The sequence below is a fragment of the Rhinoderma darwinii genome, chromosome 4 (genome assembly GCF_050947455.1).
Source record: "Rhinoderma darwinii isolate aRhiDar2 chromosome 4, aRhiDar2.hap1, whole genome shotgun sequence".
Classification (NCBI taxonomy): Eukaryota; Metazoa; Chordata; class Amphibia; order Anura; family Rhinodermatidae; genus Rhinoderma; species Rhinoderma darwinii.
Genome location: NC_134690.1, coordinates 313,519,102 through 313,591,190, shown reverse-complemented (window position 1 = coordinate 313,591,190; position 72,089 = coordinate 313,519,102).

Genomic DNA, 72,089 nt, shown 5'->3' with positions numbered 1-72,089 from the left:
GTGAAAGCTCTGATAGTGTAAAAGATTATTGGTGGCAGTCTCTTTACGGTAAAGGGTAGTCCGTATATGAGGTCCATTTATTATAATTTTTAAATCCAGGAACTCTACCATTTCTTTTGAGATTTTCGCTGTGAGGTGTATATCCCACGGATTTTTATTAAGCTCTTCAATATATGTCCTGCATTCTTCTTCCGTACCCGCCCAAAATAATAGAATGTCATCTATATATCTTTGCCATTTGATGACATGTTGTTGGAACTTGGTAGACGGATAAATTAGTGTCTCCTCCCACCAACCCAGAAAAAGGTTTGCATAGGAGGGAGCACAACGAGCCCCCATGGCTGTGCCAGAGATCTGGCAATATAATTTTTTGTCGAACACAAAGTAGTTATGGCCAAGGACAAATTCAAGTAAGTCAAATAAAAAGGAATCATGCTGTCTATTGGATGCCGTCTGCTGGTTTAAATGGTACATAATTGCCCGTAATCCCCAATGATGTTTAATATTCGTGTACAAAGATTCTACATCTAGGGATACAACTTTCATTGCCTTATACATACCCCTACTTTTGTCGTTTAGCTTCGGGGGTATTTGGAACATCGTAATTGTTTTATTTCATTATTAGCATAATTTTCAATGGCGCGATACACCACAAAACACCGTGACTCCCCCCATCGGTGCATATGTCTTCGTCCAAAAAACAGGGAACCTGTTGTTAAAAATTTGAATCCCACCCCTGCCAAATAAATAATACAATGGCCCATCCTAAGAAATTCAGGTTTTTGTGTAAATTCTCTTCTTAAAACATAACAAATTAGCTTCAAGTTTAGAACAGCACAGTCTGTGTGGCCACTGTGATTGATGGACTGATTCTATGTAATTGACTCGCTCTGTCATAGAGCAGACAAGCACCATACAAGTAAACTGCTAGAAGAAGCTGACAGTTCATCCTTTTCTGTCTAAGTGTTTGAGCGGGTACCATAACAGAAGAAAAGTCCATGAATAGATAACGAATAGTACAAAAGAGATGTTTTAGTGGATGACTAGAATTCATAGCTGCTAAAATGTAGCTTGATCTCTGCTGGAAGTACACTGATATGCCAGGAAATTGTACAAAAGAATGTCCTCCCTTTACAAGTCGGATCAGTAGGAGAATGATAGACGGTCGGCAGAAGCTTGCAGTTGTCATTAATACCTTAGAGTAGTGTTGCTCAGGCTTACAGCCTATGACTTCCAACGATCATATCTCTCAATAGAAGTATTATACACTATACAACAATGCCATCTACAAAGTTTTTTTTTTAGGTAGGTCTACTTTTAATTCTCACAGAGCTACATATTTATAATCTGATTTATGATGCTGGTATAGGAAGATAATAAAATAAGACTATATTCACATCTGTGTTCTGTCGCAGATTCCGGCAAAAATCCCAGAAAAAATAGAGCAGCATGCCGGAAACCCGACATAAACCATTAACCCCTTCCCGCCACAGCCCTTTTTTCAGATTTTCATTTTCGTTTTTTCCTCCCCACCTTCCAAAAGCCATAACTTTTTAATTTTTCTGTTGATATAGTCCTATGAGGGAATTTGACGTTAAGCAACAATTGTTGCATTGGTATATAATAGGTATCCTTTCACTTGATGGGTAATAATATCACTGCCTAATTGAACGATTAAAATATGATTTTAATTATAGAAAACCTTACTAAAATAAGGGCTAAATAGCCAATTGTACTAAAGAGGCGTAAGCACGGTAGACCATACAGAGGAGGAGCGGTACTAGTATTGTTGTTAGCACGTACTGCCAATCAACGATTCCCCCTATCTGTATTATAATATAACACCTGGTCAATCCGTGCCACTAACACGTGTCTCTACGCGTTTCCGCACCGTTATTATCACAGTGCTTCATCAGGGGTACACTGATGTGATTTCAACACATAGAATTCAAATTGTATGGCCGGGAGACACCTGTTGCGTGTCTCATTACATTCACCCGGCTCGTGCACGACACTAGTCAGCTGGTCGAACACGAGCCGAGGGAAATGCCGGACATAAATAGTACTAAGCCCCTCCCCCTCCGGAGTGACGCGGCGGCCGGGCCGAGTCTATTGATTCATCCCTCAGGTTTGTGGGGATCCTGCTGGAGGAGGAAAAAATATTATTGGCACGTAGTACAACGGAACTGAAGGAGGGAATTGAATCGGTCAGGAGATTTTCAAATAACGCAGATTATGAGAGAAAAGAGGTTGCACTCCAACAGGGTATTGAAAAGTTTACTGGACATATAAAAGGGAGAAAGCATTTCCAATATGTCCGTGATACCGCTGATTTTAAAGAAGGTAAAATCTTCGATTATAGTGTCAAAAATATGGGGGGATTTGAGATTGAGACCGAACAGTCCTCCTCAGAACAGGACCAATCAGATTCCGATACTGCTATAAATCCCAGCAGGAGAGCCAGGGGAAGTTATAATTCTGGGAAGAATTCAACCCGTAATTATCAAAGGGGCAGAGGCAGAGGCAAGGGCCCTAATAGGGACGTTTTTTTATCACGAAATCACCCCATCTCGAAATATCTACTAAGAGACAGGAGAGACATGTAGCATGTGATAAATATGAGGATGACCTGCAGATAATTAATCTTTCATCACGTACTCTAACGACTGAGGAGACCAGCATCCTGAAGAAAGGCCTCTCATTTGTGCCCATGAATAGATTCGACCTCTTTATGTGGGTCAAAGACTTGAATCTATTCATGCGCAAATTAAAATGGAAGAAATTTTTCAAGACCCACGATAGGCGAGAATGCCTCGAATTGGGTATCTCTGAAGAGGATATGCCACATTTCAAAATACTCAATCAATTACTAGAAGAAGGTCAGAGAAATGTGGGTGATGGTCCCTTCACAGATTTGAGGCAGCCATCCACCAGAAATGCCCCTATCAATGATAATACTCCAATGGATGTATTTTTGGAGGTGGTGGTAGACCAACTTAGGAAAATTGATTCTTCCAACACCATCAAGTTCAATACCTCTAGAGATGAGATGGCAGGCCTACAGGCCCTTGAGCAGGATGACAGTATTGTCATTAAACCATCAGATAAAGGTGGCAATATTGTTGTGACTGATCGTAATCAGTATAGCGACATGTGCCACCGTATTTTGAGCGATACGGCTTGTTATAGAATTTTATCGAGTGATCCTATGCCGACTTTTGCAAACCAACTAAAGAGATTGGTAAATCAAGGCAGATCTCTCAATCTGGTGAGCATTAATGAACAACGCTTTATTCTGACTGATCATCCACAATATGCCACCTTTTATAGCCTACCCAAGGTACACAAAGGTACATCTCCTCTTAAGGGTCGCCCCATTGTCTCTGGGGTTGACAACCTGACTCAGAATGCTAGTCTTTATATTGATCGGATCCTCAGTCCATTTGTATCGGCCCTCCCATCATATGTGCGTGATACTATGGATGTACTTAGACGCCTAGAGGGAATTAAGTGTGATCCTGGTGTACATCTGGCGTCACTGGACGTTGAGGCCTTGTACAGCTCCATACCCCATGCCATGGGATGTAGGGCTGTAGAGGATTTTTTGAAGGAAAGGGGAACACAGTTCCAGGCTCACAATGAGTTCGTAGTTAACCTCCTTCAATTTGTTCTCGAACATAATTTATTTTTGTTCGATGGCAAATTCTTCCACCAGCTGAGGGGGGTAGCAATGGGGACCCCCTGTGCACCCTCGTATGCCAACTTATATCTGGGCTGGTGGGAGAAGATGATTGTATTTGGGGAGGAGATGGATCGTTGGACCTCTATGATCATCCTTTGGCTAAGATTTATTGATGACATCATGATTTTGTGGTCTGGAACTAAAGAGGAGTTCAGTGAATTTGTGAGCATCCTTAATGTTAACGACATGGGGCTTTTTTTTTACGTCTGTTATTCATGAGAGCAAAATGACCTTTTTGGACATTAATATACTTAAGACTGAACAAGGATATATACAAACCAATATCTTTAGGAAGGAGACAGCAACAAATAGTCTCCTTCGATGGGAGAGTTGGCATCCCGCACCCCTGAGAAAAGGCATACCCAAGGGGCAATATTTAAGGGTACGCAGGAATTGCTCCACTATGACTGACTTCAAATTAGCTGCTTCGGACCTACAGAATAGATTTCATCATAGGGGTTATCCCCATGATGTCCTTGGATCAGCATACCGCAATGCAATTCATTGTAATAGGAGTGAACTCCTGAACCCCAAAAAACGCACGACTGATGAAAAAATGCGCATTATAGGTACCTATGATTCATCTAATCGTGAAGTCATCAGAATCCTACAGACCTATTGGGGGATTCTGCGGACTGACCCAGATGTAGGGGACATTGTGGGTGATAGACCTTCTGTCACGTACAGGAGGGGGAGGAATATTAGGGACCATTTAGTCCATAGTCACATGCTATCTATTCGCCCCACAACATGGCTCACACACAATATCAAGGGCACTTTTAGATGTGGGTCTTGCAAAGCTTGCGGATCCATTTCATGTGGCAAGAATTTTAATAGCCATGTGACTGGTCGGACATATGACAACAGATCTTTTATTAATTGCAAAACAAAGGGCATCGTCTACCTGATTTCATGTGTCTGCGGACTGCAATATGTCGGCAAGACAATTAGAGAATTCAGGAGACGAATAAGGGACCATATAGGCGACATTCGTCGCAATGTTGATACTTCGGTGGCTCGTCACGTCTGGGAACAGCATAATGGTGATACCCATGCCATCAAATTCCAGGGGATTGAGCATATTAGGCCACCTGCCAGGGGTGGCAATTGGGACAAGAGGATATTACAAAAAGAGGCCTAATGGATTTTCCGCATGCATACCATGAAACCGGCGGGTCTTAATGAACAAATATCGTTTGTTTCCTCTGAAAGTATCGTTGTGACCCCGAGTGGCTGCATCCCTGTGTGCACACCAAAATTTTCATCCTTATCCACTATGGTTGCCCCTTGGTTACCATCTTTATCTTGAATTTTGCCCCATGCTTGCGATATCATTGCAGTGACCTCACTGCTAGTTTATATGGTGACTGGGCAGTGCCCTTTCCCTCCCCCTATCCTGGCTCTCCCCGAGACACCTATTGTGATCGGGGATGTATGTCTATTATCGCTATGTCCTCCGTTCCTCGGATGTCACATTGCGGTGACTAAGCCTGTTGATGCTGTGGTCTCCGATCGCTGTGTTTTCTGGCCTGGATCCTCTCCTTAGCCATTTTTAGATGCCAGTGAGACCTGGCCGCCTTGTGATCCCTGGTTACCAAGGACACTCCTGTCCTTCTCTCCTGTAGTGACAGCGAACGCCGGGGGGCCGGCCCTGGCTGGGCCGCGTCATGTGCGTGGCTCGCCACGGGTTGGCTGCACGGCCGCCGCGTCACTCCGGAGGGGGAGGGGCTTAGTACTATTTATGTCCGGCAATTCACTCGCCTCGTGTTCGACCAGCTGACTAGTGTCGTGCACGAGTCGGGTGAATGTAATGAGACACGCAACAGCTGTCTCCCGGCCATACAATTTGAATTCTATGTGTTGAAATCACATCAGTGTACCCCTGATGAAGCACTGTGATAATAACGGTGCGGAAACGCGTAGGGACACGTGTTAGTGGCACGGATTGACCAGGTGTTATATTATAATACAGATAGGGGGAATCGTTGATTGGCAGTACGTGCTAACAACAATACTAGTACCGCTCCTCCTCTGTATGGTCTACCGTGCTTACAACTCTTTAGTACAATTGGCTATTTAGCCCTTATTTTAGTAAGGTTTTCTATAATTTAAATCATATTTTAATCGTTCAATTAGGAAGTGATATTAGTCCTATGAGGGCTTGATTTTTGCAGGACGAGTTGTAGTTTTTTGTAATACCACTTATTTTGCCATATAATGTACTACAAAACGGGGAAAAATAATTTGTGGGGTAGAAAATGAAAAAAACAGCGATTCCTCCATTGTTTTTTTCGCGTCGTTTTTACGGAATTCACTGTGCAATTGAAAAAACATGTTATCTTTATTATGTGGGTCAATACGATTACGGCGATACCAAATATTTATAGTTTTTTTCTATATTTTACTACTTTTACAAGTAAAATCCTAAGTGTAAAAAATAAAATTCATTTTGTGTCGCCAAATTCTGAGAGCCATAACTGTTTTATTTTTCCGTCGATTAAGTCGATTGAGTGCTTCTTTTTTGCGGGATAAGATGTCGTTTTTAATGATACCATATTGGGGTACATGCGACATTTTGATCACGTTTTATTTCATTTTTTTGTGGGAGATAAGGTGACCAAAAAAACTGAGATTCTGGTGTTTACAATTTTTTATTTTTTTACGGCTTTCGCCGTGCGGGTTAAATAATGATATATTGTAGTAGTTCAGAGTTTTACGGACGCAGTGATACTAATTCTGTTTATTTTTTTATTTTTTTTACTATGCTCTAGGGGGGAAATGGGAAAAGTTTTTTTTTTTTAACAAATTTTTACTTTTTTTATTAGTCTCCCTAGGGGACTTTAACCAGTGATCGTTAGATCGCTTGCACGATATGCTGCAATACTAATGTATTGCAGTATATCGTGATTCTGACAGGCTTCTATTAAGCCCTGCCCCAGCACAATTATGGCGGACCTGGGGGCCTTCATTAGGTCCCCAGGCAGCCATAGCCATAGCTGCGGGGGGCACGATGAGCTGTTAGAGGGGGTCGCCCCCCACTATCTAACAATTTAAATGCTGCGGTCGCTATTGACCGCAGCATTTAACGAGTTAAACAAGCGTGATCCCGCTCGTTACTCTGAAGTGTTGGCTGTAACATACCTCACTCCATGAGCCCGCTCCATACTTCCCCTAACCGACTTTGGCGTATGGATACGTCAAATGTCAGGAAGGGGTTAAAGTGTATGTCATGTGTCAGATCCATCACTGCCATCATTTTCTCTGTCCTGCTCCTATGATGGAGCAGAACAAGGGAAATGACAGACACAGTTCTGAATAGAGAATTAGGCATCTTAATACATCGGAACAGATACAGTGAAGGAAATAAGTATTTGATCCCTTGCTGATTTTGTAAGTTTGCCCACTGTCAAAGACATGAACAGTCTAGAATTTTTAGGCTAGGTTAATTTTACCAGTGAAAGATAGATTATAGATAAAAAAAAAAAGAAAATCACATAGTCAAAATTATATATATTTATTTGCATTGTGCACAGAGAAATAAGTATTTGATCCCCTACCAACCATTAAGAGTTCAGCCTCCTCCAGACCAGTTACACGCTCCAAATCAACTTGGTGCTTGCATTAAAGACAGCTGTCTTAAATGGTCACCTGTATAAAAGACTCCTGTCCACAGACTCAATTAAACAGTCTGACTCTAACCTCTACAACATGGGCAAGACCAAAGATCTTTCTAAGGATGTCAGGGACAAGATGATAGACCTGCACAAGGCTGGAATGGGCTACAAAACCATAAGTAAGACGCTGGGTGAGAAGGAGACAACTGTTGGTGCAATAGTAAGAAAATGGAAGACATACAAAATTACTGTCAATCGACATCGATCTGGGGCTCCATGCAGAATCTCACCTCGTGGGGTATCCTTGATCCTGAGGAAGGTGAGAGCTCAGCCGAAAACTACACGGGGGGAACTTGTTAATGATCTCAAGGCAGCTGGGACCACAGTCACCAAGAAAACCATTGGTAACACATTACGCCGTAATGGATTAAAATCCTGCAGTGCCCGCAATTGTCCCCCTGCTCAAGAAGGCACATGTACAGGCCCGTCTGAAGTTTGCAAATGAACATCTGGATGATTCTGAGAGTGATTGGGAGAAGGTGCTGTGGTCAGATGAGACTAAAATTGAGCTCTTTGGCATTAACTCAACTCGCTGTGTTTGGAGGAAGAGAAATGCTGCCTATGACCCAAAGAACACCGTCCCCACTGTCAAGCATGGAGGTGGAAACATTATGTATTGGGGGTATTTCTCTGCTAAGGGCACAGGACCACTTCACCGCATCAATGGGAGAATGGATGGAGCCATGTACCGTCAAATCCTGAGTGACAACCTCCTTCTCTCCACCAGGACATTAAAAATGGCTCGTGGCTGGGTCTTCCAGCACGACAATGACCCGAAACATACAGCCAAGGCAACAAAGGAGTGGCTCAAAAAGAAGCACATTAAGGTCATGGTGTGGCCTAGCCAGTCTCCAGACCTTAATCCCATCGAAAACTTATGAAGATCCGAGGTTGCCAAGCGACAGCCTCAAAATCTTAATGATTTACAGATGATCTGCAAAGAGGAGTGAGCCAAAATTCCATCTAACATGTGTGCAAACCTCATCATCAACTACGAAAAACGTCTGACTGCTGTGCTTGCCAACAAGGGTTTTGCCACCAAGTATTAAGTCTTGTTTGCCAAAGGGATCAAATACTTATTTCTCTGTGCACAATGCAAATAAATATATATAATTGTGACAATGTGATTTTCTGTTTTTTTTTTAAATATAATCTATCTTTCACTGGTAAAATTAACCTAGCCTAAAAATTCTAGACTGTTCATGTCTTTGACAGTGGGCAAACTTACAAAATCAGCAAGGGATCAAATACTTATTTCCTTCACTGTAGCTAATACTAGCATATGAAACGTCAGTCTAAGTATAAATTAAAGGCTTTGTAAAGCGATTTTTTTTATTTTTTTATTTTTTGAGGTATAGCTTCTTTGTATCTTGTATACAGAGCTGCTGTATCTTGCGCTGAATCCTGTATCCGTCAGGTCAGTGTCAGAGGGTTCTCAGTGTCTCTGACAAGCAGGATCAAGCTATTACCGATCTCATCTTAGTTCATAATTTAGATGTGATAGATTACAGGTGGATCCTGCGTGTCAGAAACACGCAGAACCTACTGACACTGAACCCGTCAGTCCTGCTGACCTTACGGATTCAGATCTAATTGCACGATACAGCTGCTCTGTATACAGAATGCAAAGCATGTATCTCAATAAAGTAAAAATAATTAAAATGTAGCTAAACGTTCGACAAACTTCTGACATGTCATAGTGACATGTCAGAAGTTTTGATTGGTGGGGTTCCGAGCACATAGACCCCCACCAATCTCTAGAACAAAGCAGCTAAAGTGCTCGTATGAGCTCTCAGCTGCTTCGTTTCTGTTTGGCTTTATCCGGAAATAAATGTATCGGTGTACGGACTCAATACAAAGTCTATGAGCCCGTACACGATACATCGGCTTTACGGAAAAAGACGAACAGAAACGAAGCAGCTGAGCGCTCACATGAGTGCTTCAGCTGCTTCATTCTAGCGATTGGTGGGGGTCTCCATGCTCGGCCCCCTCACCAATCCATACTTCTGACATGTCACTATGACATGTCAGAAGTTTGTCGAATGTTTAGCTACTCTTTAAATAAAAAGTATTTAGATAATTGCACCAAACATACAGATAAACATTAAAAAAAAACAAAAAAAAAACAACGCTTTCAAAGGTGTACATAGCCTTTAGAGAGGCTCTGTCACCACATTATAAGTTCCCTATCTCCTACATAATGTGATCGGCGCTGTAATGTCGATTACAGCAGTGTTTTTTTATTTAGAAAAACTATCATTTTTGACAGAGTTATGACCTATTTTAGCATTATGATAATGAGTTTCTTAATGACCAACTGGGCGTGTTTTACTTTTTGACCAAGTGGACCTTGTGGAGAGAAGTGTATGACGCTGACCAATCAGCGTTATACACTTCTTTCCATTCGTTTACACAGCATATAGTGACCTTTTTAGATCACTATGTGCAGCCACATACACACACATTCAAGTCCCGCCTCCCTAACAAAAATCGTTTTACACACATCCCCTCCCCCACATAAAGTATTTACAGCTAAGTCTCCCCTCCCCCACAAAACAGTTTTACACAAATCCCCTACCCCACATATAGTATTTACAGCGAAGTCCCCCCTCCCCAACAAAAATTATTTATAAAGAATCCCCCCTCCCCCACACATAATGTTACAGTTTCTTACCTGCTCTGAGCAAAATCTTCATCAGCTGCCTGGTACAAGTTGCAGGCAGGTGGGGAGGAGAGCTGTGTGTCACTGCTCTCTCTAGCTCTTCTTCCTCTATCCTCCCTCCCCTGGTTAGAAGGAGCTGTCTGGTGGGCGGCTCCCTCCACTCGGAGCTTCTGTTTCCTGCTCATGCAGCATCTTCCTCTCAGGGCCCCAAGTTACAAGTAAGTTACTTCACAGAACAGCCCGTTGCATTGCAGGGTCTGTTACTTTCTCGTTTTATTATTACTATTACTGTTCTCCCTCTCCTGACAGCCTGCCAGGAGAGGGAGAAGTTGCAGCAGGTCAGCAGGGGGCCGAGAGGGGGGTGCCGCCAGTCCGATGGGCCCCTTTTTTATTAGCCATGTGGCCGGGCCCCTGATGACAGTACCACTAGTACTGCCCTGATGGTGGCCCTGCATATAGGACTCATGTATGTTAATATCTCAATGGCACTATCATATTCCTTACAATATATTTTTTCATATGAACTTTTAAGATACTTGACATTTAAGTGAATGGGGTACATTGTATAAATGTTTGATGGTGTTCATACACTTTAGGGACTGAGCGGTTTCCAAAATGATTGTGGAAGTACATCAAGTTTAATTTTATTTCATAGTCAATATTGTCAATGTTGTTTCAAAATGTATAGTCTGGACAGATGACATTAACCAATTTACATTCAGGCTTGGCAAACCAAAATATATGATGGAAAAGCTACAATTTTTACAGAATGAACTGTGAACTGATCCTTACCAAAATGTGGGAAGTCACCCAATGGCTGTGCAATTAACTGTGTGCTATTCTTTAATAAAGGTGACTTTATGTTACTGAAGAAAGTCATGGAACTGTTTAATCTTTTTAGTTAACCCCTTTGGAACAAAGCCATTTTTTTTGTTTTTTTCATTTTCATTTTTCACTCTCCACCTTACAAGAGCTATAACTTTTTATTTTTCCGTCAATAGAGTGTTGTGAGAGCTTATTTTTTTTAGATAGATTCCATCTTTCTACACTTTTATTATTTCTGTTGTGTCTTGCATTTGCTTCATTGGTCCCTTTCTTCTCCACCCTGCTACCAAACTTAGTCACCAAGTACTGGACTCAATACAGACCACAATTGTAAGACAATTGTCTGACTCATAATTAGAAATTATTTTGGTGAATCTGACTTCTTTTACCTGTTTCATAATCGAATTGCCAAGCATAAGACATAGTTCTACTACTAAATTGCACCACAAATTTGTTTTGCAGAATTGGAACTTGGTACTTGGAATTTGAACTTTGTTGTATATGACTTAGGGCCTGTTCACAGAAGCGTTGGGCTTCCGTTTTTAACAGATCCGTTAAACTTTAACTGAAACCCTCCTAAAAACATAAATAAACGGAAGCCCTACTTTGTGTTTATTGACGGATTTGTTTTAACGGAACCGTCAAAAAACCTGAACCTTTGCATTCCGTTTGCGTCCATTTGGATCCGCTTTTAACGAATCCGTTAAATTTGTAACTACTTTTTTTTTGTTTCTTTTTTTTAACTAGGAAAATCAACTATTTCCCACATTGTAGCGGACACTTGTAGGGCCCTGTGGGATTTGCTACACAATGAATTTATTCCGCATCCCTCAACGCAGCAGTGGAAGAACATAGCAGAAAAGTTTTTGGAAGTAACCCATTTTCCAAACTGTATCGATGCTGTAGATGGAAAGCACATTCGTATACAGAAACCTTAGAGGAGTGGATCCCTCTTTTTCAATTATAACAAATATTGTTCAATTATTTGAATGGCTATTGCTGATGCCCAGTACAGGCTTATTGCTATTGATATTGGCTCATATGACAGAACCAATGACTCCAGGATCTTCAAGAACTCTGCCATGGGAAGGAGACTATACGCTAGAGATTTCGGACTTCCACCACCAATGCAACTACCTGGGACAGAGTGACCTCCTATGCCATTTGTTTTGGTTGGTGACGAGGCATTCCAGATGTGTGCCAACTTGCTGAAGCCATATGCCATCCGTGGACTTTATTACCGCAAAAGAATCTTTAACTACAGACTGCCACGAGTGAGACGACTGGTGGAGTGCTCTTTTGGGACACTGACAAACAAATGGAGGATTTTCACTAGGCCTATTCCGTTAAAACCTGTACCACAATGATGGGAGGAAGAATGTATGGAGAAGGCTTGGAACGGCTCATGTCCCAAAGCACACCACATCCTCTTTAAAACATGGTGGAGGCAGTGTGATGGCATGTGCATGCATGGCTGCCAAAGGCACTGGATCACTAGCATTTATTGATGATGTGACTGAAGACAGAAGCAGCTGGATGAATTCTGAAGTGTTCAAGGATATACACTACCGTTCAAAATTTTGGGGTCACCCAGACAATTTTGTGTTTTCCATGAAAACTCACACTTATATTTATCAAATGAGTTCCAAAACGACTAGAAAATATAGTCAAGACATTGACAAGGTTAGAAATAATGATTTTTAGTTGAAATAATAATTTTCTCCTTCAAACTTTGCTTTCGTCAAAGAATGCTCCATTTGCAGCAATTACAGCATTGCAGACCTTTGGCATTCTAGCTGTTAATTTGCTGAGGTAAACTGGAGAAATTTCATCCCATGCTTCCAGAAGGCCCTCCCACAAGTTGGATTGGCTTGATGGGCACTTCTTGCGTACCATACGGTCAAGCTGCTCCCACAACAGCTCTATGGGGTTGAGATCTGGTGACTGCGCTGACCACTCCATTACAGATAGAATACCAGCTGCCTGCTTGTTCCCTAAATAGTTCTTGCATAATTTGGAGGTGTGCTTTTGGTCATTGTCCTGTTGTAGGATGAAATTGGCTCCAATCAAGTGCTGTCCACAGGGTATGGCATGGCGTTGCAAAATGGAGTGATAGCCTTCCTTATTCAAAATCCCTTTTACCTTGTACAAATCTCCCACTTTACCAGCACCAAAGCAACCCCAGACCATCACATTACCTCCACCATGCTTGACAGATGGCGTCAGGCACTCTTCCAGCATCTTTTCAGTTGTTCTGCGTCTCACAAATGTTCTTCTGTGTGATCCAAACACCTCAAACTTTGATTCGTCTGTCCATAACACTTTTTTCCAATCTTCCTCTGTCCAATGTCTGTGTGCTTTTGCCCATATTAATCTTTTCCTTTTATTAGCCAGTCTCAGATATGGCTTTTTCTTTGCCACTCTGCCCTGAAGGCCAGCATCCTGGAGTCGCCTCTTCACTGTAGACGTTGACACTGGCGTTTTGCGGGTACTATTTAATGAAGCTGCCAGTTGAGGACCTGTGAGGCATCTATTTCTCAAACTAGAGACTCTAATGTACTTGTCTTGTTGCTCAGTTGTGCAGCGGGGCCTCCCACTTCTCTTTCTACTCTGGTTAAAGCCTGTGTGTGCTGTCCTCTGAAGGGAGTAGTACACACCGTTGTAGGAAATCTTCAGTTTCTTGGCAATTTCTCGCATGGAATAGCCTTCATTTGTAAGAACAAGAATAGACTGTCGAGTTTCACATGAAAGTTCTCTTTTTCTAGCCATTTTGAGAGTTTAATCGAACCCACAAATGTAATGCTCCAGATTCTCAACTAGCTCAAAGGAAGGTCAGTTTTATAGCTCCTCTAAACAGCAAAACTGTTTACAGCAGTGCTAACATAATTGCACAAGGGTTTTCCAGTGTTTTCTAATCATCCATTAGCCTTCTAACACAGTTAGCAAACACAATGTACCATTAGAACACTGGAGTGATGGTTGCTGGAAATGGGTCTCTATACACCTATGTAGATATTGCATTAAAAACCAGACGTTTGCAGCTAGAATAGTCATTTAGCACATTAACAATGTATAGAGTGTATTTCTGATTAATTTAATGTTATCTTAATTGAAAAAAACTGTGCTTTTCTTTCAAAAATAAGGACATTTCTAAGTGACCCTAAGCTTTTGAACGGTAGTGTACTTTTTGCTCAGATTCAACCAAATGCAGCAAGGTTGATTGGACGTCGCTTCACAGTACAGATGAACAATGACCCAAAACATACTGCGAAAGCAACCCAGGAGTTTTTTAAGGCAAAGAAGTGGAATATTCTGCAATGACCAAGTCAATCACCAGATCTCAACGCGATCAAGCATGTATTTCACTTGCTTAAGACAAAACTTAAGGCAGAAAGACCCACAAAAAAACAACAACTGAAGACAGCTGCAGTAAAGGCCTGGCAAAGCATCACAAGGGAGGAAACCCAGTGTTTGGTGATGTCCATGGGTGCTAGACTTTAGGCAGTCATTGCCTGCATAGAATTCTCTATAAAGTATTAAAAAATTACATTTTATTTATGGTAATGTTAATTTGTCCAATTCCTTTTAAGCTCCTGATATGAGGGGGCAGTGTAGAAAAATGGTTGCAAATACTAAACGTTTCACAGGATATTTTTGTTCAATCCCTTGAATTAAACCCGAAAGTCTACACTTCAATTTCATCTCAGTTGTTTCATTTCAAATCCAAGTTGGTGGAATGCAGAGCCCAAATCATGAAGATTGTGTCACTGGCGTAGCTATAGGGGTCGCAGCGGTCGCACTTGCGACCGGGCCCCTAAGCCTGGGGGGCCCATAGGCCCCCCTCGCAACACTTAGATAAATCTTTACACAGCGCAGGTGCAGCAGCGTGTGCATCAGCGTGTGTAATCCCCCTCCCTTCTTGTGCTCTGAGGCACTGGATTGGAGGAGACAAGGGAGGAGGAGCCTAGATACACACGCCGCACGCTGTGTAAGGAGAAGCTCATGTCTCATCCCTGCTCGTTTCCCCCACATCTATGTGAGTGCAGGACAGGCATCACTCGTAATTACATTGTCTTTAGTGTTGTCTCTCTCTGTTATTTTTATCCTGCCAATAGAGGACAGAACGGGAGGATTCAGCAGTGAGAGCGGCGCAGACAGGACACTGATAACAGAGGTTACTGAGGGTCATAATTAATTACAGGACAGCTCCAGCCTCCAGTTATGGGGAAGACACTGATAAGGGGGCTAGAGGTTACTATGGGTCATGATTGCACATTACTGGAGGTCTGGAGCTGTGCTGTAATATGAAACACAAAGCCCTGCTATGCCAGTGTCCATTAGGAAACAATAGATAATAAAGAGGCAGTCTACAGGTTTATTAGATAATATCTAGTAACAGGGGCATTTTCTTAAGTTTTTTTTTTGCCAGAATCATAAATTATCACCTATCCTTAGGATAAGTGATAATTTTGTTATCGCTGGGACCCCCACCAATCATGAGAACTGGGGTCCCGAACCCCTCATTCCTCCTCACTAAAGCAGGACATTGAATGGAGCAGTGGTCGTGCATGCACTCTACTGATCCATTCAAAGTCTATGGGAATGACAGAAACAGCCGAGTACAGCGCTCGGCTGTTTACGTCATTGTCATAGACAGTGAATGGAGCGGCGGGCGTATGCTCAACAGCCGCTCCATTCAAGCTCCTCTTTACTGCAGGGGTGCATTGAGGAGGATCTGACGGTTTTGGACCCCTGGTCTCACAATCGCCTCCAGCAATAAGAAAATTATCAAATATACTGTGGATAGGTGATAATTTATGATTCTGGGAAAACCCATTTTAAATATGTTGCAATTAATAAAATTATCAACTGCCCAGGTGGAATTTATCCTGTGTAGGAGGACATAGGGGGCAGCAATCCCTTTGTGGGGGAAAAAAACTTGGTATTATTACTATATAAGGCCCAAAAAAGGCATTATGATTTTGTGGTGGGTCACTATTACTTTGAGGTGGGGGCACCATTATTTTGTAGGGCACAAAAGGGGTCACTAGTACAGTTTGAGGCACAAATGGGGCCACTATTAAGGTGGAGGGGGCACTAAGAGGGCTATTGGGGCTAGCAGCATAATTTGTAGTTTGTGTAAAGAGACAAGTTATGGCTGGAAGAAGTCATGCCAGTCTGGCCTGGATAGAGACGAAAAGGGAAATCGGAGAAGACGTCTCCTGTGAGTCACGGGATACTACTGTAGTGTATTAATTTTTCACTGTGTAGAGCTGGTATATGACCATTATTTGTTGACTTCATTATTTAGGTATACTATCATGCATAGAACTTCGCCGCTGTAAGCTTGCCGTGTTATAAAAGTTGTTTTATTAGTCTCCGATGTATATAGTTTTGAGGGGGAAGCAAAACATACGAGTTGTGCCACTGATCTTTTAAGACTGTAAGAACCTCCCTGGTGGCTAGTGCTACATTGATGGGTTACTTTAGAGACCCAGCAATGCAGCTGAAAGTTAGGGTATGTTCACACGGCCTTTTTTCGGATCGTTTTTCGGGCCGTAAACGCCCGAAAAATCGGAAGCAGAATGCCACCAAACATCTGCCAATTGATTTCAATGGCAAAAACGGTGTTCTGTTACGATGGGCCATTTTTTTGTCCGGCCGTTTTTCAAAACGGCCGCGTAAAAAAATGGCAGCGAAAAAGAAGTGCAGGTCACTTCTTGTGACGTTTTGGAGCTGTTCTTCATTGACTCTATTGAAAACAGCTTAAAAAACGGCTGTAAAAAACGCAGCGACAAGCGCAAGTGGCTTAAAAAACGTCTGAAAATCAGGAGCTGTTTTTCCTTGAAAACCGCTCCGTATTTTCAGACATTTTTGAGTTTGCGTGTGAACATAGCCTAAAAGGGAACATGCGTAGGGGGGCCCAAACTGAACTTTTGCACCTGGGCCCATGAGCCCTTAGCTACGCCCCTGGATTGTGTCACTGTCCAAATAATTCTGGACCTAACTGTACTTACTAAATCTTGATGCAGAACTGTGCACAAGCCCTTCTCCTCTGTTCAAAATGGAGTGTCTGTGTTTTTTGTAGAGATGCTGTGCAAGTTGCAACAATTTCTGCACATGCTCAGTTCTGCAAAATTATATGTTTGACGTAAAACAAAACAGAAACAAATGGAATGCTTTAGGTTTGCTTCCGTTTACTTCCGTTGGACCATTGACTTCAATGTGAAAACCTAAACAGAAAGGTCCTTTCTGTTAGGGATCCGTTTTTTCAACAGAAACAATAGCGCAGCAGGCTGCGCTATTCTTTCCGTCCAAAAAACGGACCCCTAATGGAACGGAAGCAAACTGATGCCAACGGAAACTTTAATAAATTCCATTGAAATCAATGGTAAATACAAACGGAAAGTCTGCTTTCCGTTTGTCTGTTCGTCTGATGGAAGACATAAACAGAAAGCCAAACGGGAGCCCAACGCTGATGTGAACAGTGCAGCTGTCAGTTTAAATTTATTTTTAATTATACCTAAAACAAAAATAAAAAATCCCACAGCGGTATTGGTTTGAAATCATACCACAGTTGTAAACTATTCTGCCTTCTAACATTGTGTGTGTAAGAGGGGTAACCACCAGCGTTTAATTGTACACATAGTTAGTATGGCTGAAAAAAGACACATGTCCATCAAGTTCAACAAAGGGATGGGAAAAGGGAAGGTAAAAATTTCTATACATAGGAGCTAATATTTTTTTGTTCTAGGAAATAATCTAAGCCTTTTTTTAACCCCTTCCCGCTCCCGGACGTACTATTAGGTCATGGTAACTGTATTGTTCGCGCTCCATGACCTAATAGAACGTCACGGGAGTAACGGCCATTTCGGACGTTTTTCCGACATCTAGGAGCTATGACTGCTGCTGTCTCATACAGCATTTGCCGGAGCTCCTATCGCGGGGACCGATCGCTGTGTCCCCGATGATTAAACCCTTAAAACCACTTCAAAAGCGATTGCAGCTTTTTAGTGGTTAAACCACCACTGACGGCCCTCTACATGATAGCGGAAAGCGATGGTTGCTATGGCATCCGGACGCCTAATAATGGCGTCCGACTATGCCATCTACGTAAGCCTAGTCCACTATGCTTGCTGTCAGTGAGTATGTGACAGCCCTAATACACTGCACTAAGCATGTAGTGCAGTGCATTAGAATTGCGATAAGGGCCTCTTGCCCTTAAGTCCCCTAGTGGGACAAAGTAATAAAGCAAAAAAAAAAGTAAAAAAAAGTTGTGTAAAAATAAGAAAATAAAAGTTTTAAAAGTAATAAAAGTAAAAATCCCCCTTTTTCCCTTATCAGTCCTTTATTATTAATAAAAATAAATAAATAAACAAATAAACCATATATAATTGGTATTGCCGCATCCGAAATGGCCTGACCTACAAAATGACAAAATTATTTTGTTATTTATCCCTGCGCGGTGAACGCCATAAAAGAAAATAACAATAAACAGAGGCGTAGCTAGGTTCTCCAGGACCCGGGGCAAAGATTCAGTTTGGCGCCCCCACCAACCTCTTTCCCGACAGCTGCCTTCCCCCTCGCCATGTTTGTTTTCTCTACCAATCAATGACGTGTCATTTCTTTTCCACATTTTTTTTATGTACCTTGAGAATAAAAACATTTGTACATTTTACAAGCAATATAGTTCTATACACAACACCAGAACCAAGCTCATTACATTTATGCAGCACCAGAACAAAGCTCATTACATATATACAGCACCAGAACTAAGCACAGTACATATATACAGCATTAGAACCAAGCTCATTACATATATACAGTGCCAAAACAAAGCTCATTATATATATACACAGCACCAGAACAAAGCTCAGTTCATGAATACAACACCAGAACAAAGCTCAGTACAAATACATTTCAGTACAGAGATCATTTGCAAAGTCAGGTTAGTAGCTTCCAGTATGACCTGAATAATGGTAATCATATACTGGGAGTTTCTTATACCCCAAAAAATAGTACCCTCTACCATCTGTAAAGATCATACAGTAATAATTAGGCATCGTTCTCACCTGCGTCGTGGTTCCGTTCATGGGTTACGTCAGACCTCTCCTTCAGGATAACTCATGAACGGAAACCAAACGGAAACCATAGCTTTCTGTTACCATTTCAATAGTAACGCTTCCATTGCTAATGGTTTCTTTTTCTCCCCGTTGCACAAGGTTTCCGTTTTATTGGCGGTATCAATAGAGTAGTCGACTGTATCCACCGGTAATCTATCACATCTAACTTAGATGTGATGTATTACAGGTGGATCCAGCGCGTCAAAGACACATAGGACCCGCTGACGCTGAACCCATCAGTCCCACAGACCTGACGTGTTCAGGATTCAGCGTAAGATGCAGCTGTATCCTGTATACAGAGCAGCTGTATCTCAAAAAGTAAAAAGATTTTTTAATAAAAACTAATTATAAAGTTGCACAAAACACACTGACTGACATTTAAAAAAAAAAAATCCCTTTCAAAGGTGTACATAACCTTTAATGCAAATAATCAGATCGTAACAACCATTGTCCGGTACAACACGTAGCACATGCAGTTTTACCAAAAGTCGATGCAGTTTTTAAATGATTGTTAATGTCTGCAAAAAAATCCATGGACATTAACAATCATTTGAAAACTGCACTGACTCGTGGGAATGCAGCATGTTGACGTGGTTTTCAGCTGTATCGTTGTAAGACAGCAGCTACTATATGTATTTACTGTATGGGTATGTTCACACAGGGCAGATACGCTGTGTAAAAGCACTCCGGTGCTAGCGACAGCCACATTCACTTGTACAGGGGCGTAGCTAAAAGGCTCATGGGCCCCGATGCAAAGGTTCTTCTTGCCCCCCCCCCCAATGGCCCGCATCTTTCAGCTGCAGCACTAGCAGCCAGGGGTGTCACTAAGGACTTAAAACATCAGAGGGAATAGCCCCAATACATATGTGCCCCCCAAAAAACATATGTGTGCGTGTATGCACATGTGTGTGTGTATGTGTGTGTATGTGTATATATATATATATATAAATATATAAATATGAGACAGCATATCTATTACAATACGAACCTATAGCTATGGATAGGATTAGATACAGTGGCTCAGCAGACAGTATCACACATTATAAGATTAGATACAGTGGCTCAGCAGACAGTATCACACATAAAAGGATTAGATATAGGGCCCAGCAGAAAGAATCACACATGATAGGATTAGATATAGGACCCAGCAGACAGTATCACACATAAAAGGATTAGATACAGTGGCTCATCAGACAGTATCACACATGATAGGATTAGATATAGGGCCCAGCAGGCAGTATCACACATGATAGGATTAGATATAGGGCCCAGCAGACAGTATCACAAATGATAGTATTAGATATAGGGCCCAGCTCGCTGACATTGCGGCTCCAGCGCTGGACCTAGGAAAGGTAAGTATAAGAATTATTTGCCTTTTTTATGTGTTCCTAATTATTTTTGTGTGTTTGTGTTTTTTTAGAAGTTCGATTGTTGGACTACTTCGGATTCAAGGACTACTTCGATAACTGCGTTTTTTTAATTCTCAATAAAATGTATAACAAGGGCTGTGTGGGATTTTTATTTCAATAAAATATTTTATCTATGTCTTTGTATTTGTTTAAACTTTATTACTACCACCTTAGTAATGGCCGCTGTCTGATTGACCACACCGATTACTAAGGCGGGTTCTAATGTTAGACATGAAGAGGCTAACACTAACCTCCATTATTACCCTAGTACCCACCGCCACCAGGGGTACCGGGAAGAGCCGGGTACGATCCAGTATCCGACCATCTGCAGTGACCGAGGGGCACTGGGGTGGCCGCAGGCTGGTATTATTAGGCCGGGAAAGCCCAAAAACAGTGGCCCTTCCCACCCTGGTAATCCTAGCCTGCCGCTGCTGTGTTGTATCTGGTTGGTTATAAAATTGGCGAACCACACATCGTTCTTTCCAATTATTTATAAAAAATTTTTAAAAATGACATGGGGCCCCCCCATTTTTCATAACCAGCCAGATATACTACATACTCTGCTGCCCCTTATATACCCTGCTGCCCCTATATACCCTGCTGACCACTATAAACCCTGCTGCCCCTTATATACTCTGCTGCCCATATATATATATATATATATATATATATATATATGCCTCTGTGTGTGTGTTTAGATGTGTCTGTGGGTATAGTTGTCATCTACAACATTATCTGTACTCAGAGAGTTATCACTGTGTTATCTGTGGTGTTACATAGGACTGCAGGTAACATCTACTACATTTTCTGTACTCAATAATTAATCACTGTGTTATCTGTGGTGTTACATGGGACTGCAGGTAACGCTACTAAATTATCTGTTCTCAGAGAGTTATCACTGTGTTGTCTGTGGTGTTACATAGGACTGCAGGAAACGTCTACTACATTATCTGTACTCCGTTATTAATGTGTGTTATCTGTGGTGTTACATAGGACTGCAGGTAACATCTACTACATTATCTGAACTCAGAAATGTATCACTGTGTGTTATCTGTGGTGTTACATAGGACTGTAGGTAACATCTACTACATTATATGTACTCAGTTATTACTGTGTGTTATCTGTGGTGTTACATAGGGCTGCACGTGAAATCTACTACATTATCTGTACTGGGTATATATGGGTCTGTTTGTGAATGTGCCTTTTATGTATTTGTATATGTTCCTGTGTGTGTATTTATCTGCCGGTGTGTATGTGTATATGTGTTTATACGTCTATATATTTACCTGAATGTGTGTATCTTTATTTGCCTGTATGTCTAAATATCTGTCTTTATGTATGAACAGTATATATGTTCCAGTATGTGCGTGTCTATATATGGGGTTAATTTTTGGTTTGTGTAGGGGGCGGCACAGGATGCCATCCAACCTAAGGCCGGCCCTGGCTGCAGGTCACATTAGGCATGCAGCCTATAAGGTGCTAGGAGTCACGCAGGCCGGGGTGATGACGTCACATAATCACGCCAGTCTGCGCATGCGTCCCGCCGAAGAGGCAGTGTAGCGCTCCATCTGTCGCTGGAACAGGGCAGAATAAGTACAATCTTATTATTTTTTTTAAGGAACTGTATGGCAGTATATACAGGAGGAGGTGGGGCTGTGTAGCGCTATATACAAGGAGTGGAGGGGGCTGTGTAGCGCTATATACAGGGGGTGGGGGGCTGTCTAGCACTATATACAAGGGGAGGAGGGGGGCTGTGTAGCACTATATACAAGGAGAGGAGGGGGGCTATGTAGCGCTATATACAAGGGGAGAGGGGGGCTGTGTAGTGCTATATACAAAGAGAGGGGGCTGTGTAGCACTATATAGAAGGGGAAGAGGGGGGCTGTGTAGAACTATATACAAGGGGAGAGGAGGCTGTGTAGCGCTATATACAAGGGGAGGAGGGGGCTTTGTAGCGCTATATACAAGGTGGTCTGTGGCGCTATCTACAGGGTGTGGGTGTGCGTCGCTATCTACAGGCTGTCTGTGTGGCGCTAACTATAGGGGCAGTGATGTAATGAAGGATTCTTTCCTTGATGTCTATAATCGGTGTTTATAACTGTCTATTTTACTGCTGGACTTGCAATATTATAGTATTTAAAAAAGTAATTTAAAACTATTTTAAAATAAGTTTTCAAATTTTTTTATTTAGTCGCTATATTATCGTTTACTGAGGGTATTATTTTTGGTCATCAGATCACCCACCATTGGTGGAAAATTGCCCTGCTCCTTAACTGCCCCGCTCAGGAGCTGCCAAGACTAAGAGGGAACATTGCTTGTATAAACCTATACTGTAAAAAACAAACACAGGCTGGGAGGGCAAAAACACTTAATTTTAAGAAGGCCAATTTCCCCAGGGTGAGGGCTGCAATTCAGGATATAGACTGGGAAGAACTAATGTCAAATTATGGTACAAACACTCTCGAGAGTGTTTGGCGTGCCGCCTAGAAATTTTAACGATTTTTACTTACCTTGATGCTTTTATTTCTTGTTACTTCTGTGAGTATGGATTAAACTTGGCGTGGAGCAATCTTTTTGCAGAGGGTGTTGCACTATGTGTCTTCCTTTTTCCATCTATTAGAGACATAAGATCCTTTTCCTACCAGGAGTTCTTTGAATGTGGAGAGAGACGATAAGGAGCTTGGTGGAACTACAAGGATAAGAATTACCATCCACACCCTCATTGGATTGCGGACTGTCCACTGCATTTTTCTGGGAGAGAGCCCATACTGAATGATATTGGACTGTTACCAGTGCCGTCTGAGCGGTAAACTTCACTGTACTTTATATATGTTATTTAGGGTATTTGTTGGATCATACCCGTACACAAGGCCCCGGGACCAGATGGTTTGCACCCTAGAGTTCTTAAGGAGCTTAGTTCAGTTATTTCTGTCACCCTCTTCATAATATTTAGAGATTCTCTCGTGACTGGTATGGTGCCAAGGGACTGGTGCAGGGCAAATGCGGTGCCTATTTTCAAAAAGTGCTCTAGGTCTTCGCCGGGTAATTATGGACCAGTAAGCTTAACATCCATTGTGGGGAAAGTGTTTGAGGGGCTATTGAGGGACTATATACAGAATTATGTGACAATAAATAGTATTATAAGTGACAGCCAGCACGGTTTTACTAAGGACAGAAGTTGTCAAACCAACCTGATTTGTTTTTATGAAGAGGTGAGCAGAAGCCTAGACAGAGGGGCGGCTGTGGATATAGTGTTTTTGGACTTTGCAAAGGCATTTGACACAGTCCCCCATAGACGTCTAATGGGTAAATTAAGGACTATAGGTTTAGAAAGTATAGTTTGTAATTGGATTGAGAATTGGCTCAAGGACCGTATCCAGAGAGTTATGGTCAATGATTCCTACTCTGAATGGTCCCCGGTTATAAGTGGTGTACCCCAGGGTTCAGTGCTGGGACCACTATTATTCAACTTATTTATTAATGATATAGAGGATGGGATTAATAGCACTATTTCTATTTTTGCAGATGACACCAAGCTATGTAATATAGTTCAGACTATGGAAGATGTTCGTGAGTTGCAAGCGGATTTAAACAAACTGAGTGTTTGGGCGTCCACTTGGCAGATGAAGTTTAATGTAGATAAATGTAAAGTTATGCACCTGGGTACGAACAACCTGCAGGCATCATATGTCCTAGGGGGTGCTACACTCGGGGAGTCACTTGTTGAGAAGGATCTGGGTGTACTTGTAAATCATAAACTAAATAACAGCATGCAATGTCAATCAGCTGCTTCAAAGGCCAGCAAGATATTGTCGTGTATTAAAAGAGGCATGGACTCGCGGGACAAGGATGTAATATTACCACTTTACAAAGCATTAGTGAGGCCTCAGCTAGAATATGCAGTTCAGTTCTTGGCTCCAGTTCATAGAAAAGATGCCCTGGATTTGGAAAAAATACAAAGAAGAGCAACGAAGCTAATAAGGGGCATGGAGAATCTAAGTTATGAGGAAAGATTAAAAGAACTAAACCTATTTAGCCTTGAAAAAAGACGACTAAGGGGGGATATGATTAACTTATATAAATATATGAATGGCACATACAAAAAATATGGTGAAATCCTGTTCCATGTAAAACCCCCTCAAAAAACAAGGGGGCACTCCCTCCGTCTCGAAAAAGAAAGGTTCAACCTGCAGAGGCGACAAGCCTTCTTTACTGTGAGAACGGTGAATTTATGGAATAGTCTACCGCAGGAGCTGGTCACAGCAGGGACAGTAGATGGCTTTAAAAAAGACTTAGATAATTTCCTAGAACAAAAAAATATTAGCTCCTATGTGTAGAAATTTTTTACTTCACTTTCCCATCCCTTGGTTGAACTTGATGGACATGTGTCTTTTTTCAACCGTACAAACTATGTAACTGTCATTTATTAATCAGTGAGTAAGATAGGTTGCATGTTCTCCCACGATAAATATAATACATAGTATGTGCTTATCAAACCTTTCCTTCCAGAAGTAGATGTATTGAAAACTGCCAATAGAACAAGAACACTGAACAATCTGTACGAATCAAACTTGTACTTCATATTAGTTTATCAAACAAATACATTTTACAAAATGTAATAGGTGAATTGCCAGAATAAAACAAAAAGTACAACAGTTTAATTAAAATACAAGAGGAGATTTTTAGGGTATTCCTTACAAATATAGCAGAAAAGAACAAGACCGATTAGATACCACACAATCCTACTAGCTACCTTAAGGGTTCAAATGCAGCGGATATGTCTGTCCTGTGCGCGGCAGGGAATTACGAGCGAAAAGCCGCACCAAACTATGGTGCAGTTTTTGACCCGGAATGTTCGCTGCAGAAAAAAGCAGCACTTAGCTGGTCTGCTAGAAGGCCGGCCTCCTGGTATGACGTTTTATCCCAGGAGACTGCTGCAGCCTGTGATTGGCTGTAGCGGTCACATGGGATAAAACGTCATCTCAGGAGGCCGGCCTGGACGAAGAAATTCTCCTGGGTAAGTATAAGATTCTTTTTTTTTCAGGAGTTACGTTTTTTGTGGTGGAATCGCTACAAACCCACCGCAAAAAATGCAACAACTGCTATTTGTTGCGGGTTTTACCTCCCCATTGAATTCAATGGGGAAGACTCGCAACAAATAAGCAGAATTTATGCAAATAAAATTCACATGCTGCGGAATAAAATTCTGCACCGCAGGTAAATTTGAGCGTTTTTTTACGCTCAGTACTTACAAAGCGTGTGGATGAGATTTGTTTTATCTCATCCACTTTGCTGCTACTGTATTTTCTGCAGATTTTCCGCAACCAATTCCATGGTGGAAAATTTGCAGTATTTACAACGTGTGAAATGACCCTAATAGTTCAATAATAGACCGAATAGTATTGAAAATATACTTTTTATTATGCTTCTAAATAATTGACGATAGTAGAAAGCTTATATGATTACCATCATATAAATATTTTATGCGGCAGATTTTATTGCAGAAATTTGACTACTGCATACCGTTCAAAACATCCGGCGCCCAGAGGCAGCCGGAACAGCTGATCGGTGCAGGGTTCGGGTTTCGGACCTGCAGGGCCAGCTTGATGGTCAGTAACTGCCGATCCCCAATCGAGTAGTTGCGCTCTGCGGGAGAAAACAGCATATAGTAGTAGCCACATACCACAGTCTTGCCTTTCGAACCTCTCTGGAACAAAAGTGCACTGGCACCAACAGAGGAAGCGTCCACCTCTAATGAAAACTGTATGGATACATCAGGGTGATGAAGAATAGAGGCTGACGTGAAGGCCTTTTTTAAGGTTTTAAATGCAACTTCAGCTTCTGGAGTCCACACCTTGGCATTCATGCCCTTTTTAGTGAGGGTGGAGATGGGAGCTGTTAATGAAGAGAAGTTGGGAATGAACAGCCGGTAGAAGTTGGCAAATCCCAGGAAGCGTTGTATGGCCCCTTAAGCCTTGGGGGCGTGGCCACTCCAGGACAGCCTTTACCTTCTCAGGGTCCATTTTGAGGCCCTGATCGGAGATGATGTAGCCCAGGAAGGGTAGAGACTTCTTCTCAAACACGCACTTCTCCAGCTTGGCATAAAGAGGATTCTCCCTTAATCAAAGCAACACCTGGCAGACCCTGATGAGTCCCAAGATCTTGGGAAATAATCAAAATGTCATCAAGATACACCACAACACAGACATAGAGGAGATCATGAAAAATGTCATTGACAAATTCTTGAAACACCGCGGGAGCATTACACAGGCCAAAGGGCATGACCAGATATTCGTAGTGTCCATCACGTGTATTAAATGCAGTCTTCCACTCATCACCCCGACTAATCCAGATTAGATTGTAAGCCCCCCGCAGGTCTAGCTTAGAATTTTTTTTTGCCCCCCCCGTATGCGATCAAACAGTTCCGAAATCAAAGGCATTGGGTACCTGTTCTTCGCCGTGATCTGGTTGAGGCCTCGGTAGTCAATGCAAGGACGGAGGGATCCATCCTTCTTCTTGACAAAGAAAAACCCAGGTCCTGCCGGGGATGAGGATTTGCGTATGAAGCCCCTCTCCAGATTTTATATATAAACAAAAAGAACAATGATCTCTGGACTAAAGAGCTCAGTATATGTAAATATATATATCTATATACGGTGCCAACCAGACATGGAAATGTGAGGAAAAGAAAAAACAAAAACCTGGTAAAAAAGGCACTCGGCTCAATAAAGTCGCAATTTAATTATCAAAAGTTTATTAATATATATGTAAAATTATGCAATCTTGCACAAAAACCTACAAACAGACATCACAAACCCGGCCGGGTAATGAATGGCAAATAAATCAGTTTTAAGAAAAATTCTCATTTAGCATGGCCATATAACAAATAGTATCAAGTAATAAGTTACTTCAATACAGGCCACACAAGTGGATGAATCAGATACAATGTAGTGAGTGGAGGCAACATACTAACCAAGGTAATTTACAAATGACATAACATCCATGGATATAAGCGATCCTGCTGATCAGATAGCAGTATACAGATGGGCTTACTAGCAAGGATATACATGCAATGAACCCATAGAGCACATGAATAGATGCAAGAGTATATACTTATCAGTAGGTAGTATATGTGGAAGTCCATAGGGTTCTCTACAGATGTTCGTTTTCATCTGTAGAGAACCCTATGGACTTCCACATATACTACCTACTGATAAGTATATACTCTTGCATCTATTCATGTGCTCTATGGGTTCATTGCATGTATATCCTTGCTAGTAAGCCCATCTGTATACTGCTATCTGATCAGCAGGATCGCTTATATCCATGGATGTTATGTCATTTGTAAATTACCTTGGTTAGTATGTTGCCTCCACTCACTACATTGTATCTGATTCATCCACTTGTGTGGCCTGTATTGAAGTAACTTATTACTTGATACTATTTGTTATATGGCCATGCTAAATGAGAATTTTTCTTAAAACTGATTTATTTGCCATTCATTACCCGGCCGGGTTTGTGATGTCTGTTTGTAGGTTTTTGTGCAAGATTGCATAATTTTACATATATATTAATAAACTTTTGATAATTAAATTGCGACTTTATTGAGCCGAGTGCCTTTTTTACCAGGTTTTTGTTTTTTCTTTTCCTCTCCAGATTTTCCTTAATGTAGGCTGACTCAGACTGGATCTCAGGCAAAGTGAGAGCGTATACTCTACCACGAGGAGGGGACGAATCAGGAACCAAATCGATAGGGCAATCATACGCTCTATGTGGTGGCAATGTCTCTGCTTCCTTCTTGTCAAAGACGACTGAGAACAGAGAGTAACAAGGAGGCCACCCTGCCAGTGACTGATGCGGAGGAGACTGAGGGGAATAGACATGCACCAGACAGCGGTAGAGACACTTGAGACCCCACTGGAGAACCTCTCCAGAGTTCCAATCCAGGACTGGGCTGTGTAGATGGAGCCAAGGCAAACCCAGCAGCACAGGGTTGACGGCCTTGGGCAGGACAAACAGGGAGATGAGTTCAGAGTGAAGGACTCCCACTTGGAGTCTTAACGGCTTGGTCACAGACAAAACTGGGTTAGGCAAAGGCAGTCCATCTACCGAGGCAACAATCAACATCCTTTCCAGCAGAACAGTAGGCAACTGAAGAAGATCCACAAGGTCTTGGCAAATGAAACTGGCTGCAGAGCCAGAGTCCAGGTAGGCAGAGACTTGATGGGGCCTCTCGCCAGCGACGATGGTCTCATGAATGAACAATTTGGAGGAGAGTTCTTTATTAAATGCAGTATCGCCCAGGGTTGTCTCTCCAACCAATCCTTGGCGTTGTTTTTTTTTGGGCTTCTGGGGACACAGACGCACATCATGGCAAGCGAGGCCGCAATATAAACAGAGTCCAGAGGTGCGCCTGCGCTGTTTTTCTTGAACGGACATTTTAAGCAGATCAACTTGCATCTGGACCTCAGGTGGAGCAGTAGAAGAAGGCAAGAGGGGTTGCTGGAAGTTGGGCGCCATTCTAGGAAGCCTTCTCTCATGAAACCTTTTGAGATCTCTTTCTGAGCCTTATGTCCACTCGAGTAGCAAGTATAATCAGGTCGTCCAAGGCAGCTTGTAGATCTCGAGCAGCAAGTTCGTCCCTGATCTCGGGCGATAGACCATGCCAGAAGGATGCTACCAAGGCCTCATTGTTCCAGGACAGTTCTCCTGCCAGGGTCCAGAACTGGATGGTGTATTCGCCTCCTGGCGAAGGTTAAAGATAGAAGTGGCTGCCAACAAGACTCGTCCAGGCTCCTCGAATACAGTACGGAATAACCGCACGAAGCCCTGGAAGTCTCGGGTCTCTGTCGTTCCCAGATTGGATTCGCCCACGCCAGGGCCTTGCCGGCAAGTAGAGACATAATGAAGGCGATCCTGACTCCGTCCGAAGGAAATGCTCGGGCCTGCAGAGTGAAGTGGATATGGCATTGGTTCAGAAACACCCTGCATGGACTTGCGTCTCCATGGAACCGAGGTGGCAATGGCAGCGAGAACCGAGGATCCGAACTGGAACTGCCAGGAGGTGTAGCAGGAGGGTCGATCGAAGGAGCTTGAATCGGAGCAGAGAAGGAGATAGCTAGAGCCCCTAGCTGTTATGCCATGGAGTCTACTGTCACAAAAAGCTGATCCTGTCATGCTCACAGATCCTGCAGGTCCGCCTGCATGGCTTGGGAGGTTGACAGGCCCTTGAATTGACCAGCGGGGTCTATGGCCTGAGCGTACTGTCCCTTTAAGTCCGTGCACGCACGGGCGCACGCGCCCTGCAGGAAACAGTGCCAGGACCTGGAAGTGAGTGCTGGCATCTCGCTGGAGGGAGATGCCGCCGAGAACGCAGATGTCCATGACCGGGGCCGTCAGAGGGTAAATCTGAACGATGGCCCTCGACCATAGACGTTACACTTTGTCACAGATTCTGTCGCATTTAACAAAAAAAGTAGTGCAGCAGCAAAGGTGTTAGAGAGGCGCCATTGTGTGACAAATGCGTCACAGCTTGAATTCCATTTTTCTGCTCCTATGACGGAAAAGAAAAATGGAATTCACAATGCAGATGTGAAGTCTAAAAATGTATATGAACTTGTGTCGTGCACCACATTTCTACTGTGTTTTAGACACTTTTTGTGACTCATCAGACAAGGGGCGTGGCTGAGTGACAAAGGGTCGTGGTCAAGTGTGAAGGGGCATGGCTTAAGATGCACTAAATTGCACCAACATTTTGGTGTAAAAACAGTGGTCTAAACTTAGCCAAGCAAGAGGTAGCATAAAATTAGAAGTTTCAAATGATGTGCTTAATTTATCATCATTTATGCCTCTACCATAAATTTGGCGCATCTAATCTAATTATAAGTTGTCTAAATTGAAGACAGTATTACTAAATCTGCCCCACTATACACAAAGACCCAATATTAAGGCAAAGAAGCTGTAAACGGACACAATATAGACAAAAGTATTGGGGTGCCTACACATTACACCTACAGGAACTGTTATGACATCCCAATATAAAACCATAGGCATTAACCCCTTAAGGACACAGCCTAGTTTTGGCCTTAAAGAGGCTCTGTCACCACATTATAAGTGCTCTATCTCCTAGATAAGGAGATCGGCGCTATAATGTAGGTGACAGTAATGCTTTTTATTTAAAAAAAAAACGATCTATTTTTACCACTTTATTAGCGTTTTTAGATTTATGCTAAGGAGTTGCTTAATGCCCAAGTGGGCGTATTTTTACTTTAGACCAAGTGGGCGTTGCACAGGGGAGTGTATGATGCTGACCAATCAGCATCATGCAATCCTCTCCATTCATTTACACAGCGCATAGGGATCCTGTCAGATCCTTATGTGCTGTCTTATACTTACACATTAACAATACTGAAGTGTTTAGACAGTGAAGAGACATTCCACGGGATGTCTATTCACAATCTCTGCACTTCGTTACTCTGTCTGTGGTAGTTACAGCAGAGGACGCGCAATCTTGCGAGATTACGCGGTACTTGACAGGTTACAGCGAGATCACGCTTCCTCGGCTGTAACTACCATAGAAACAGTAACGAAGTGCAGAGATTGTGAATAGACATCCCGTGGTATGTCTATTCACTGTCTAAACACTTCAGTATTGTTAATGTGTTAGTATAAGACAGCACATAAGGATCTAACAGGATCCTTATGCGCTGTGTAAATGAATGGAGAGGAGTGCATGATGCTGATTGGTCAGCGTCATACACTCCCCTGTACAACGCCCACTTGGTCTAAAGTAAAAATACGCCCAGTTGTGCATTAAGCAACTCATTAGCATAAATCTAAAAACGCTAATAAAGTGGTAAAAATAGATCGTTTATTTAAATAAAAAGCACTGCTGTCACCTACATTATAGCGCCCATCTCCTTATAATGTGGTGACAGAGCCTCTTTAAGGCTCAGAGCCCATTTTTCAAATCTGACATATTTCACTTTATGTGGTAATAACGTCAGAATGCTTAAACCTATCCAAGCCATTCTGAGATTGTTTTCTCGTGACACATTGGGCTTCATGTTCGTGGTAAAATTTGTTCGATATATTCAGTATTTATTGGTGAAAAATTGCAAAATTTTGAGAAAATTTGGAAAAAATAGCATTTTTCTGAATTTTAATGCATCTGCTTGTAAAACAGATGGTTATACCACCCAATATAGTTACTAGTTCACATTTCCCATATGACTACTTTAGATTGGCATCGTTTTTTGAACATTATTTTATTTTTCTTGGACGTTACAAGGCTTAGAACATAAACAGCAATTTCTCATATTTTTAAGAAAATTTCAAAAGCCTTTTTTTTAAGGTACCTGTTCTGAAGTGGCTTTGAGGGGCCTATGTATTACAAACCCAGATAAAGCACCCCATTTTAAAACCTAGACCCCTCAAAGTATTCAAAACATAATTTAGAAAGTTTTTAACCCTTCAGGCATTTCACAGGAATTAAAGCAAAGTGGAGGTGAAATTTGCAAATTTCATTTTTCTTGCTGAATTTCAATTTTATTAAAAAAAAAATTCTGTAACACAGAAGGTTTTACCAGAGAAATACTACTAAATATGTATTGTCCAGATTCTGCAGTTTTTAGAAATGTCCTACATAGTGACCCCATTTTGGAAACTACACCCCTCAAGGAATTCATTTATGGTTGTTGTTATCATTTTGACCACACAGTTTTTTCACAGCATCTATTTGAATTGGGCTGTGGAATTAAAAAAAAATCATTTTTTTCCAATAAGATGTCATTTGTGATCAAAATTTCTTATTTTCAAAAGGAACAAAATACCCCATTTTGTTGCCCAATTTGTTCTTAGTGCGGCAATACCCCATTTGTGGTGATAAACTGCCGTTTGGGCCCATGGTATGGCTTAGAAGGAAAGGAGCGCTATGTGTTTGTTGGAGTCCAGATTTTGCCGGATTGGTTTTCGGGTGCCATGTCGCATTTGCAGAGCCCCAGAGGTATCAAAGCAATGGAAACACACCAGAAGTGACCCCATTTTGGAAACTACACCCCTCAAGGAATTCATTTATGGGTAATGTGACCATTTAGACCCCATAGTTTCTTCACAGAACTTATTTGAATTGGGCTGGGAATTAAAACAAAATAATTTTTTTCCAATAATATGTGGTTTTGGCTGAAAATGTCTTATTTTCACAATAAATAAAATACCCCATTCTGTTGCCTAATTTGTCCTGAGTGCGGCAATACCCCAATTTTGGTGATAAACTGCAGTTTGGGCCCATGGGAGGGCTCAGAAGGAAAGGACCACCATTTGGCCTACTAGGGATTTTCTGGTGCGAAGTCATGTATGCAGAAGCTCCTGAGGTACCAGTACAGTTGAAACCCCCAAGAAGTGACCCCGTTTTAAAAATTACAAGGCATTCATCTAGAGGTGTAGTGAGCATTTTGACCGGAGACATACACCCCATAAACTGTAATGTGGGTTCTCACGGGTATGGCAATACCCTCAATGTGGCTGCTATCAGCTGCCTGGGCAAGCAGCAGGGCTCAGAAGGGAAAGACGAGGGGGGATAAGCTGTGCGGAGTGCATCAGGGTAAGTAAAATTGGGGTAAATTATAAACCAAGGGATGTATGATACATTTTAAAACACTCTTTCATACAGAGCTCTGGTTTTTCGGGACACGTTTCACATTGATATATTGTGTCCTCCCTTATCCCCTTCTTATAGCAGACTTTGCACCTCTTTTGACTTTTTCCCTTCTTGCCAGTTCGGGGAACTTCTCCTGGAAAGTGTTGCCCTGGTACGATGTGTGTTGCTTCGCTTCCAGAAGTACTGGGTGCCCCCCCCTTCTTGGTCCCTAAAGATTAGGTTCTTGATAACCACCTCTTGAAATTCCAGGAAAGTTCCCGTCTGGCCTGAACATCGACGTAGCACGTACGCATTGTACAATGCCATCTGTATGATGTGCACGGCCAGCTTCTTATACCACACTGCTGCAGGGCTTGAGGGCTTGATCTGACAAGTCAACCCCTCCCATGTACCGATTGTAGTCCAGGATGCAGTATGGTTTGGGGGTCTCTGTACTGGTACCTCGTCCTGGTACATGTGTACTGGTGTGACATCTCTCTTGTCCCTGTACTTGACACACAATATGTTGCTGCTAGATTGTGCCCTGCTCTCACCCCTTCTTGTTTGCCCAAGCAGAGTCTTAGGGAGGCCTCTCAGATTTCTTCTAGCAGTGCCGCATTCCGCAGGACTTCTGGAAGCGAGGCACTTGAAGAGTGGGACGCTGGTATAAAAATTATCCAGGTAGAGGTGGTAACCCTGGTCCAGCAGTGGGTGCACCAAATCCCACACAATTTTTGCATTAACTCCCAGTAAGGGGGGGCATTCTGGGGGCTGAATACTGGTGTCCTTTCCTTCATATATCCTAAATTTGTAGGTATAGCCTGATGCACTCTCGCACAGCTAATAGATCTTCACGCCATACCTTGCCCTCTTACCCGGCAGATGCTGGCGGAATTGAAGCCTCCCTTTAAAATGTACCAAGGACTCATCAATAGAAATACAATTCTCGGTGGTGTATGCATGGGAAAATCGGGCACTGAAACGGTCTAATAGGGGTCTCCATTTATACAAACTGTCAAAACTGGGGGCATCTTGGGGTGGGCACGGCTCATTATCAGTATAATGTAAGAAGCGAAGTATTGCCTAATTTATTTATTTATTTTTGGTTCCAGTTCAGTTCTGAGGTTGCTTTGAGGGGCCTATATATTAGAAACCCCTATGAAACACCCCATTTTAGAAACTAGACCCCTCAAAGTATTCATAACTGCATTTAATAGATAATTTGTGGTGTAGTGTATCCCCCACCTGGATTATTGTGAATTCACTTCTCCGTAGTATCGAAATAAAGAGAGAATAGATCCGGAGTACTAAAATATAACTTTTACTGATGTAGGTAAAAAATGGACAAACATGTAAAACAACATGAGGATCCTATCTGCCAATACTGCATGCAAATATGTATTTAATTTCCATCAATTCGGAATATTGTCAAGATTTCCTGTTGACAGCAATGAACAGCAATAAATCAGTCCACCTTTTGTGTGGTTTCCTAGTATGAATGGTGCTTGATTCTTGGATCACATGTGGAAAAAGTGTAAAAAAACAACAATGGGGCAATTGCCCTCCTACCCCGTATCTGGTTGGTAGTCCTCCACGTGAATGTGTCCAGAGTAAAATATTAAATCCTCTCTTTGAAAGGTGAAAAACGACAGGTAATTCTCCCAACGCGTTTCCTGCTGACCAGGCAATTCCTCAGGGGAGATAGGTCGATGAAGCAGTGATGTCCAAAGTCAGGGCTTGCTGCTTAAAATGTAGCTGTCAATCTTGATAGAGAGGAATGCTCAATAACTTAGAGCATGTTAAATCAGAGCAGCAGTTATTTTCAATGTGCTGCTCAGCTGTCATTTCTTGCACAGGGGAAAGCTCGATTAGAGCAAGTTTGCAGTGGCAAAAGGAATCCTTTAGATCAATCTTGCAGTGGCAACGATTATATCCTTCTTTGTTTACCTCCTACCAGGAAGGATATAATCGTTGCCACTGCAAGATTGATCTAAAGGATTCCTTTTGCCACTGCAAACTTGCTCTAATCGAGCTTTCCCCTGTGCAAGAAATGACAGCTGAGCAGCACATTGAAAATAACTGCTGCTCTGATTTAACATGCTCTAAGTTATTGAGCATTCCTCTCTATCAAGATTGACAGCTACATTTTAAGCAGCAAGCCCTGACTTTGGACATCACTGCTTCATCGACCTATCTCCCCTGAGGAATTGCCTGGTCAGCAGGAAACGCGTTGGGAGAATTACCTGTCGTTTTTCACCTTTCAAAGAGAGGATTTAATATTTTACTCTGGACACATTCACGTGGAGGACTACCAACCAGATACGGGGTAGGAGGGCAATTGCCCCATTGTTGTTTTTTTACACTTTTTCCACATGTGATCCAAGAATCAAGCACCATTCATACTAGGAAACCACACAAAAGGTGGACTGATTTATTGCTGTTCATTGCTGTCAACAGGAAATCTTGACAATATTCCGAATTGATGGAAATTAAATACATATTTGCATGCAGTATTGGCAGATAGGATCCTCATGTTGTTTTACATGTTTGTCCATTTTTTACCTACATCAGTAAAAGTTATATTTTAGTACTCCGGATCTATTCTCTCTTCATAACTGCATTTAGAAAGTTTTTAAGTGGCGTGGTGACTAAAAAACAGCAATTCTACTATTGTTTTTTTATTCTATTTTTTTTACAGCGTTCACCGTGCGCAATAAATGACATATTCACTTTATTCTGCGGGGCGATACGATTACGGCGATACCATATGTTTATAGTTTTTTTATGTCTTATGGTGTTTGCACAATAAAATACTTTTTGTAAATAATCATTTACTTTTTGTGTTAGCTTATTCTAAGAGCCATAACTTTTTTATTTTTCCATTAAGAAAGCCGTGTCAGGACTTATTTTTTGCGAAACGAACTGCAATATCGATCAGTACTATTTTTAGGTACATGCGACTTTTTGATCTCTTTTTATTCCATTTCTTGTGAGGTGAAGTGACCAAACAATTGGGATTTTGGTACGGTTTATTATTATTTTCTCTTACGGCGTTCACCGCGCGGGATAAATAACAAAATAATTTTGTAGTTCAGGACGTTACAGATGCGGCGATACCAATTATGTATAGTTTATTTGTTTGTTTATATATTTTTATTAGGCCCTGTTCACACTGAGTTTTTTTACGAGTTTTTTGACGCGGAAACCGTGCAAAAAAAACCCCTCAAAAACCGCCCGAAAATGCCTCCCATTGATTTCAATGGGAGTTGGACGAGTTTTTTTACAGCGAGTAAAAAAAACGCGTCGTGGTAAAAAGAAGCATCATGACCCAACTTGAGGCGGTTTCCGCCTCCAAAACCCCATTTCAATCAGTCAGAAAGAGGAAAAAAAAACCTCGACGAGTGTTTTGACGAGTTTTTGTTAAACCACTGTGCAAAAACCTACTGGAGCAGTTTTTGCAGGAGGAATTTTCCTCCTGCAAAAAACTCAGTGTGAGCACAGCCATAAGGGAAAAAGGGTGATTTTTACTTTTATTACTGTTAAAACTTTTATTTTCTTATTTTTACACATGTCTTTTTTTACTTTTTTTTTACTTTATTACTTTGTCCCACTAGGGGACTTGAGGGCAGGAGGCCCTGATCGCTATTCTAATACACTGCACTACATGACAGCAAGCATAGTGGTTCTGACTTTGTCAGTAACCACTAGGCTTCCATCTATGGCATAGCCGGACGCCATTGTTAGGTGTCCGATTGCCATAGTCACCATCGCCGGCCGCTATCGTGTAGCTTAACCCCTAAAAAGCCGCATCTCTATTGAACGTGGCTTTTAAGGGGTTAATCAACGGGGACACAGTGATCAGTCCCCACTGTAGGAGCTGCGGCAACTGCTGTACGAGAAAGCAGCAGTCACAGCTCCTACATGTGTCGGGAAGACGGCCGAAATGGCCGTTACTCCCGTGATGTACTATTCCGTCACTGAGCGCGAACGGGGCGGTCAGCACGACGGAATAGTACGTCGCTGAGCGTTATGGGGTTAATATGGAGTTAGTCCCCCCTTTGCAGTTTTAGCGTGTGTCTGTGGGAATTTTGCCCATTCGTCCAGAAGAGCATTCATGAGGTGAGACACTGATGTTGGATGAGAGGGCCTGGCTTGCAATCTCTGTTCTAGTTCATCCCAAAAGTGATTGATGGGGTTGAGGTCAGGGCTCTGTGCGGGCCAGTCATGTTCTTGCACACCAAACTCACCCAACCATATCTTTATGGACCTTGCTTTGTGTACTGGGGCACAGTCATGCTGGAATGTAAAAGGGCCTTTCCCAAACTATTCCCACAACGTTGGAAGCATACAATTGTCCAAAATGTCTTGGTATGCTGAAGCGTTAAGATTTCCCTTCACTGGAACTTAGGGGCCTAGGCCAACCCCTGAAAAACAACCCCATAGCATTATGCCTCCAACACCAAACTTTACAGTTGGCAAAATGCAGTCAGGCAGGTAACTTTCTCCTGGCATTCGCTAAACTGACTAGTCCATCAGACTGTCAGATAGAGAAGCGTGATTCGTCACTTCACAGTACATGTTTCCAGAGTCCAGTGCTTTACAGAACTCCATCTGACCATTTGCATTGTGCTTGGTGATCTAAGTCTTTCATGCAGCGGCACGGCCATGGAAACCCATGCCAAAAAGCTTCCAGCGCACAGTTTTTGTGTGGATGTTAACCCCCTTAGAGACCAGCGTTTAAAGGGAGTTTTCCCATGAGAGACATTTATGACATACAGATGTAGCCATCTTTAACTTGATTCTATTAACTTACTGCAGCGTGATATCACACAACAAAAGCCATTCAAAAGTCATTGAAAAAGTCAAGATAAGAGATCTAGCCATTGTTTATTTAATGCGTTAAAAATCAAGGTAAAGACGGCTACATCTGTATCCACAGGATATGTCATAAATGTCAGATAGATGCGAGTCCCACCTCTGGGACTCGCATGCTCACATGCTACACTGCTTCCGTAACTGCCATTCACTACTCTGAGAGTTAAGGAAACAGCGTAGCTCACCGAGCATTGCTGTTTTTGTAACTCGTCCTGACCATATAACCAGGAAGTGGCTGGGAGGCAGCGAGATCAGACAAAGCTAGGGGGGCCTGTTCTAGAGATAGTTGCGAGTCCCAGAGGTAGGACCCACATCTATCCAATTTCTTTTTTTTCTTAAGGTCAACAGCACCACAGATTCCCAGCCAGTTTCCCACGCTGCTACTTGCAAGTCCTTAAGCTTTGTAACTTCTGCGAACTGACGAGGCACATTCAGCTTAGAATGGCCATTGACCTATCTGATATTTATGACACATCCTGTGGATACGTCATAAATCTCTCTCATGGGAAAACCCCTTTAATGAGCAAACTATTTTCTATTTTTCCATTCAAAGAGCTGCAACTTTTTTATTTTTCAATCAACATAGCTGCATGAGGACTTGTTTTTTTGTGGGACAAGTTGTATTTTTTAATGGCACCATTTTGGGGTACATATAATTTCTTGTTAAGGATTATAAACTTCTGAAACTTTGTCATTCTTATTTGCATCTTAAATGTATGTCATTTATCGTGTGGTATAAATAACATAATAATTGTATTCAGCTGGTTGTTATAACAATAACAAATTTATATAGGGTTTTTTTTACTACTTTTGCATAATAAAACTTATTTTTCCAAATTATTTGTTTTTGAGTGGCCATATTCTAAGAGCCATCATTTTTTTCTTTTTATATCGATGTAGCTGCATTATTTTTTTGGGAGACTTAGGATGAAACGAAAACAGAAATTCTGGCTTTGTCTTTTATTTTTTATGGTGCGGGCTAAGTAACAACATAATTTTATCGTTTGGGTTGTTACCGACGCGGTGATAGCAATTATGTGTTGTTTTTTTACATATTTTTTTTTTTTTCGTTTATTCATAATAAAGCATTTTGTAGGGAGAAAAAGTGTGTATTTCTTTTTTTACCTTGTAATTTTTTATTTATTTATTATAAACTTTATGAAACAATTTTTTACTATTTTTTTAGTCTCACTAGGATACCTTACTATGTGATCTTTTGAACGCTTTTATAATACACTGCAATACTTGTGTATTGCATTGTAAATCTAATAGGCAGGGCCTAAAAGCCCATTTACTAAAGGCAGACATGAGGGGTCTTTGTTAGGCCCCCGACTACCATAAAAACCATTGGCACCCCCTGCGATCGCGTCACGGGTGTGCCGGTGGGGTGAAAGTGGGAGCCCCCTCCCTCTAAAACCACTTAAACCACTATTGACTATGACATCTAAGGGGTTAAATGGGCGCGATTGATGCTAGTTGGTCTTGCACGCTAGAGCAGGTGCCCGGCTTTCTTTAGACAGCCCGACACCGCTCCATCTGGCACATCACAGCCGTGCCCATGTCACATTGCCATGAAAAGGCGACACTGTGGAATAAGTACCCTTAATGACCACCATTAAAAGTATTGGTGGTCATTAAGGTTATTTTGTCAGAGGAAGTTTGAAACGTTGCAGTTATTGAGCCAGCAGAGCGTTCGCGACTTTTATGCACTTTGGGCCTCAGCACTCGGCGACCCCACATACTTTGTGTTTTCTGCCACTTCGTGGCTGAGTTGCTGTGGTTCCTGTTCCACTTTGCAATAACACAATTCAGAATTGATAGTGGAATATCTAGGAGGGAAGAAATTTCAGGAATTGACTTGTTGCAATGGTAACTTCCCATTACAGTAACACACTAGAATTCAGTGAGCTTTTAAAAATTACTCATTCTTTCACAAATGTTTGTAGAGGCGACTGCCGGGCTAAGTGCTTGGTTTTATACACCTGTGACCAGGGCCAGCCTAAGGATAGATGGCGCCCCATGCAAAATTATCTTTCAGCGCCCAACGCTATCATAGAAAAATGGCCCATAAAAAAGTATAATGCCCTGTATAGTGCCCCCACACAGTATAATGCCCCATTAGTGCCCCACACAGTATAATAATATTTAATAATATATTATATTATAACCCCTTCAAGGACACAGTATGTTGTCCTTTAATTGTGCCCACACAGTATTATGCCCCCTAAGTGCCACACACATTATATTGTCCCCTGTAGTACTCCTACACAGTATAATGTCTGCTTAGTGGCCTCCACACAGTATAATGCCCCCCACAGCCCCCCTTGTAGATAGTGCCCCCTGTAGATTGTGCCATACAGCCTCCCTGTAGACAGTACCATAATCGCCCACCTTCCCCTTGTAGACATTGTCATACAGTCCCCACCTCCCCCTTGCAGTGTGCCGTACACACCCAACTCCCCCTTGTAGACAGTGCCATACAGCCCACACCTCCCCCTTGTAGACAATGTCATAAAGCCCCCACCTCCTTGTAGACAGTGCCATGCAGCCCCCACCTCCCCTTTGTAGACAGTGCCACCAAACAAAAAAAATTGTACTCACCTAGACCCATTCCCATGATGAACGGAGCTGCTCCACAACACCGACGATAGGATTCTTGCGTAGGCCAGCGTGATCCAGTGATGTCACTGCGCCTTATAGGCTGATGGCCGAACGGCATGTTGCCTAGTACAGACTTTCCCAACCTTTGAGGCACCCCTGGAAAAAAATAAATCCTCAGGACACCCTGCCAAAAATTATTTAGAGAAAGACAGAGTATGGCTAAAAATAAGCACTACACTCTTAGGGTATGTTCACACAGTGTTTTTTGTAAGGCAGATTTTGAATTGACAGACAAAACAGCACTCCAAACGAGCGCCGCAGGTATTTTCTGCCTCCTATTAATTTCAATAGTAGGTCAGAGGTGGAAACCACTTGCAGACCGTCAGCCCCCTACTCACAGTAAAATTACCATCAGCCCTCCACTCACAGTAAAATGACCATCAGCCCCCACTCACAGTAAAATGACCATCAGCCCGCCACTCACAGATGCCCCCTGTAGATAGGGCCACACAGCCCCCTTGTAGGTAGTGTCAATCACAGATGTCCCATGTAGATAGTGCCACACAGCCCCCTGTATGTAGTGCCACACAGCCTCCTGTAAGTAGTGCCACTCAGTCCCCTTGCAGGCATTGTCACACAGTCCCCTTGCAGGTAGTGCCAAACACCCCCTTGTAGGTAGTGCCACACAGCCCCCATGTAGCTAGCACCCCCCTTTCATTAGATAACACCACTGTTGCTCTCTAAAGGAGCGGAATTCCTTTATGACCTGGGATTCCGCTCGTCTACAGAGCGCTTGATGTCTCTGTCCATATATGGACAGTGACATCAGGGGCAAATACTGAAGCGGAATCCCCAACCACAGTGTTCTCATGGCACCCCAGGTTGCCACGGCATCCCGGTTGGGAACCACTGGCCTAGCAGATAGCAGAGCAGGGAGATACCTCCCTGCTCTTATATAGTGATCAATGGTATCTGCGTCCTTAGCAGGGCCGTAGTTACAGCTCAATACAAAATTCTAATATGCCTGGGGCCTAATAAAACACACATTTCCAACTACTATGTGATGTCAGAAAATAAAATAAAAATTATTAACTTTAATTAACATGAATGTAAACAACCAAACGACACAAAACATACAGGGTTAAAATTTGCCAATGTGGTCTAGCAATATATGACAAGTACGAAGTGTAGCTAGAGTATTAGAGTGAATACGTTTGGTGTATGACAGCACGGGTGTAACAGTCAGCGGCTGCAGTACGCTGAACAGACACCCAAGAAAGCCAATATCGATTCAATTGTAATTGCTAGACAAACATTGAGGTATTAAAAGCAAAGAAGCCCTCCCAACATGTTTCGCTACCAAAGTAGCATCCTCAGGGGTATATTGGGGCTAATGGCGGCACGCTCGAGTTTCACTTCCCTTAAAACCTCTGAGTGTGACGTCAGAAGGTGCGTTCGCACAGTGGGCCAATAGAAATGTACCAAGGAGGACGAGCCCCTGAAAGAAAAGACAGGCGTAAAGTCTGTCCATTCAGAGGGACAAAATGGAATACACCAATCAAAAAGTTCCGGACGCGCATGTGCGCGAACACCGTCATCTGCCTTTGTATCGTCCTGATGTCAAACACCGAAAAGGACGAAGCTGCGCATGTCTCAGTACTTATGAATCGTGAGGGAATACGGCAGGTAAGAATGATAGCTAAATAGTTTGAAAGATACTGTAAGACAGTTCTTTTCAGAGAGCACATGATTGATCTAATTCGCCAAAGCACCGTAGATACATCATAAGGTACTGAAAACACATGATGATCCATAGAGGGTATAGAGCATCTAAATAAGAGACTATATAACTCAGGACTAGAAATAACTGGGATTAATAATTAGGTAATTGATATAAAACATAACTAATAAATAAATAATAATAATATGTAATATGGCCTAATAAATATAAAATTGGTAATTCACGGTTAAAGATAAAGTAAACGCCACATAAGAAGACATTAAGGGAAAGGAAACAATAAAAATGAAGTCTTGAGTCGCAAATGGACCTTAAATTGAAATAAAGACTAAACAATATATAATTGATAACGTATATAAATACCAATGACGACCTATAACCAAATTTTTTTTATGAATAATAGTAAAAATGTGTCTCAATTAATGATATTAGTTGTAATCTGTATATTGGTCTATAACCAAAAGTCCACCATATACGTGAAGGAATAAATAGATACTCACTTAAACTATAAGGTAATAAATAAATAAATAATTCAAATTAGAGAAAAGACACAAATGTGAACCCCTCATTAACCCCTTCCCGCACCTTGGCGTAAATGCACGTCCAGGTGAGCAGTAACTTCGCGCACCTGGGCGTGCAGTTATGTCCGCGCTTTAACAGTTAACCGCCGCGCGGCGCTACACCGCTGCAGCGGTTAACTGTGCAGGGCGTCTGCCCTGCTCTCCCCGTTGCCGATCAGAGGCCTGTCGCCGCTGAAATCGGCAATTAACCCCTTCGATGCGGTGGTCGATTGCGATCACCACATCGAAGAGGTTTACAGCGGATCGGCAGCCCCCCACATGCATTTGCGGAGGCTGGCAATCCTAATCATGGCAACCAGAGGCCAGACAATGACCTCCGGGTTGCCATGTACGGAAGCCTCGGAGGAACAGCCTCCGGCCGGTCCTCCGATGCTTCCTGTCAGTGTGACAGTTACGTCACAATGACAGTTAGAACACATTACACTACGTGTGTAGTGTAATGTGTTCCAGCAGCGATCAGAGCTGCAAGTCTAAGTGTCCCCTAGTGGGACAAGTAAAAAAAGTAAAAAAAAGATAATAAAAATGTTTTAAAAAGTGTAAAAATAAAAGTTAGAAGTGACATAAACAAAGAATGATTTTTTGCCTATAATAAGTCTTTTACACGTTAAAAAAAGTACACATATTTGGTATCACCGCGTTCGTAACGACCCCAACTATAAAACTGTAATATTATTTTTCCCGCACGGTGAACACCGCGAAAAAAATAAACGAAGAACAGTGCCCGAATCACAATTTTTTGTTTACCAACCCTCCAAAAATATACAATAAAAAGTGATCAAAAAGTCGAATGTACGCCAAAATGGTACCAATACAAACTACATCCCGTCCCACAAAAAACAAGCCCTTAGACCGCTTTTTTGACTGAAAACTAAAAAAGTTATCGCTCTCAGAATATGGTGACACAAAAAATAATTTATTTTATAAATAAGTGATTTTATTGCACAAACGCTGCAAAACATAAAAAAATTATATACATATGGTATCGCCGTAATCGTATCGACCCGCAGAATAAAGTAAAATGGTCATTTATAGCCTAGGGTGAAGGCCATAAAAAAACGAATAAAAAACATTGTCAGAATTGATGGTTTTTGTTCACCTTGCTTGCCAAAAAATGGAATAAAACGTGATCAAAAAAATTTCTGGTACCCCAAAATGGTACCAATGAAAACCTACAGATTGTCGCGCAAAGAATAAACCCTCACACAGCTCCGGTGGAGAAAAAATAAAACAGTTCTGGCTCTCAGAATATGGCGATGCAAAATGTGCAGTGTCCAAAAGCAGATAAGATCGGGCGCCATTTATCAGTGCAACACCGGCCACATATCTGCGGATTATTACTTATTTACTGCATTATTATACCCTCTTATTATACCCTGATGTACCCTGCACAGATAAGATATGCCCCCACATTATAAACTGAAACACCAGTAAAACCCCAAACAGAACTACCACCAAGCTACATCTGCGCCCCAAAAGCCAAATGGCGCTCCCTTCCTTCTGAGCCCTGCAGCGTGCCTAAACACCAATTTACGTCCACAGATATGGCATCGCCATACCCGGGAGAACCCGTTTAATATTTTATGAGGTATTTGTCTTCAGTGGCACAAACTGGGCATAACATGTAGTGCACTAAAATGGCATATGAGTGAAAAATTTTAATTTTCACTCCGCACCATGCGCTGCGCATTAACCCCTTCGCGCACCACGACATAGCATGTCTTAGTGTGGGGGGTGATGTATGGAGCGTCTCACGTGAAAAATAAAGAATTTAAAATGGCAAAATCGCTGTTTTTTTTGTCACCTTGGCTCTACCTAAAAATGTAATAAAAAGTGCTCAAAAAGTTGTATGTACCAAAAAATGGTACCAATAAAAACGACCTCTCGTCCCTCAATAAATAAGCCCTCATACCACTCTATTGACTGAAAAATAAAAAAGTTGTTGTTCTTGGAACGCGGGGAGGAAAAAACTAAAAAAGGAAAAGAAAAAAATGGATCAGTCCAGAAAGGGTTAATTAGTTTCTAATGAAAAAAACATTTATGACCACACGTGGGGTATTGCCGTACTCAGGAGAAATTGCTTTACAAATGTTGGGCAGCTTTTTCCCCCTTTATCCTTTGTGAAATTGAAAAAATGCAACATTTTAGTGGAAGAAATGTTGATATTAATTTTCACGGCCTAATTCTAATAAATCCTGCAAAAGACTTGTGGGGTCTAAATGCCCACTATATCCCTAGATAGATTCTTTAAGTGGTGTAATTTCCACTTTTGGGGGGTTTCCACTGTTTTGGCCTCTCAGGGGCTTTGCAAATGCGACTTGGCACCCAAAAACCATTTCAGCTAAATTTGAGCACCAAAAGCCAAATAGCGCTCCTTCCCTTCTAAGCCTTGCTGTGGGTCTAAACCACAGTTTATTACCACATATGGCATATTTCCGTAATCGGGAGAAATTGTTTTACAAAGGTTGGGGTGCTTTTTCTCCTTTATTCCTTGTAAAAATTAAAAATGGCTACCTTTTTTCAGAAAAAAAGTCGATTTTTATCTTTACAGAATAATTCCAATGAATTCAGCAAAACAACCGTGGGGTCAAAATGCTAACTTTACCCCTAGAAAAATTCCTTGATGAGTGTAGTTCCCAAAATGGGGTCACTTTCCGGGGGTTTCCACTATTTTGTTCCCTCCAGTGCATTGCAAACGCGACATGGCACTGAAAACTATTCCAGCAAAATCAGAATTTCAAAATCCAAATGGTGCTCCTTCCCTTCTGAGTCCTGCTGTGGGTCCAAACAGCAGTTTATTACCACATATGGGGTATTGCTATAATCATGAGAAATTGCTTGACATATGTTGGGGTGTTCTTTTTCCTTGAAAAAATTAAAAATTTCTACGTTTTTTCAGAAAAAAAGTAGATTTTCATCTTCACAAACTAATTCAAATAAATTTAGCAAAAAAACTGTGGCTTCTAAATGCTAACTATACCCCTAGATAAATTCCCTGAGGGGTGTAGTTTCCAAAATGAGGTCACTTTTATTGTTTTGGCCCCACAAGATCTCTTCAACCCTGACATGGTGCCTAAAATATATTCTAAAAAAAGGAGGCCCCAAAATCCACTAGGTGCTCCTTTGCTTCTGAGGCCTGTATGTCAGTAAATTAGCGCACTAGGGCCACATGTGGGGTATTTCTAAAAACTGCAGAATCTGGGCAATAAATAATAAGTTACATTTCTCGGGTAACACCTTCTGTGGTATAGAAAAAAATGTATTACAAATTAATTTTGTAAAAAAAAAATGAAATTTGTAACTTTCACCTCTACTTTGCTTTAATTCCTGTGAAACGCCTAAAGGGTTAATACACTTTCTGAATGCTGTTTTGAATACTTTGAGGGGTGCAGATATCAAAATGGGGTGATTTATGGGGACTTTCTAATATATAAGGCCCTCAGAGCCACTTCAGAACTGAACTGGTCCTTGTAAAAATCGCCTTTTGAAATTTTCTTGAAAATATGAGAAATCGCTGCTAAAGTTCTAAGTCTTGTAACGTCCTAGAAGAATAAAAGAATGTTCAAAAAACAATGCCAAACTAAAGTAGACATATGGGAAATGTTAACTAGTAACTATTTTGTGTGGTATTACTATCTGTTTTACAAGCAGGCACATTTAAATTTAGAAAAATGCAAATTTTTGCAAATTTTCTCCAAATATTGGTGTTTTTTACAAATAAATATTGAATTTATCAACCAAATTTTTTCACTAACATAAAGTACAATATGTCACGAGAAAACAATCTCAGAATCGCTTGAATATGTAAAAGCATTCCGGAGTTATTACCACATAAAGTGACACATGTCAGATTTGAAAAATCGGCTTTGCCCTGAAGGCCAAAACAGGCTCAGTCCTGAAGGGGTTAAGACCATTAGTGCTCATGGAGTATAGTCTATGAATCCATCGAGCTTCTTCCTGTAGCAATTTTTTTGTCCAGATCGCCAACCCTCGGGCCCAATTTAAGTTGGGTGATGCCCCAAAATTGAAGGGTACTGGTGTCACCATTGTGGGTGGACCTGATATGTTTAGATAATGGCGTATCTTCTTTATTGTTAATAGTGATGATATGATTCTTCTTCTCAATTGTTGCACCGTTTTGCCCACATATACCCTTAAAATTTTTGCATAGGGCCTATGCTAGAGTGAGATCGACCCCGAGAGGGGATCTACTCTACGGAAAAACTACTAAGATGAAAGAGTCCTCTTCTCTGATTAGATGTACAGGAAATTTCGATGCCTGTTCCTCCAAAATCTATAATATTTTGCACAAACATTGGTCCATTCTAAAAGCAGACCCTGATTTAAGTGATGTAATTTCCACCAGACCCAATGTCACCTATCGGAGAGGTCGTAATCTCCGTGATGCCTTGGTACATAGCCACTATTCCAGACCTGCTATTCCTTGCAACACCTGGCTACCACCTCCCATATTTGGTTCTCATCCCTGTGGGAGATGCTCCTTTTGTCCCTACATGCCCACAATGAAATCTTTCTGTAACCCTTATGATGGCAAATCTTTTGCCACCAGACAATTCATCAACTGCCAGAGCAGTGGGGTAATATATGGTGCCAGATGCCCTTGCGCCAAACTATATGTGGGCAAAACGGTGCAACAATTGAGGAGAAGGATCTCGAAACATATCAGCACTATTAACACTAAAGAAGATACACCATTATCTAAACATATCAGGTCCACCCACAATGGTGACACCAGTACCCTTCAATTTTGGGGTATCACCCAACTTAAATTGGGCCCGAGGGCTGGCGATCTGAACAAAAAATTGCGACAGGAAGAAGCTCGATGGATTCATAGACTATACTCCCTGAGCCCTAATGGTCTTAATGAGGTTCACATTTGTGTCTTTTCTCTAATTTGAATTATTTATTTCTTTATTACCTTATAGTTTAAGTGAGTTTCTATTTATTCCTTAACGTATATGGTGGACTTTTGGTTACAGACCAATATACAGATTACAATTAATATCATTAATTGAGACACATTTTTACTATTATTTTTTATTTTATTTTTTTGGTTATAGATTGTCATTATCAATTATATATTGTTTAGTCTTTATTTCAATTTGTAGGACCATTTCCGACTGAAGACTTCCTTCCTTTCCCTTAACTTCTTCTTATGTGGCGTTTACTTTATCTTTTTATTTTAAAAGGCTTCATTTTCAAAATGTTATTGTACAAAACACGTACAAATATACAAACAGTACAAAATAAAGACATTCAGAGAGGCTTTATCATGACATATAAATGTCAAGTCGGATCATATTCATATTCACCCCTAACGCCGGCCCTGCCTGTGACAATGGGACTGAATGAAACACATGAATTTAATGATTAAGAGGTGTCTCCTAATACTTTTGTCCTTATTTACCTCTTTTGTATGAGTTGCATTTAACTGGGGTTTTAAAAAAACATATGTAGAAAGCAGTGTCTGGAATTCATTAACATGAATATGACTGTGTGTGCTGAAGGCAGCCAGTAACCTCTACCTCTCCTGTCAGTCAAAATGGTTTGTACTTCTAAGGGTTTAAAAAAAAAAAAATCACACATTCCTCACAGATTTAGCAGAATGTGAGTAAGGAGACGATGAATTCCGGTATTCTCCAGTCCTCCTGCTGGTTTATACGGTCTAGCTCCCTGCTTAGAATTATTTTACCAAACATGACAAAGCATTGAGAAGCATTGTGGATGATTCAGTCATTGATAAATGATTATTTCTTGGGATATCTATGCTACTTCCGCTTAGGGAAATTTATACGCAGATGTTTTCACCTTGATCTTTTTCTTATTATACTATTTCCAAGAACTCCTGAATTGTACTGTTCTTTGCTATCTGTAAATTTAGACATTTAGAGAGACATTTAAATTACATCATTACATAGTTACTAGTTGAACAAAACATCATAAAATCAAATTAAGTATATCAGTCTTTATTCTTAATCACTTTTCTGTTGAAAAACATAGAGACTTTAAATGCTATGTAAAATTTAGAACCAACATTTATTTTTAATAAATCAATATTTTAAGTGATTTAAAACAACTGTTCAATTGACTTTTATTACATTATTTTTTTACTTTTTAAGATACAGCTTCTATGTATTCTGTATACAATTCATTCGGAAAATCTTCAGACTTTTTCACATTTTATTATGTTGAGGCCTTGGGCTCAAATTAAAAAAATAAATTCAAGTTTTTCCCCATCATTCTGCACTCAATACCCAATAATGACAAAGTGAAAACAGAATGTTTTTCTGCCATTATTTCTTACAGTTTCTCCTGTTCTGTCAGGCTGGATGGGGACCGTCTGTGGACAGTCATTTTCAGGTCTTTCCAGAGATGTTTGATTTGGTTTAAAGAGGCTCTGTCACCAGATTCATACTTCCCTGTCTCCTACCTAATCTAATAAACGCTTTGTTGTAGATAACTACTGTGTTGGTTTGGTTTTTTTTGTAAAAAAAAAAACGTTTATTAGTGACACCGTTATGATTATTTTAACATTTATGCTAATTTTTGGTGAAAGCCCAACTGGGCTTTTTTTTTAACTTTAACCAAGTGGGCGTTGTAAAGAAAAGTGTATGATGCTGACCAATCAGCATCATACACTTTTCTTGATTCATGTCCAGGGCTCTGGCTGGGCCACTCAAGGACATTCACAGAGTTGTCTCTAAGTCACTCCTGTGTTGTTTTGGCTGTGTGCTTAGGGTTATTGTGTTGTTGGAAGGTGAACTTTCAGCTCAGTCTGAGGTCCCGGACACTGTATTAGGTTTTCATGAAGTATATCTCTGAACTTTGCTTCAATCATCTTTCTCTCAACCCTGACCAGTCTCCCTGTCCCAGCCGTTAATAAACACCCCCATAGCATGATGCTACCGCCAACATGCTTCACTGTAGGGATGGTATTGGGCAGGTGATGAACAATGCCGAGTTTCAATCAGACATGACACTTAAAATTGAGAACAAAAAGTTCAATCTTGGTTTCAACAGACCCCACGATCTTGCTTCTCACAGTCTGAGAGTCCTTTAGATGCTTTTTTTTTGCAAACTCCTGGTGGGTTTTCATGTGTCTTTTACTGAGGAGAGGATTCTTTCTGGCCACACTGTCATAAAGCCCAGACTGGTGGAGTGCTGCTGTGATGGTTGACCTTCTGGAGGTTTCTCCCATCTGCACACAGGATCTCCACCGATTACTGAGTTTGGTCAGGCGGACAGCTCTAGGAAGAGTCCTAGTTGTACCAAGCTTCTTCCATTTAAAGAGGCTCTGTCACCACATTATAAGTGCCCTATAATGTACATGATGTGCTCGGCGCTGTAATGTAGATTACAGCAGTGTTTTTTATTTAGAAAAACGATCATTTTTGACGGAGTTATGACCTATATTAGCTTTATGCTAATGAGTTTATTAATGAACAACTGGGCGTGTTTTACTTTTTGGCCAAGTGGGCGTTGTACAGAGGAGTGTATGACGCTAACCAATCAGCGTCATACACTTCTGTCCATTAATTTACACTGCACATAGCGATATAGCTATATCGCTATGTGCCGCCACATAAACACAATATAACGTTACTGCAGTGTCAGCTGTATAAGTCAACTATAAGTCAGCTTCCTGACAATGAATATACATTACCTCCAGCCAGGACGTGATGTGTATTCAGAATCCTGTCACTTCTGTAGCGTCTCTGTGATATTTACAGCAAGGCAAACATAATATCGTTTGAAATGACAGGTTACATCGTAATCTCGTGAGATTACGCTTGCCTTGCTGTAAATATCACAGACACGCTACAGAAGTGACAGGATTCTGAATACACATCACGTCCTGACTGCAGGTAATGTATATTCATTGTCAGGACACTGCAGTAACGTTATAGTGTGTTTATGTGGCTGCACATAGCGATATAGCTATATCGCTATGTGCTGTGTAAATGAATGGAGGGAAGTGTATGACACTGATTGGTCAGCGTCATACACTGCTCTGTACAACGCCCACTTGGCCAAAAAGTAAAACTGGCCCAATTGTCCATTAAGAAACACATTAGCATAAAGCTAATATAGGTCATAATTCCGTCAAAAATGATTGTTTTTCTAAATAAAAAACACTGCTGTAATCTACATTACAGCGCCGATCATATTATGTACAAGATAAGGCACTTATAATGTGGTGACAGATCCTCTTTAAGAAGGATTAAGGCTACTGTGCTCTTGGGAACTTCGAGTGCAGCAGAAATGTTTTTGAACCCTTCGCAAGATCTGTGCCTCCACACAATCCTGTCTCAAAGCTCTGCAGGCAGTTTCTTCCCCCTCATGGCATGTTTTTTGCTTTGATATGCATTGTCCGCTGTGAGACCTTATATAGACCGGGTGTTCCTTTCCAAATCACGTCCAATCAAATGAATTTACCACATGTGAGCTCCAATCAAGGTGTAGAAACATTTCAAAGATGATCTAGAGAAATGGGAGGCCCCCAGTGCTAAATTTCAAGTGTCATAACAAAGGGTCTGAATAATTATGTCCATGCGAAATTTGAGCTTTCATTTTGAATAAATTTGCAAAAAATTCTAAAATTCTGTATTCACTTAGCACAAGGCCTCAACTTAACAAAATGTGAAAAAAGTCAAAGGGTCTGAATACTTTCCAACTTTACTGTACATAAAAGCTGTGTCATTCCATCAAAGACGATTTCATCAGGTCAGCTGAACTGTCTCTGACATGCAGGATCCAGCTAATAATGATCACATCTAAGTTCATCAACTCACGTTCCGCACCAGCATAAAGCCAAGCCGTTAGTTCAGCTGACCTGACAGGCATGGCTTTGACAGAACGATACAGCTTCTATGTGTTAGGAAACGTCTGTCACTTTTAGGTTGTCATGACTGCTAGCCAAGCTTCTGGGTTTGAGATGCAGAGCAAATCTTATTTCTCTGTGTGCAACCTATCAGTGCCAAGGGTAGAGTATTTGAGTCTCTTCAGTTTTTTCATTGTTGCTTGTGATTTTCTTGTGAATGCATGTGTCTGATCAAGCCCTGAATCACCTTGACTACTTGGACTCTTTGAACCGGACTTTGGCTTTGTCTTTGGATATACCCTCTGCTCTCTGATTTGGATATTCTGCTCACAGCTGGTTTTGCTTCCCCTGGTATTCTTCTGTTTTGCGATTTGGACTTTTAGTCTCTCCTGGTTTGAACTCTGCTTGTTGATCAACCCTCTGGCTTTCTGGTTATCCATTCTGTTATTGCCTGCAAGTGCACCTCCTGTCCAACACCTTATTCTGTAAAAGCAACCTGGGTTCTATGAGGCCAAATCCAAACTGCCTTGCAGCGGGCTCTGGCGGAGACCATAGAGTAGCCTTAGACCCTGCTGACCAGAGTGGTGACAGACTTGGGTTAGCAGATTTACTTGTACGCTTGATCCGGACAGTCTCCAGCTGCCTTTGGGGAATTTCTCTTATAGCAATTCCATAAACTTACACTCTGGGGAATTGCTTAAGTAGTGATTCCTTGACACTACGTATACAGGATACAGGATACACAGAAGCTCTATCTAACAAAAGTCAATTTAAAAGTTAAATCACTTAAAAACATTAATTTATTGAAAAATGTTTGGTTTACAGGTGTACATAGCCTGTAACAAACTTTATAACTATAGCAAAGCCTTTGCAGTTTTTAAACTATTTGATCCTAGTTATTTGCTTGAGCCCCCTCCCACTGCCAGTATCTACCAATATATTACAAATACAAAGCAAATGTACATTACTATGGAGATCTACATCAGATATTCAGTAACATAGCACTCTATTCATCTCTTCTTGATATCTTTTTTTCTACCATTTCTGAAAGGTTTGAATGTAACCAAGGCTTTGATTAAATTTGTGATTGCAGCCAGAACCAAAATTATTTCTTGCTCTATAAGGCTGCCTGCTTCTGAGCCCTCTAATTATCTACAATATATGCCTAATTTTAAAGCAGTATTCCAACTAGTACTGTGTACCATTTTTGCATAATTTCCCCATTGTCCATGTATAGTGAAATTCCATTAACCCCCTTAATTTTGTTTTTTTATCATCGCATTCCAAGAGTCATAACTTTTTTATTTTTCCATCAACATAGCCATATGAGGGCTTGTTTTTTGTGAGGCAAATAGTAGATTTTAACCCGTTAGTGACCGGCCCATAGTGTTTCTACGTCGGTCACTAACGGGCCTTATTCTGATGCAATAGACTTTTTACGTTGCTGCATCGGAATAAGTAAACAGAGCAGGGAGCTGTCAAATCTCCCTGCTCTCAGCTGCCAGAGATAGCTAAGGGCTGGGGGCGTCCCTGCTCGACCGGGTGAGATCGATATTATTATCGCTCTCACCCGTTTAACCCTTCAGATGTGGTGCTCAATAGCGTGCACCGCATCTGAGTGGTTTTGGAGAGAGGGAGGGAGCTCCCTCTCATCTCACTGACACCCGGCGATAAGATTGCCGAGTGTCTGTGTCTCTGATGGCAGCCAGGGGACTAATAAAGGCCCCCAGGTCTGCCTGTCGTGAATGCCTGCTAGATCATGCCTCTGGCATGACCTAGCAGATGCGTGTTTGTTTTACACGGACAGGCATAATACACTGCAATACAGAAGTATTGCAGTGTGTTATAATAGCGATCAGAAAATCGCATATTAAAGTCCCCTAGTAGGATTAGTAAAAAATTAAAAAAAAAGTTTAACAAAGTTAATAAAAAAAAATTTGAAAAAAAAATGAAAAACACACTTTTTCCCCTTACAAACTGCTTTACTATTAAAAAAAAAAAATAAAGTAAAAAAGTTACACACATTTGGTATCGTCACGTCCGTAACGCCCCTGACTATAAAGCTATTACATTACTTAACCCGCACGATGAACTCCGAAAAAAAAACAAAAAAAAACCTATGGAAAAATTGCTGTTTTCTGTGAATCCTGACTTTAAAAAAATATGATAAAAAGTGATCAAAAAGTCGCATCTACTCTAAAATGGTACCGATAAAAACTATAAGTCGTCCCGCAAAAACAAAGCCCTCCTACAATTGCATCGGTGAAAAAATAGAAACGTTACGGCTCTTCAAATATGGAGACACAAAAACAAATAATTTTGACAAAAAAGTGTTTTCACTGTGTAAAAGTAGGAAAACATACAAAATCTATACAAATTTAGTATCGTTACAATCGCAACAACCCACTGAATAAAGTTATTGTGTTATTTATACCACACGGTAAACGGCGTAAATTTAGGACGCAAAAAAGTGTGGCGAAATTGCTGTTTTTTTTCTATCCCCCCCCCCCCAAAAAAAAAAGTTTATAAAAGTTAATCAATAAATTCTAGGTATCCCAAAATGGTGCTATTAAAAAACACAACTTGTCCCGCAAAAAACAAGACCTTATACAGCTATGTCGACGCAAAAATGAAAAGGTTATAGCTCTTTGAATGAGACGATGGAATAACGTAAAAAATGGCCTTGTCATTAAGGTCTAAAATAGGCTGGTCATTAAGGGGTTAATGGCACAATTCAGTTTACCATATAATGTGGTGGTAAATTTTAAAAAAAACTAATTGGCGGGGTGGAATGGGAAACAGCGATTCCTCCATATGTTTTTGGGGTTTGTTTTTACGACGTTCATCATGATAAAACGACATATTAACTTTACTCTGCGGGTCAATACAATTACGGCAATACCAAATTTATATAATTTATTTTTATGTTTTACTACTTATACAAAGATAAATCTATTTGTTTGAAACAAAAATAGCTTTAGGTCGCCATATTCAAGGAGCCAAACTTTTTTATTTCCTTGACGTCCTCAGCAGCAGCACCCATGTGGATATCCTATCCTCCTGGAAGATAGAAGGATAGAATATCCACATGGGTCAATTTATTTGAATTAATTGGCTACCCTATAAGAGCTAGCATCACAGTGGTCACATCGTGTTTTTTTCTTCGGTCCTTTCTCTGACAGGACAGGTGGTGTCGGCAGGGCTGGGAAGTATATTTTGATTTTTAATATCCTATTTCTGCCTGATTTATTGTTGACACTTATGCATGAGGCTATGCATAGGTGTGTGGTTTTTTTTTCCCCTTTTTCCCCTTTCTTGGGATCTGTTCAGAGCCCAGGGAAAGGAATCTATCATCAACTTTATAAAAAGCCCATCAGGATTAACTGTCTGCAGTCAGACACATTGCTTGGCTCTGTGTCCGGGTCTGGTGACCTCTGAGCATGCGCCGGCAGGCGTATGGTGTTATCACGCTGTCGGCGCCATTTTCTTGTAGCCGGATTATCACTCCTATACTGGAGTGACCGCGGGTGCGCCTATTCTCGGCGCTGATTGGTCAACCGCCGAGAAGTAAGACTAGGGGGCATTATTTAAATCAGCCAGGAACGTTTGTCTATGACCGCTCGTCCTGGCTGATCCTGGTATTGCAATTGGAATTGTAAGGGTACAGTTATTCCTGTCTTAGAAGTAATCTTTGCTGAAGCACAATTTATTTTCTAGTAGGCTGACTGCACGGTCTCTATCCACAGATGTCTAACCAAGGCTCTGGGGATGGAGGATCCGTGAGGACATCCGCTGGAAAATGCAGCCATTAGTCCTGCAGGGCATGTGATATTCTACTGCCAGATGGCAGTGAATATTTTTTCTGCGCTGATTGCAGATCCAACGAATTTCCCATAGAAGACCAAACCATGTCCAATAGAGAAATGTTATTATGGTTGAAAGATTTTGTGCATGACTCCATTTCTGAATTTAAGGAAACCTTCTCCCATGAGAGGGGAAAATCAGGGGAATCATCTCAAACCCATCCCCACAGACCCAGACCATTATGGGAAGGTGTGTCATCCCCTAGGAAGTCAGACATTGTGAATGGTTTCAGGGTCATCGATTAAGTTAACACTTCTCCATCCGAAAGTGACGATGACCAGGAAATAAATCTCTTCCCTATAGAAAAAATGTCCAGACTCCTTAAAGCTATTCGTTCAGATGAATGGGTTCAATATGATGGCATTGGGGAAGATGGATTGCCCAAAAAAGTTAGGACATTCAATGTTGACTCCATCACTAAGAAATTAATGGTCAGTGAATGGAAGTCTCCAGACAAGGGTCCCATTCTAAATAAAAGGTTTAAGACAATGTTCGTCATTGATGAGGAAAAAGATAAGGAATGGGGGGAACCCCCTAAAGTTGATAATGCGATTTCAAAACTCTTTAGACGAAGAGTGGTTCTCAGTGAAGACGGTTAAAACTTTCATGATCCTATGGACTGCAGAATCGATAGCGCTATACGAAGAGGGTACCTAACGGTCGAAGCTCAAGTAGAAACAGCATTAGCCTCTTCTACTATCGCAAAGAATATGAGATCATGGCTCCTCCACATGGAGGAAGACATAGACTATAACGTTCCATGACACGACATAAATTTTTTTTTTAAACATGTCTCGTTAGCCTCAGATTTTCTTTGCGATGCCATGGTCCAGCAGTCCAGATTTTCAGCCCGCGCAACGGCCCTATCATCAGCTGGTAGGAGATCCCTCTGAATAAAACCATGGGGGGCAGATGTGCACTCCAAGAATGCACTTTGCTCCATGGAGTTTCAGCCTAGTAGGCTGTTTGGGGCGGAATTGGATTCTCTAATGGAGAATCTATCTGACAAACAAGGTAAATCTCGTAGATGGAAAGCCTCCTTTCGTGGCCAGAGGTCAAAGCCGGGTGGGGAGACAAGATAGAGGGGACAATTCCTCCTCAACCAGTATACAATGCTCCCAGCGCGGCAGCTATAGACGTCAGAGAGGTAGGGGAAGAAACCATCCAGCCCCTGGCAGGAAGCTGGATTTCTGACACCAGAGAAATACCAGTTGGAGGAAGATTGTCGTTTTTCTACCCCAACAAGAAAAATCTATAAAGGACCGTTGGGTGCTAGACATAGTACAAAATGGCTACAAGATAGAATTCATATCGCACCCCAAAGACAAATTCCTTGCCGCTTCAAAATTTGGCAATACGAGACAGTCTCACCTACAGAGGGCTATTCTAGGGTTTATAGACATGAGAGCGCTAGAAAAGGTTCCCACCGCGGAACTCCAGACAGGAGTCTATTCAAGAGTATTCTTAGTTCCAAAGCAAGTGGAATAATGGAGAACAATAATAGATCTCAGATATCTACACAAGTTTATACACAAAATAAAATTCTGTATGGATACCATCCGTTCGGTAATCTCTACTGAACGAAGGGGATTTTCTCACCACAATAGTTCTAAAAGATGCATACCTCCACGTACTGATTCATCCAAGATAAAGGAAATTCCTGGGAATTGCCATCTGGATAAAGGGAGAATTGATACATCTACAATTCATGTCTCTGCCCTTCGGGATATCGTTGGTCCCCTATGTGTTTACCAAGGTCACGGTGGCAGCAGTAGCCAGTTTCAGGGGAAAAGGTATCTCCATAATACCCTATCTGGATGATTGGTTGAAAAAAGCCAATTCAGTGGGAGCCCTCAATACCCATCTACAAATCGTGCTGTCAGAGATTCAAGCATTGGGATAGCTCATCAATGGGGAAAAATCCCACATTCACCAATCGCAGGAAAAACAATTCCTGGGTTTTCTCTTGAATACTCGACAGATGATGATCTACCTTCCACCAGAAAGACACAGGAGGCCGCACGGCATCTCAGCCAGATCAGGCCAGTATCATTACATCTGATGATGAAAGTTCTGGGTCTAATGACATCGCCCCAGCGAGGCTAACGAGTGGGCAAAATGGCACAAATTGGTGGGGTGGAATAGGAAACAGCGATTCCTCCATATGTTTTTGGGGTTTGTTTTTATGACGTTCATCATATGATAAAACGACATATTAACTTTACTCTGCGGGTCAATACAATTACGGCAATACCAAATTTATATAATTTATTTTTATGTTTTACTCCTTATACAAAGATAAATCTATTTGTTTGAAACAAAAATTGCTTTAGGTCGCCATATTCAAGGAGCCAAACTTTTTTATTTCCTTGACGTCCTCAGCAGCAGCACCCATGTGGATATCCTATCCTCCTGGAAGATAGGAGGATAGAATATCCACATGGGTCAATTTATTTGAATTAATTGGCTACCCTATAAGAGCTAGCATCACAGTGGTCACATCGTGTTTTTTTCTTTGCTCCTTTCTCTGAAAGGACAGGTGGTGTCGGCAGGTCTGGGAAGTATATTTTGATTTATTTATATCCTATTTCTGCCTGATTTATTGTTGACACTTATGCATGAGGCTATGCGTAGGTGTGTGTTTTTGTTTTTTTCCTTTTTCCCCTTTCTTGGGATCTGTTCAGAGCCCAGGGAGAGGAATCCATCATCAACTTTATAAGAAGCCCCTCAGGATTACCTGTCTGCAGTCAGACACATTGTTTGGCTCTGTGTCCGGGTCTGGCGACCTATGAGCATGCACCGGCAGGCGTATGGTGTTATCACGCTGCCGGCGCCATTTTCTTGTAGCCGGATTATCACTCCTATACCGGAGCGACCGCACGTGCGCTTATTCTTGGCGCTGATTGGTCAGCCGCCGAGAAGTAAGACTAGTGCGACCCCTGCAGCAGGAAATCCTCCCTAAGATGGTGGTTTTGTCTAAAAAACTGCAGATCCTTTGCGCCCCAGTCATGAGTCGACATATCGACGGACGCGTCCAACTCAGGTTGGGGAGCTCATATGGCAGGACAAATGGTGAAGGGCACCTGGTCTCCGACCAAGAGATGTCTATCCTAAAATCGCAGAGAGATGCAAGCGGTCATGAGAGCCCTTACATATTTTCACCAAGCCGTCCAGGGGAAAGCGATTAGAGATTGCTCCAACAATGCGACGACAGTCTCCTACTTGAACTACCAGGGAGGCACCCGATCCATAGCCCTTCTTATAGAAGTGGCACCGATCCTATTATGGGCGGAAGTATATGCTCAACAGCTGACAGCTGTGCATATAAAAGGGACCCTCAACATTATAGCAGATAGATGAGCCGCGACCTTCCACTACCAGGAGAATGGATCCCTAAACCAACAGGTCTACAATCAGATAGTGGAATACTGGGGTCAACCACAAGTGGACCTTATGGTCACACGAGAGAACGCGAAGGTGGACCTATTTTTCTTCCTGTTCAGTGCAGACAAGCCGTGGATCATAGACGCTCTATACATACCATGGAAGTTCCACCCGGCGTACATATTCCCGCCCATCCCGATGATCCCAAAGATCTTACAGAAGATCAAAAGGGAACAAGTCTCGGCAATTGCCATCTGCGCTTTCTGGCTAAAGAGAGCGTGGTTCTCTCTACTCATGTCAATGATCAGGGGAAACATCTGGTTTCTACCTCAGAATCCAACCCTTGTGACACAAGGCAGTCATTATTGTCCCCATCTAAACCGTCTCCAGTTAACAGCATGGAGGTTGATCACTCCCTTTTAGCCAACTCAGGACTGTCGGACACAGTCATCAACACACTTTTACAATCTAGAGGGGTTGCGACCAACAAGACCTATGGCAGGATTAGGTTGGCATTTCTGAGATGGTGCAAAAACCACCAACTTTCCTCCTCCTCCCTATCCATCCAGAACATACTGGATTTGCTACAGGAGGGCTTTGACAAGGGGTTCAAGCCAGGCACAATAAAAGTACAAATATCTGCGCTATCAGCCTTCTTAGGCAGAAAACTATCATCTGAACCCCTCATTCAGAGATTCGTAAAAGCAGTCCAAAAGATCAGACCAACAGTAACTGATCCAGTCCCTAAGTGGGAATTATGTGTGGTGCTCAATCACCTCTGTGAACCCCCGTTTGAGCCCATACAGTCGGCGACATTGAAATATCTATCGCTAAAACCTGTTTTCTAGTAGCTATAACAACAGCCAAGATGGTCAGTGACATACAGGTTCTTGGATCGGATCAACCTTATCTACTTTTTCTTCAGGACCGTGTCCTGATGAGGACATTACCTTATTTCACCCCAAAAGGGCCTTCAATCCAGAACATTAATCAACAGATTGAGTTACCCGTGTTCTGTCCAGAGCCATCATCAGGAGAAGAATGGAAACTGCACTCATTAGATGCCGATAGAGCCTTAAAAACATATGTTCATCGAACCAAGGAGTTTAGAAAGTTCGATCATCTTTTCCTATCATTTTAAGACCAGAATAAGGGCCAAAAATCAGTCCTCCCTGTCCAGATGGCAGGCTGGCTTACAAACTCCACAGAGCCTCACAGTTCACCCTAAAATGGTTACATGCTACATCCCCATGGGTGCTGCTGCTGAGGACGTCAAGGAAAGTGCAATTTCTACTCACCGTAAATTCTCTTTACTTTAGTCCTAGCAGCAGCACTGCTTTCCCCCCAATAAAATATCTATGTTTGATTCAGCAGACCTTGAGTCAGTGTGGGTTTTATTTTTTTCTTTACTGTTATAAATACACAATGTGACCACTGTGTTGCTAGCTCTTATAGGGTAGCCAATTAATTTAAAAAAATTGATACCACCTGTCTTATCTTTTAGGAGGAGAGAATATCCCCATGGGTGCTGCTGCTAGGACTAAAAGAAAGAGAATTTATGGTGAGTAGAAACTACATTTTCTCCATCGAATAAGTGGTGTGAGGGATTGTTTTTTGCTGGGCGAGATATAGTTTTTATTGGTTACATTATGGTGTACATGTAACTTTATGATTCATTTTGGTTCTATTTTTTATTATTTTTTTAAAGCGATGTGACAGAAAAACAGCAATGCTTGTACCAAATAATATGATATTTTAATAATTCATTTTATGGATGTGGCAATACCAATTATGTTTAAATTTTTTATTGCTTACATAATTTTTTGTGAAAGATGGAAAAAGGGGGATTTTCTGAACTTTTAGTTATTTTTTTTCAGATTTTTTTTAGTCCACCTAGGGAACTTTACCATGCCATCATTAGATCGCTAATGCAATACACTGCAATACTATTGCAGTGCATTGCCTTTATCTGTGCTCTACTATTAAACATCGCCTCTGGCAAGACTTAATAATAGATCACTGAAGGCAGACCTGGAGGTCTTCAATAGGCCTTTGGCTGCCATGGCAATCGGGGGATACAGATGCTGGTTTAAAAGTATTTTATTGTACGTGTTTCTCAAAATTTTAGTGGCTGACTTGTTCCATTTTCAAGTTTAGCTATCAAGTTTCCCTACAGACTTCAGTAAAGTACAATAGTAACTGTTACTATGCTACTTCACATATAGCGCCATGAATAATTCTTTATAGTCTTTTAATTCTTCTTGTTTCTGCATGTTTGGATAGTTTTGTCAGATCTTTTGACAGAAACAAATAGTACCACACATGCAATTAACATGAATAATAGCTTCTAATATTTTAACATAGACCTTCCTGAGAGCTGGGAAGAAATACAAACCAAATCTTTCCCACATAATTATTTTACTTCATTATCATAGCTAAATATTTAAATATGTAATATATTTTAAAAAATGTTTTATATACATTGCTTCAGCTTACATAAGGTTGACATTTCATTCTACCTAAGGCTGGGTTCACACGAGTATGTTACGTCCATAATCGACGGAACGTATTTCGGCCGCAAGTCCCGGACCGAACACACTGCAGGGAGCCGGGCTCCTAGCATCATAGTTATGTACGATGCTAGGAGTCCCTGCCTTCCTGCGGGACAACTGTCCCGTACTGTAATCATGTTTTCAGTACGGGACAGTAGTTCCACGGAGAGGCAGGGACTCCTAGCATCGTACATAACTATGATGCTAGGAGCCTGGCTCCCTGCAGTGTGTTCGGTCCGGGACTTGCGGCCGAAATACGTTCCGTCCATTACGGACGTAACATGCTCGTGTGAACCCAGCCTAAGTGTTTCCTGAATGCAAGGTTACTTTAGTCTTGGCACTTAAACCCTTCCCGAAATTTGTCATATGGATACGTCATGGAAAGGCAGTGCTTCCCGCCTTTTCCCTTGTCCATACGACAAATGGTGGGCACGTGCTCAGAAGCTGAGTCGGTGCCACCATTCCCCGGTGTCAGCTGTATGTTACAGCTGACACCCTGCAGTAATGACGGGAACCGAAATTAGCTCCGATTCCCGCCATTAACCCCTTAAATGCAGTGGTCAAAAGCGATCGCTACATTTAAGGTGTTTGCAGCTCATTGGCACGCCAGTCTTCAGAGACTCAAACAAATGTAACAGCTGTTGTAGGCCAGATAATAGCCAGCGGTTATATAAGGAAAATGTAAAGTAACAGAAAAAACCGACTGATAAAAAAAAACTACACAATAAAACATAACTTTTACTTATTGATAAAAAAGGAGGTAGTCCTTTAAAAAAGAGAGTCAAAAAATGCTATAGGGAAAACAAACTGACCCAGTTATACCCTACCATGTCACCCTGCCTAAACAGACCAACGGCCCTACCAAAGGGATGGCCCCGACCTCCAACCTATACCCTAGATGCCCTGTTATTGGCCTATCCAATTTAATAGTGTAGAGAATTGGTTGGGGTGTAAAAACACAGTGAGATTTGGTGATAGCAAAAAAAAAAAATGAAGAAAAAACCATCAGTGCAGTATTCAGAAGAATAACATACTAGCCTATATCATTCAAGGAGGAAAAGGTGTATTGGAAAAGGTTTATTGTAAAAAGTAATAATATACACGTTACATTCCAGATCTCATTGGCCTTATGCTTCTCTAATATAAGGAGGTACTGCACATAAAAAAATAAACAAAATATGTACAGATAATAAACACAGTTCCGACACCTTTCCCCCTGAAATTGCTGGGGTGCCAGTGCTGCAATAGCAACCGGAGGCCTAATACTGGCCTCCCGGTCTGCCTAGTACGGCAGCATAGTACGGAAGCTTCCGTAGCCGACGGCAGGATGGTGCCGGCTCAGGAGCTGAACCGGCGTCATCAGCGGTGGATGTCATCTAACATCACCTGCAATGGCAGGAACCGGAGCTAGCTCCGATCCCTGCCATTAACCCCTTCGATGCAGCGATCAGTGCATTTTAGGGGTTGGTAGCAGATCGGCTGCTGGACTGAAACGTTGCACGGGTGATTAAAAAGCTGACATATGTTGGAAGTGCTGTCTCCTCGTCTATTCTGTCTGTCTCCCTATCCTGACATTACACCTTGCCTCCCAAAAAATAGGAAAAAAAGTGATCAAAAAGTGGCATGTATCCCAAAATGGTACCAATAACAACTACAGCTCGTCCCGCAAAAAAACAGCCATCATACCACTACGTCTATGAAAAAATAAAATTGGTTAAGGCTCCAATAAGTCAGGAAAGAAAGAGTATGCAGTTGTGTAGGCCCGAGGGGAACATTACTTCTGTTTTAAGAGGCGATTTATCAAGGTCCTAAAATTATTGCGCCAGGAAGGGTAGGGCCCAAACATACCGGCTGTAAGTTAGGGTGCCCATATTATACCAGGACAACGCTTTACCAGCGAAATTCCCCAAACTGCAAAGGTGCCGAGTAGAGATGAGCGAACTTATGAAAAGTTCGGTTCGGCTGGTTCGCCGAATTTCATGAAAAAGTTCGATTCGGACCGAACTAGTTCTGACCGAACCTGTAATACAAGAAAGCCCCTAAAAATCGTATATAACACTGTTTAAAAGCCCTAGAAGCCTTGTATAACACTCTCAGGTCACCCATGAGTGTATCCAAGTACTTTTGAGCTGTCTTTAAGGCAAAGTTAGTGTCAAAGTTACGCCAACATGTATGGCTATAGGAAAACGGATGGGACACGGTGATAACTAACAGAAACCACTGCACCTGTGCATGTTGTATGCTTAATGCATTGTTAAAAAAGGTACAAAAATTAACCATTTTTGGTGGCAGATGCCTGCCAGGGTTCATACATATAAGGTGGTAAAAGAAGAAGCAATGGCTTTTGACAAGCCCTCAAAAAATTTACCCTTTAAGGTGGCAGATGCCTGCCGGGGTTCATCCATACATGGATGTAAAAGCAACAAGCAATGGCTTTTCACAAGCCCTCCAAAAATGTACCCTTTTCATTGGCAGATGCCTGCCAGGGTTCATCCATACATGGATGTAAAAGAAACAAGCAATGGCTTTTCACAAGCCCTCCAAAAATGTACCCTTGCCGGGGTTCATCCATACATGGATGTAAAAGCAACAAGCAATGGCTTTTGACAAGCCCTCCAAAAATTTACCCTTTTTATTGGCAGATGCTTGACGGGGTTCATCCATACATGGATGTAAAAGCAACAAGCAATGGCTTTTCACAAGCCCTCCAAAAATTTACCCTTTTTATTGGCAGATGCTTGCCGGGGTTCATCCATACATAGATGTAAAAGCAACAAGCAATGGCTTTTCACAAGCCCTCCAAAAATTTACCCTTTTTATTGGCAGATGCCTGCCGGGGTTCATCCATACATGGATGTAATGTAAAAGCAACAAGCAATGGCTTTTGACAAGCCCTCCAAAAATTTACCTTTTTTATTGGCAGATGCATGCCGGGGTTCATCCATACATGGATGTAAAAGCAACAAGCAATGGCTTTTTCACAAGCCCTCCAAAAATGTACCCTTTTTATTGGCAGATGCCTGCCGGGGTTCATCCATACATGGATGTGAAAGCAACAAGCAATGGCTTTTCACAAGCCCTCCAAAAATGTACCCTTTTTATTGGCAGATGCCTGCCGGGGTTCATCCATACATGGATGTGAAAGCAACAAGCAATGGCTTTTCACAAGCCCTCCAAAAATGTACCCTTTTTATTGGCAGATGCCTGCCGGGGTTCATCCATACATGGATGTAAAAGCAACAAGCAATGGCTTTTCACAAGCCCTCCAGGCCTGCTTGTAGCAGACGGCAGTGGAGGTGTATTGGTGGTAGTAGAGGTAGCCAACGGACAGCAAGGGTGGTGGTAGTAGTAGTAGCAGCACATTAAAAGACACTGGACAGTCACAGGACAAAGCCCTGTGGTGGGGCAGGCCTGCTAGTAGCAGACGGCAGTGGAGGTGTATTGGTGGTAGTAGAGGTAGTCAACGGACAGCAAGGGTGGTGGTAGTAGTAGTAGTAGCAGCACATTAAAAGACACTGGACAATCACAGGACAAAGCCCTGTGGTGGGGCAGGCCTCAGGCCTGCTTGTAGCAGACGGCAGTGGAGGTGTATTGGTGGTAGTAGAGGTAGCCAACGGACAGCAAGGGTGGTAGTAGTAGTAGCAGCAAATTAAAAGAGACTGGACAGTCACAGGACAAAGCCCTGTGGTGGGGCAGGCCTCAGGCCTGCTTGTAGCAGACGGCAGTGGAGGTGTATTGGTGGTAGTAGAGGTAGCCAACGGACAGCAAGGTTGGTAGTAGTAATAGCAGCACATTAAAAGAGACTGGAAAGTCACAGGACAAAGCCCTGTGGTGGGGCAGGCCTCAGGCCTGCTTGTAGCAGACGGCAGTGGAGGTGTATTGGTGGTAGTAGAGGTAGCCAACACAGACAGCAAGGGTGGTAGTAGTAGTAGCAGCACATTAAAAAAAGAGACTGGACAGTCACAGGACAAAGCCCTGTGGTGGGGCAGGCCTCAGGCCTGGATGTAAAAGCAACAAGCAATGGCTTTTCACAAGCCCTCCAGGCCTGCTTGTAGCAGACAGCAGTGGAGGTGTATTGGTGGTAGTAGAGGTAGCCAACGGACAGCAAGGGTGGTGGTAGTAGTAGTAGCAGCACATTAAAAGACACTGGACAGTCACAGGACAAAGCCCTGTGGTGGGGCAGGCCTGCTTGTAGCAGACGGCAGTGGAGGTGTATTGGTGGTAGTAGAGGTAGCCAACGGACAGCAAGGGTGTTGGTTGTAGTAATAGCAGCACCTTAATAGAGACTGGACAGTCACAGGACAAAGCCCTATGCTGCCTCCCGATTGGCTGGGAGAGCCGTTTGCAAGGCATTATGGGGTAGCCTGATGTCAGGTGATATTGTGAAATCCTCCATTTTACATCTAACATATGGCAGGCGACAAAATGTAGCCGGGTTCGGTCAAAACGGGTTCGGCCGAACCGAACTTTTCCCGATGTTCGGACCGAAATCGGGTTCGGTTGTCCCGGTTCGCTCATCTCTAGTGCCGAGTGTGTACCAAACGGGGGATAAGTAAACTATTTTTTTTATTTTTTATAATTTACATTTTTTTATTAGTTTCCAAAGTCATATAAAATAGCAACTTTCAGAAAGTGATACAATTCCTGAAAGATGAGGGATACTCACAGGAACTCAAAATAATAAATCTCAATTTATCACTTAGGCTACGTTCACACGGGGTATTTTGCCGAGTTTTTTGACGCGGAAACCGCGTCGCAAAACTCGGCAAAAACGGCCCGAGAACGCCTCCCATTGATTTCAATGGGAGGCGTCGGCGTCTTTTTCCCGCGAGCAGTAAAACTGCCTCGCGGGAAAAAGAAGCGACATGCCCTATCTTCGGGCGCTTCCGCCTCTGACCTCCCATTGACTTCAATGGGAGGCAGGAGAAAGCGTATTTCTCGCTGAATTATGCCCGCGGCGCTCAATGGCCGCGGGCGAAAAACGGCGCGATAATTGCCGCGAAAATCGTCGTGCAGGGAGAGGAATATCTGCCTCAAACTTCCAAACGGAATTTTGAGGCAGATATTCCTCCCCCAAAATACTCTGTGTGAACATAGCCTTATATACAACAGTGCGTACATAGCAAAAAATAAAATAAGGAGAACAAATAAAATAAAACAGAGAAAAACACATGCAACATTTGAAACATTGCTCACTTATATACTCTGAAGATATAATACAATACAATACATCACTACAAATATCAATACATTTGCATATTAATGACCGTGATCCTAAAAAAAAAAAAGACCTCTAATAGGTGTAATGTCCGTGGCTGCGGGCTGTCAGCTCCAGGCTCCCGCTGACAGCCGCAGCCACGAGTCGGCAAGCGCTGGCCCCAGCCTCCTCCTCAGGAGACGCCAGCGCTTGCATCCACTCACCTCCGCCGGAGCCCGCAGGGTGCGCGCGCACGCTCGTCCCCGCTCTTAAAGGGGCAGCGCGCGCACCGGACATCTTGAACGACCTTTGACCCGTGAGTACCCTGGGCTATAAGAGGGGTCCAGCCCCCTAGTTCGATGCCTGAGCGTTGTTAGTTTTCCCAGTCTGTCTTGCAAATGGTCCCTTAGTGTTTCCCGTTCCTGTTGTTACCCGTACCTTGTTCCCCGTTCCTGTTTCCCGTGATTTGCCCTATTATCTAGTCGTGCCACGTCCTGTGTCATCTGCCACGTCCGGAGGAATCCGCTACTTTCTGTGTCATCTGCCATGTCCGGAGGAATCTGCCACGTCCCGTGTCATCGGCCACGTCCTGAGGAATCCGCCTCGTCCGGTGTCATCTGCCACGTCCGGAGGAATCCGCCATGTCCGGAGGAATCCACCACGTCCTGTGTCATCTGCCACATCCGGAGGAATTCGCCACGTCTGACGCAACTTGCGGCTCCTGTGTCATCCGCCACGTTTGGCGCCATCTGCTGCACCCATCTCATCTGTGCCAGAGCTGCGGCCACCATCTGGACTATTCAGGTACCTTTGTGCGGGACATTGTATTTCTGGGGTGTCCTGTTGTTTGGCCAGCTGCCTCCCCGCTGCGGCGATACGGCCCAGTGGGTCCACTAACCCGCTTCGTGACAATAGGATCCTATAGGCCCCAGACCAAAGGATAATCAACATCCCGAATCTGACGAATGTGACACCTGCTAAATTTTTCATGGAGTAGAATTGCTTATATCTTGGCCGTGTAATATGAAACCCATGTATCCCATCTATTATCAAACTGAGTAATAGAATGGGACGATTCTTTCCATGTAATGTGCGAATTGTACATGTTGACATAATTCTTTGGCAGTTAAAGGAGAATTGGACTTCCAAGTTCTCGAGACAATGGATCTGGCTGCAAGTATAATATGACCTATCACTGTTCGTACCTGTGATCGCAATGGGGTCACTTTACGCCTTGATCTCCATGCAGGTTCAAATCGATAGGTAGGACGAGCTGCTCGGAGAAGTAACAGATACACTGAGACGTTTCTCAAGGTAAAATACTTCTAATTTATTGAACTACAAACGTTCATACTTATAGCATCAGACGAACAAAGAACATTCCATAACATATGAGTCATCTGTATGTTCAAGCCTTACATCTTCCTTTCCCATATAGCTCATTGGTGGAGCACCAGGTATTCCCTTAGGTTTCCTTTATGCTTAGGGGGGTGGTCAAGCGATTGACCTCCATCTGTTTGCAATTTCAAGGGACGGCAGAGCATCTGCAAACTATTTCTTCTCTTAACCTTTCTAAAATACCCATTATATTGTAACACATGTTCTCCTTTATAACATTTCACTCCTTATGGTCCCAAATACATTATATATGTATATTTATACCATAACAATCCCTCCTTTTGTGATTTTACCAACACCTAAATTCCAATGCTACTTCTATCTCCGGATAGCAAGGCTTCGATCCATTTCTTCACTTGATTCACACAGGTATGTAAGTGGGGTAATCTCACAACATTCTTTCATCATAATGTATAGGCCTCTGATTGAATGCTTCCCTTATTTTACAAAATGCATAACAATTAAAACATGTAAGCAATACAAATAATATCATTAAACAAATCAATGGTTGGAAAAGCACATGTAATATTTTAGTAGCTGTAGGTGAGAATCCTGTAAAAACGTCATACCAGTGATGGGCACTAGCATCTTTAATTGCTGATGACAAATGTATCACTTCCCTAGCTGCTATTGTAGCCAATATTTTCACCCTACTTAGAGTTACATTATGGGCTTGGATTAGTTTTTCAACTTCTCCTGATCGTTGTAACACCTTTTTCAATTCGTCTAAAGATAAACTAAAATTTCCATAGGGCAAAGGTTCAGGTACCCATATAGTGGACATTATTTCTTCTAAAGTAGGCAGGAACACTATAGTTTGGTTCCCCCAAGTCAAATGCGTCACATTGTATAGACATCCTGAAAATGGTCCTGTGAGTTTAAACTGGCTAAGGGTCTGCTTGTTGTTAGTTATTAAACATACATGCTGTGGACCTACTTCAATATAAACCTGTAGGTTAGCTTCTGGGATTATAGTGAGTGCGCATACATTATCCTGGTGCTGCATTCGACAGGGTTCATATATCCCTGACTGTTGATTACATACATATCCTTGCTCTGTTAATTGGCACAAATCTATATTCCTTGTCTTATTTTGAGAATCTATGTGTGTTCCTTTCATTTCCGGCATCCAATATTGTCCTAATAATGTCACCGGATCAATCATTACCATTGGCATAACAATAAATTTGCATAATAGAGTAGGATTTTTCACATTAAATGCTATTAGTCTTCCTGCACACCATTTAGGTGTACACTCAGTATACTCAGGCTGTAACAATAACCACGTATCATTTCTCTTTCCTATGGGCAGAATGTCTGTCCATTGCCTAACATGACTACTAAACAATTTATTCTTAAAATTATTCATCTGTTCTTGTTGCCACATCGTTTTAAGCGTACATACTGTCCAATTTACAAAAGTTGATACATTCTGTAATGTTCTATATTCGGTTAGCATACTTTCATTAAAAACATTTAGAAACAGTTCATCTATAGCTAACCCTTTTTGCTGTAAGTCAAAGGTAGTAGGTAACCATGACGCACCTATCCTTAATGCAGTAGATGTGTCATCTCCCACTGAGTTTAATTTGTTCATAACTGTTTCTAACTGTATACCATTCAATACTCCTAATCCCGTTCCTACCCCTCCTAATAGCGTGTCATACCATTCTCTTTTTTGTCTATGACAGCTGGGGGATTCAGGGAAGGAAATATTGAAGTGTACATTCTTTTTCTGCTGTTGGGTTACAGCGCTCTTACAAGTGTGTGGGATTCTTTCCAGACTTTGTACTGTTATATGTGGCTTAAAACTATCTCTTAAAATTGTTATCAAGAATACAAAATATATTCTATTTCTTATTTCGCTATTATTCATACATAATATCATCCCATCAGTTTCTTTTATTACAATCGTAGAGTTGAGCCTCTCCTTGTTGCATCTTTCATAAGTCTTATTTATCATTTCGTTTCTATTTTTACTGGTTGTATATTTCTGTAGATACTGTAAATCTGGTTCATAACAACAAAGCAACAACCCCGGCGTCTCTTCTTGTATGCTAATGTTGGCTGTTTTGTCTATGTGAAGGTACACAGTCCCTCCATGTGGTCCTTTTTTCCAAGTCCCTTCGGTTGTAGTCACATTTGTAGTATAACACGGGGCATTGGCCTTACAGGTGTAGTTACCCTGCTTTCTATCCACTGTGGCATTCGCCCCCCTGTCCTGAACTGTTCCAGTGATTCTGTACTGATTACGTGTACAGGAGTAGCAGTTCTGCCTTTTTGTATAAGAGCACACGCAACAACCGCCGCAACAACCGCAAAGATCTTCATTCTTCTGGCTGAAGAACCTTTTTACAATGACTGGCGTGAATCCAGCTTGCCTTTCCTTCGAGCTTCACTGAGGTGCTTGTTGTGAGTAGGACTTGAAACGGTCCGTCAAATCTTGGGTCTAGACTTTTCCTCACGTGTCTCTTAACGACCACCCAATCTCCCGGTTCTAACTTATGCGTCCCTTCAACTGAATCAGGATCTGGAATGGAAGCAAAGACTTGTGCATGCACCTTGGTCAATTGTTTGTTCAGGGTTGATACATAGTCAGTTAACCTACCATACTGCATTTGGAGCACCTGTGGAAAATAACATCCTAATCTGGGAGCCGATCCAAATAAGATCTCATATGGGCTGAGACCTGTTCTTTTTGTGGGCGTGTATCTTACTGAGAACAAGGCTAATGGTAGACACTCGGTCCATGGTTTCCCGGTTTCTACCATTGCTTTTTGGATTTTCAATTTGAGAGTCCCATTTAGTCTCTCAACCTTCCCACTGCTCTGTGGATGGTATGGTGTATGTAGGGCTTGACTTATGCCTAGAGCTGACAACACATGGTTCATGATTTCACCCGTAAAATGAGTTCCTCTGTCGCTCTCGATCACCCATGGAACTCCATATCTGTACACCACCTCGTTGATCAGTTTCTTTGCTGTGGCTACGGCTGTAGCTTTGGTTACTGGAAAAGCTTCTGGCCATCCTGAAAAGAGATCAATACAAACAAGCACATACTCATAGGTACCAACTTTTGGTAATTGAATATAGTCTATCTGTAGTCTCTGGAATGGGTAAATTGGCTTTGGGGTGTGTTTTTGTGGCACTTTCACTGTTCTCCCCACGTTATTGGTGGCACATACCATACACCCTTGTACAAACTTACTCGCTACAGTGCTAAACCCTGGAGCATACCAGGTTTTGTTAACCAAGTCCATCATTGCTGTTTTTGACTGGTATGTCTGTCCATGCGTTACCTGTGCCATCATAGGGAACATTGTTTGTGGCAGACACAGCTTATTTTGTTGTTGCCATAGTCCATCCGCTCTCAGGGTAGCTCCCTGATTCTGCCATCTAGTTATTTCTTCTTTGGATATTTGATTTTGCAGATTTTGTAGTATTGTGGAGCTGATGTTGACCACGGAGTCTTCAGGATGTTGGTACATCATAACTGTTACTGAACCTACTGGCTTTAAGGCTGCTGCTTTTGCGGCTTGGTCTGCCAAAGCATTTCCTTTTGTCTCTGGTGAACTCACCTTAGAGTGAGCTTTAATTTTTACTACTGCTACTTCTGTGGGTCTCCATCTGTGGGTCTCCATCAAGTATTTTACAAAGTCTGCATTCTTTACAGGTGTACCTGCAGAGGTCAAAAACTGTCTAGCCTTCCATATAGGGCCATAGTCATGTGTAATGCCAAAAGCATATTGAGAGTCAGTGTATATATTTGCTGTCTTTCCTTCTGCATGTTGGCATGCTGCTGCCAGGGCCTTAAGCTCCGCTTCTTGTGCTGAGCGGGACGCTGGTAAGGAGGCTGCTTCTAGGACTACATCTTCGGTGGTTACTGCATATCCTGTAAGAAAAGATCCTTCTACAAAATACCTTGAACCATCCACAAAGAGTATTAGGTCTGGCTTTTGGAGTGGGGTATCTTTTACATGTGCAAACC